Source organism: Heptranchias perlo, chromosome 13, assembly GCF_035084215.1.
Source record: "Heptranchias perlo isolate sHepPer1 chromosome 13, sHepPer1.hap1, whole genome shotgun sequence".
Lineage (NCBI taxonomy): Eukaryota > Metazoa > Chordata > Chondrichthyes > Hexanchiformes > Hexanchidae > Heptranchias > Heptranchias perlo.
The window spans coordinates 12,681,806-12,753,894 of NC_090337.1; the positions used below are offsets into that span (position 1 = coordinate 12,681,806).

At 41.1% G+C, this 72,089-nt stretch overlaps 2 protein-coding genes across 3 annotated transcripts in view; one reads left to right on the forward strand and one right to left on the reverse strand.

The window, feature by feature from the left end:
- Positions 1–5,210: 5,210 nt before the first annotated feature.
- On the forward strand, positions 5,211–48,198 carry pfn2a (profilin 2a). Of its 2 annotated transcripts, none has more exons than XM_067994996.1 (3): positions 5,211–5,780; positions 30,790–30,982; positions 46,346–48,198. In XM_067994996.1, exons 1-3 carry the CDS (start codon positions 5,649–5,651, stop codon positions 46,441–46,443), a joined length of 423 nt encoding a protein of 140 aa, XP_067851097.1. In that variant the 5' UTR covers positions 5,211–5,648; the 3' UTR covers positions 46,444–48,198. The 2 variants fall into 2 exon arrangements, with proteins under 2 accessions (XP_067851097.1, XP_067851096.1); XM_067994995.1 differs by having other exon boundaries at positions 5,219–5,780; positions 46,048–46,437.
- A 3,762-nt stretch (positions 48,199–51,960) lies between these two features.
- The window catches only part of LOC137331288 (E3 ubiquitin-protein ligase RNF13-like), a 234,398-nt gene continuing 214,269 nt past the window's right edge, over positions 51,961–72,089 (reverse strand). The window contains exons 9-10 of the mRNA XM_067994997.1: positions 57,306–57,386; positions 51,961–55,810 (exon numbers count right to left, since the gene is read on the reverse strand). Coding sequence (XP_067851098.1) covers positions 55,410–55,810; positions 57,306–57,386 — 482 coding nt within the window. The 3' untranslated portion in view covers positions 51,961–55,409. The remainder of the gene's footprint in view (positions 55,811–57,305; positions 57,387–72,089) is intronic.

A 72,089-nucleotide genomic window follows, 5' to 3' on the forward strand; every position in this document is an offset into this window, starting at 1 on the left:
TTGTAGGAGGTAACAGAGATAGGGAGGGGTGAGGCCATGGAGGGATTTGAACACATGGATGAGAATTTTAAATTTGAGGCGTTGCTGCACCAGGAGCCAATGAGGTCAGCGACCACAGGGGTGATGGGTGAATGGGATTTTGTGCGATAATAATAAGTGATTGCACTTCAAAAGTAATCCATTAGTTGCTTTGGGACATCCGTAGGACATGGTAAGTTGCTATATAAACGCAAGATCTCTCTTATATTTTGGGAAGGCAGCAAATATCACACAGACATGCACTTTAGAAATTCAACCAGTGGTGAGAATGTGCAACTTACTACTGCATGGAGTGGATGAGGCGATTAGCATAGATGCATTTAAGGGGAAGCTAGATAAGTACATGAGGGAATAAGGAATAGAAGGAGGATATGTTGATAGGGTGAGATGAAGTAAAGTGGGAGGAGGCTCCTGTGGAGCATAAACACCGGCATAGACCTGTTACGCCAAATGGCCTGTTTCTGTGCTGTAAAATTCAATGTAATTCTACCAAGGAATGGCACGGGCAGCCAATCAATCTTCCTGACCAAGAATATTATACAGATGCAGAAGAAGTCAAAAAAGACATGCATAAAAAGTTTTTTTTAAATGTCTTTGTGCCTAGATAAAAATAGTATGAAACATCAATAGGTCATTGCACAAAATATGATACAAAAATACCCATTTACCTATGGCAGTATATTTTTCTTGAAAATATTTATCAGTCTAAGATTTGACACCAGTTAGCATTTCTTTCTCACACGGAAACAATGGAAGTTCTCCTCTGCATGCAAAAGTCATACTGACCAGTCAGTAAGGAGATTTGTTGCTTTGTTTATGGCCCCCATTATTTCCAATGGAAGAGAATGTAATGGTTGTGTTCCAGTGTAGAAGTATGTACTGCTCTGTTAAAGATTTTAGATGTGGAGATGCCGGTGATGGACTGGGGTTGACAATTGTAAACAATTTTACAACACCAAGTTATAGTCCAGCAATTTTATTTTAAATTCACAAGCTTTCGGAGATTTTCTCCTTCCTCAGGCAAATGTTTCAAGATCTCCTTGAAGCCTACGCATTTATACATATTGAACAATAATACATGGTGTTTACAGACTGCCCCTGCAACTGCCCGTTGCCAAGGCAATCACCGTGTTCAGACAGAGAGGTGTTACCTGCAGAACCTCCGAATACACATTCAACAAAAAAACAAACAGGGAAAAAAAACAGAGAAAAAAAAACACAGAGAGAGCCAGCAAATGAAACATAATGGGTCATTTGCTGGCTCTCTCTGCCTTCCGGATGTTTCTGCCTCTCTCTGTGTTTTTTTTTCTCTGTTTTTTTTCCCTGTTTGTTTTTTTGTTGAATGTGTATTCGGAGGTTCTGCAGGTAACACCTCTCTGTCTGAACACGGTGATTGCCTTGGCAACGGGCAGTTGCAGGGGCAGTCTGTAAACACCATGTATTATTGTTCAATATGTATAAATGCGTAGGCTTCAAGGAGATCTTGAAACATTTGCCTGAGGAAGGAGAAAATCTCCGAAAGCTTGTGAATTTAAAATAAAATTGCTGGACTATAACTTGGTGTTGTAAAATTGTTTACAAAAGATTTTAGATGCACAGATCACCACAGGAAATCAGATTCAATTATGCTGCGGTAAGCTGTCTATTGAAACTGAGGAAGTTAGATTTTTTTTAGGATAAGGGACCATATTTCAGTTTTTTAATGATGGAAAATGTTTTAAAGAGCAATGAGATGGGCCGACGTGTCCTTCATAAAGTTTCTGATTATATTTTTAAAAACTACCATTTACTTACACAATTCTGTACAGAGTTACTGCACTCCAAACGTAATGCATTATATAAAATACTTTTGAGCCCTTTCATCGACGTGATAGGACGCCATATAAACGCAACTATTCAATTCACTATAGAACTGTAGTAAAATTCTTGGGGTGCCAATGGTCATTTCACCCCCTCTATTTTTTGTCGTTGTTGTCTTTAACTCGTCTTCACTAACGAAGAGAATTGTAATATGATTTCGAAATACTCAACGCTAAATATAGTAAACGTAGTGGTTGGAAATGTAAGTGAAAAAAGTCAGAACTAAAATAATTTCCAATGAACTTTCCTAAATATTTCCAAAATTCCATAAAGAAGGAATTTTTTTCGGTTTATTGCGTAGCTTCCATTTATGCACAAAATCGCCTCCCAGAAAGATTTCGCCTGAGAATTGCAATCAGTTATGGGCTGGATCAGTGTTTATAGGATGGGGAGATCAGGCGAGCCCTGTCTCATTTAATGCATTATTTATCGTTCTCCTGGATCAAAAAATAAATAAAACTTAGGCGATTAAAAGAATGTTGCATCACTGTGCAATGCCGCACTGAAGTGCTGGGGCTTTTCTTTTTGCAATCAGCTGGTTAAATTCCACTGGATAATCCAATGCATTGTTTCGCGCACGTGGAGACGTCTGATGATTCATGACCCCTTCCAAGAAGTGTTTGGGAAGAGGCATGAAGTCTCTCATAGATATTCTGATACACCATAACCGTACGTGTCCAGATTATGTGAGAATTAATCGGCGTTATCAAATGCATTTAAAAATAAAGACTGCAGAACATTCTTTTGTTTTAAATAACCAGATGCATTGACCAGCCTCATTTAGCTGCAAATCATAACCGCAAAGATTGTTTAACGTATTTATGTAGCACTAAACATGCAATCGATACGTCTTTTTCCTATATTTAATGTAAAAATATGGAATGCATCCAAATTTGTAAGCGGACTCGTTGCATCGTTAGATGTTACTAACTTGCAGTATTTAAAAAAAAATCCCCGTTAAACCTCCCCCCCCTCTCCTTTCACATTTTAACCACTTCCCATTTCTCGGGCCGCGGGAGCGCGCCCGCGTGACTCAGCACACTGACGTCATCCGCCATTAGGAGAGAAACAAAAAAGAAATCCTTCCGCCTCTGCAACGAGTCCCCCCTTTCCCCTCCCTCTGCAGATGTAACAGATTACCAGCTCCAGTCTTAGAATCGTATTTTTTTTAATTAAAAATAAAAAAATAATTATTAGTGACAGGTTTCTTTTTTTTGTGTCTCTTTTCTTATGTGACCCCCTCGACACGAGCATCTCGACTCGTCCATTCAAAAAAATTTAAAGGCGCAATTCTTAACCAATTTAGCAATTAAATCTCTTGTGTTTTGAGGAAATAGAGTCGTATGAAAATAATCTATATCCTGCTGAAATACTGCATTTCACATTTACAAGGCACCACAATTCAGACAACTCGATTATAATCTAGGCTACTGTTAATACTGCCATCACAGGCAAAAGCAACGATACATTAGTATTCCGTAATATTAAAATACATCGTATGAACGATCTTATTTGCAGTGATTAAATAAACTGCTAAATTTATACCTGCAGCGCTCATACACATATAGGTAGACAGATAGATATGAGAGTATGGGTAGTTGTGCATATTATTGAGATATATCCTGACTACAATTACATCTAATGGTGAGAACCCGAACTGCACACGCTGTAGGACAAGTGGACTAAGAAAGTTAATGAATGATATAGAACATTTAAATCGATATTAAATATATAATTCGACTATATTCACAATACATTAACGGTATAACAGTACTGTAAATGGCAAAAAATCTTAATCAAACAAAAAGACTATTAATTTCATAAACAGTAAACCGTTATTAATTATAAATGTATTAATTGGTTTTTTAGGCTTCTATACAGGACGCAGCATTCCTGGAGTATATCTACTACACGTGTTTGCATAAAATAATCCTAACGGCCAAATTACAAAATGTGTAAGTACAGAAAATGCAATTGAACATTCTGTAACTGTACATAAATGTGTAATTACAGCATTAAAGTGCTCAAATAACTTATGGTAGCATGCAATTGCTAGAGAACAGTCTCAAATTATTTTTATTTGATATACACTCATTAAGTTTTGTTCATTTCAATGGACAACAGTGAGACTTCGCTTGAGCAGATATGCCCACGTGCCACACGATTCGATATCATCTCCATGAGATATTTTCATATTCCATGGAGAGTACATCATAAGGATGTCACTCGGCAATCTCTATATCCATTTGAATTCCATTCAAAGTTAAAAATGACGTCCAACTTTTCATTCATCATTTTAATCTGAATGACTTTATTAAAGTACAGTATAACCTGAATAAATAACGTGATACCGGCTTTGAACATAACTCACATGCGATTTTGTCATGAATTACGAAGTCAGCCTACCCATTGGATTAATTCATATCCCATCAAGCCTCGTCGTGTATTACACTGCTAGCTATATTTTCTACTTATTGATCATTCGTAATAATATTTACAAAACTAGTGCGTTGAACACCAAAAGATTTTGGCATTCTACACTGTATGGATCATAATAATTGTTGAAGTTGACAACTTATTGAAATAATTAAGATAGAATTAAGATACACGCGAAAGTTAAATTCTATGTAGTTTTATAATAATCTTCAATACGCTTACATATATGTGCAGTAACTATTAATTTTTTGTTTATCAATATCCGGAATAGTTTTATTGTAATAAATGGTTACAAAGAAGCTCTGTAAAAGTTAGTTCTTATAAGCAGTTGAGTTATGCTTAGAATCGCTACTATAATAAAATGTCCATGCATAATATACACAAGCGGATATTTGCACGCATGGTTGTATATCATAAACTATTGCTTGAATAATGTTTGGATCAACCTGTCATTGTTTCATCATAATAGAGACAAAAATCAGTTGCCGCCTCTATATTCTCTAATGCATACCGTTTATGATAATAAGCAACGTTGCAAGAGTAGTACAATTGCTCAATAGTTGTATTTATGGCAAGCGGTAGGTGCAGTGCAATGGGTATTGGGTTGGGACTGGGACGGGCCGGGGTTGGTCCCTGCCCAGCGCTCGTGTTCTCCCTCTCGTCCATTACTCTGCTCCTCGCGCTCCCGCGTCATGCACCTGCGCTCGCTCCCGCGGCGGTCCTCTTGTTTCCCCCCCCCCTCCCCCCTCTTACACACGCACGCAACGCCACGCAACGCACGGTCACAACAGCCGCCCCCCTCCCTTCCTCCCAACCCCCCCCCACCCCCTTCTCTCGCTCTCTGTCTCCCCCTGCGGCGGGCACGCGCTCCGCGCCGCCGCTGCTCGCCCCCTGCTCTCATTTCCTCGCGCTTTTCCCTTCTCCTTCCTGTCTCGGCTCATTTTAACGGACAGCCGAGCCCACCCTCAACCCACAGACCGAGCGACAGCGGCGCCGGCCAGCAGCAGCACCACCCGTCTATTAGCGGGGGGCAAGGATTAATATATATATATAACTTTTAAAAAAAAACAGTAACCGTTATATGTTTTTCTTCAAAATTAAAAAAAGTGGGAGAAACCATCAATTTAAAAAAAAAAGCTTCCGTTTTCACAGCCGGCTTTTTTTTTTCCCCTTCGAAGTTTTTTTTTCCTCTCTCTCCTCCCCCACCCCACCATTTTTTTTTCCACAGCCCCTTTCCCCTCCCCATCTTCCGTTAGCTGGGAGTTTAATCCCCGCCCGCCCGTTATTCCATTAACCGAGTGAGAGACGCGATCATGGCTGGCTGGAACGGTTATGTCGATAACCTGATGTCCGATGGAAACTGCCAGGACTCTGCTGTAGTCGGCTACACGGACGCCAAGTACGTCTGGGCAGCGTCGCCCGGAGGCACCTTCTCGGTGGTATCGGTAAGGAGGAAAAACTGGAGCTGGGGGGGAGGAGGAGGAGGAAACAGGCCTTGGTGGGTGAGTGGGTGGGTTGAGAGGGGGGGTTAAAAAAGAAATGGAGGTTGCATCTGGAAAATGAAGGGGGGAATTTTTTTAAAAAAATACACAAATAACGGATTTAAAATGTGATTTGATTTTTTTTTCTTGCTTGAGAATCATGTAGATCAACAAATTAACATTCACCATTTCATTATCATTTTTTTTGCTTCTTTATCCGATAAAATTTATCGATTTCTTTTTTAAAAAAAGAAATCTTAATTTGTTTTCTCAAGGAGGCACGGAGAGGATTTTTCAATCCGTGGGTTGATTTTATATGTATTTTCGTTACTGCTGCTGTTTTTTTTTTAAACATAAAAAAATAAAATATGGTGTGATAATACATGTATTTTAAATTGGGAAAGAGAAAGAAAGGAGGGGAGGAGGGGGGGGGGGAAAGAACCATTCCTTGTCCAGGCCTCGTCCGCCATCATCCCGGTGTGAGCGGCTTTGGCTGTAAGATGGCGCCGGCTCTCTCCCTCACACTGATTTCATGCCAGGGTCACTCAGGGTGGGCATTGCACTTTTTTAAAGAAGAGAATAGGGGAGGGGGGAACGGACGGACCGGGGGGACGACCCTCTTGCTTTTCACTTCCATCGATTTAATTATAAATATTTACAAATGTGAATCTCTCTCTTCATTGGACTCTTCTGTAGATTCATTTTTGATATCTTGGGGAGTGGCTTTATCTCATGCCCTTTTTTTAAAAAAATAAAAAAATTGCCTTCCAGTAAATGGGAGACGAAACATACACGCCTGAAACATAAAAGACAAATTTTTCTCGACTTTCTTACTTATTGAAAGAAGAGGTTATCAGTGCAAGGCAGATCACTGATTCTGATAGAAAATTCGAGAGAACTTGCTGTGTGCAGCCCATCGTCTTCAGTATGTAGCGATGGAAGATTTCCAGTTTTAAATTCCTCATCGTTCAAATTAAGAATTTCCGTTATGCGACGAGAGCTAGCAGTACTAATTTCTCTGTAGTTTACGAACCTCTTGCACTTTGGAAGGGAAAAAATTTGAATTTCATATTTTTTTGTCTGCCCCTTAATACTGCAGAGAGATCGGGCAAAGATGAAAGGTTTTCTTTCTATTTCTCAAATCGGAGAAACTATACAGGCTAAATATGGTTTTCTTTGACCATTATTATTCTGTTGGGGAGTTCTGGTGATTTCATGAAATTATATACTTTTGGGGAAAGTCGTTTATAGAAAATGTAGTCTAACTGCCTTTCCTAGAGTGTGCGTGGCTTTAAATTGAAATTGAAGCACCTCCAAAAAGAAAGTCAAGGCCCATTTGAGCCTGATCCTTTTTGCTGAGTCCCCATCTTTGCTCAAATGTATGCAAGGAATTGCTCTTGAATGAAGCTCTCCAGGAATAATGCTTTTTGCTGTTGGTTTTACAGATTAGTGCAGCTAATAATGCAAAAGTGGTTTTTCTTCCTTCCTCTTGTGGTTTTTGTGTCTGAAAATGTTTGTTCTGTTTCCCCCCCACCCCCCTTCCCTTCAGGCCTGGATGGCATGACTGTGCAGTTCAGCTAAGCTGTGGTGGGAGGGCGCCGTCTTCCACGTCAGGGAGCGGGCACAAACTTTTTTCCCCCAAAAAGGTGCCATGAAATCAATCGATAGAGAATTCATGTTCAGTTTTTTAATCAAACTTTTTTTTGGTCAAAATGTATTTTGAATTTTAAAATGACCAGGTTGCATTGTTTAACTTCATTTCTGGAAGAATTCATGTCATAGGTCTTTACTTGTAATAAGCGTGATCATTGTGACCCTCATTCCCAACTTTGGCAAGTGTAGGGATCACTTAATCACACCAAATACGGTAAAGACTTAAGTATAACACTGCAAGCACAAGATGCTTAAACAATATGAAAGGGTCGCTAACCCTTTTTGGGTTGTCGCGGGTTCCTTGGTTCTGCCAAAGATAATTCCTAAATTGGATGTGTTTTTTCCTGGGCTTACCTTAATAGTAATGTACACTTGTAAAATTACATATGGAGTTTATCAAAAGGCAAGCCATTGTGGATGCAGTATGAAAAGCTGCAGTTAAGTCTCGAATGCAGTTTGAATAATACCTAATCCAAGTATCAGTCCAGCTAAGTTCCAAAAAGTGCATCACTTCAGTGCTGATGTCTGAGTGCTCTTTATTTACCTTTTTAGCCACAATCCCCTCTCTTCACGTTCCCCATGTCTTGTTTTAAATTGGATTTTATTGCAAATTTTCTCACTTATACCTAAATCCAGGAAGGGGATGTTGAAGGGTGCTTGGATATATTTTTGTTACATCTGTGAAGTCACTTATTAGTGGACAAGTTAGTTGGGTGTAATGTCAATAACTAGTTACATCAAGATTGGAAAGTAATTAATTAAGGTTAGCCTGTGACTTTTGAAGATAGAACTTGTAGCAAATTTCTGAGTTGATGTCAAATTTGCTTCAGCAGTAACTTCCTTGTTTGCACTTTATCTGAACCTCTTGGGTGAAGTATTCAAATGATCTGTCAACATTATTAAAGGAGATCAATGCAGAAGTGGATGAGTCTTGATGGTCACTGGATTGAGTTGTCACAGGTCTAAATGTTAGTAGACCTGATATTGCTGGGAGTTGGTATGTATTCTGATTTTAATATGTGACACATTTTAGCAAAGCAATTGCAACTGTTTTGCATTAAAGTAGTTGATTACTTGGCCTGTTGCTTCATTACAAATGCAGATGCTGTGATTGGTGCCCTACGAAGTGTGCTTTCTAGCATATTTGATAACTGGAGTTCCATTAGCTTATTTCTCAGAACTAGTGGGACTGTCCATACCACTCAATTCTTTATTGGATAAAGAACAAAGCAGTGATTTATCGGAATCTTCATGGTATTGTCCCTGTAAGCTGAAAAGGCATCATTTGTCTTGCCATTATGATTGAGGTTTTGTGCTTGCATTCTTGGGGAGGATGGTCATAGTTTAACTATAGTTTGGCACTCAAAAGGTTCACTAGTACTTGTCAAAAGACCACATCCTAATCATCGCGATTAGGAGCTATTTCATGAAACATTTGCTCAGACCTGGCTGAAGCTTATACTTTGCTAGGCACACTTCAAAGTTTTACGTCCATCTGAGGGGAAAAAGGTAAGGATATGAGTTCTCCTTTCCCTTAAACTACTAGTTGGTTAAGAAAATAGTTTTATGCCATAGATAAAAGCCTGTTGGTCCCATAAGTTTGACTTGGGGAAATAGAAAACGGGTGGATAATGTAAAATCATGAAGTTGCTATCTAGTAAGTTGTCAATTAAGTACTGTATTCTTACATTAAGGTTTTGTACGTTATTTTAGATCTGCAGAGTAACTAGTAACCTAACTGCAGTGTAGCCCGTCACTAATAAACTGTAGAAAATTTGATTTGTATACAGTGGAATTAACTTGTTAGAACTCTTCAGATTAAAGTTTCAATACTATTAACAGAATTGCATGAACTCACCTTGTCTCACCTTCCTATCCTCCCATAACCTCACCAGTCTCATCATTTCAATGAAGGAAAGAAAGAACTCACATAGAATTTTCAGCACAGAAACAGGCCATTTGGCCAACTGCTCTATGCTAGTGTTTGTTTCATACGAGCTTCCTCTAACCGTATCCGCATTTCATTTTATTCCTTCCCTCTCAAGTATTTATCTAGCTTCCCCTTAAAAGCATCTATGCTGTTTGTCTCAACTACTTCTTGTGGTAGTGAGTTCCACATTCTAACCACTCTCTGGGTCCAGCAGTTTCTCCTGAATTCCTTAATAGACTTGAGACTATCTTATTTATGGCCCCTAGTTTTGCCCCACACACACACACACATCTCTGACTATTTTATCAAACCCCTTCATAATTTTAAAGACCCCCACTAGGTCACTCCTCAGCCCTTTTTCTAGAGGAAAGAACCCCAGCCTGTTCAGTCTTTTCTGATAGTTCGAACCTCTCAGTTCTGGTATCATCCATGCAAATACTCTTCGCACCTTCTCCAGTACCTCTCTATCCTTGTAATATGGAGACCAGAACTGTACACACAGTAAGTGTGGTCTAACAAAGATTCTATAGTTTTAACATAACATAACTTACCTGCTTTTCAATTATAACGCAGGAAACCTCCCAGCATAGACTCCTTTTTCATTTTATTTTTACTTTTAAGGACGTCAAGGTGTTGGAGAGTATGCAGAGGAGATTTACTAGAATGATACCAGTGATGAGGGACTTATGTGGAGAAACTAGAAAAGCTGGGATTGTTTGCCAATAACTTGCATTTATAAGCACTTTTCACAACCTCAGGACATCCCAAAATACTTTGCGGCGAATGAAGTACTCTTGAAGTGTTGTCACTGTTGTAATGTAGGAAAATCACAGACAAGGCCATTGCTGATCACTTCCTTGCATCATTCACCACTTGCCCCGCTTCCTTCTATTTCTTCTCCTCGAGAAAAGTTCCAAATTTCCAACTGTCTAGCTTTTGGCCCTCCGTTCATCACAATACTTTTGCAGCTGTCGATCTGCTCAACCACTCCGTCACCGCTGCCTGTGATGCCCTTGGCCCCAGTAAAACCCTTACTTTCTCCCACCTGGTTATTCCCCATGTATGGCCCCCATCTGCGCTGCGCGCTCTCAAGTCCAAGGAGTGCAGATTTGAACGTATTCGGCGCATAACTGGCTTAGACATTTATTACCAGATCTGGTTGGACCACATAAGGCACTGTTGTGTCCTGCTGTCCTGCCAAAACGAATTATCCTGGAATGCAAAAAAAACCTCCCCTTTCTCCACTATCAAGTGCCTCCTTAAACCCCTCTCCCCTGCCTCCTTCACTTCCAACAACGTTGAGATCACGCACTGCATTGCCACTAAGATTGAGACCGTCTGTTCAGCTGCCCTAGCCCTGAACCTGTGTCTTTCTCTAGTTTCGCCTGTCATTCCTCGTATCCTTTCCCAGCTCATCTTGTCCATGAGACCCACCTCTTGCTCTTTTGACCCTAGTCTCACAGAACTGCTGACCACCCAACTTCCCCTCCTGGCCCCCATGCTAGCTATCATTGTAAACGGTTCCCTCTGCTCAGCTACTGTCCCCCTCCCTTTCAAAACTTCTATAATCACCCCCTCCCCAAATACCCACACTTGACCCCTCTGAACTTGCAAACTACCACCCCATCTTCAAGCTCCCTTTCCTCTCAAGTCATTGAATATGTTGTCGCCTTCCAAATCTCTGCCCATCTTTCCCACAAAGGTATTAAGGGATATGGGCCAAAGGCAGGTATATGGCGTTAGATCACAGATCAGCCATGATCTTATCAAATGGCGGAGCAGGCACGAAGGGCTGAATGGCCTACTCCTGTTCCTATGTAACTTCCATCTTTGGAATCTCTCCAATTAAATTTCCGCCCCTGCCCAGCACTGAGAACGGCCCTAATCAAAGTCACAAATGACATCCATTGCGATTGGTGCACTATCCCTTCTTGACCTCTCTGCAGCCTTTGATATGGTTGACCACACCATCCTCATCCAAGGCCTCTCTTCCGTTGTCCAGCTGAGTGGGAATGCCCTTGCTTGGTTGAACTGAGCTTCCGACCCCATATCCTCTCCTCCTTTTACCTCCGTAACATTGCCCGTCTCTCGCAGACTCTACTATTGCAATGCTTTTGTGGCTGGCCTCCCATCCTCTACCATTCACAAACTTCAGCTCATCCAAAATTCTGCTGCTCATATCCTAACTTGCACCAAATCCCACTCACCCATCACCCCTGTGCTCACTGAGCTGCAACAGCCCCTGGTTCCCCATCGCCTCCAATTTAATAATTCTCATCCTTGTTTTTAAATCCTTTCATGGCCTTGTCCCACCCTATCTCTAATCTTATCCACCTCTGCAGTCCTCAGAGAACTCTGGCCTATTGTGCATTCCCCCCTCTCTCTCCACTCCACAGTTGACGGTCGTGCTTTCAGCAGCCTAGGCCCCAAAACCCCTCTGCCTCTCCACCTCTAATCCTTTAATACCCTCCTTAAAAGTACCTCTTAGACCAAGCTTTTAGTCACTTCCCCTTTGTAGCTTGGTGTCAATATGTTTGTCTGATAACACTTCTATGAATTGCCTTGGGATGTTTTCTTGCATTAAAGGCATTATATAAATGCAAGTTTTTGTTTATCATCTGATTTTAGCTACAAGTTTATGAAATATACCTGAGTAATTGTCATGCTTTGGGACTTTTTGACTTTTCCAAATCCTTTCTGGGGACAAAGAACTTTAAGTGGGTTTGAAAAGTTATTTTTAACAAGTTTAAAAGGAAAGTTTGTAGGCATTGGGAGAATGTAACCCAGGAAAATTGAGAACAAGTCATTATCTCATCCCAGGGGCTCTCAACAAACTTTCTCATTGTAGGCGTGGGATGGAATGTCCCTTCCTGTTGAGCTTTACATGAGTAGTTTCCTAAAAGGGATGGGCTGTTGTAGCAGATTTGATGAGCACCTCTTCTGGACAGGTGGAAGAGATCAGGAATCAAGCCCCTTCCTGTGTGGATTGGGGATAGGAGATGTGAACAAAGCCGCATGTTAGCAGTCAGGCCTATTGGAGGGAAAGCCGTGAGAGCCTTTGCTGAGGTGAAGAGGTTAGAAATGCTAAAGGATACTTAAACATCTTGCATCAGTCAAGTAGGACAGTCCACTGATTTGGGGAAGTATGGCATGTTTATTTCATATCGTTGCTTGAAGGTAAGCTGTACTGATTGGACTAAGTAACTCTGATCTTAACTTCTATGTTTCCTCACTGCGAAATAAAGCAGCTTAACAATTCGTATCAAATGTTTACTCAGTCTGCTTTTTGGAGAAATTGAAGAAGCATTTATGAGACATGAATATTTCACAATACATTTGAAGTAAAGTGACTGTTACGTAGGTAATGCAAATCCTGAGCCTCCTTTGAAGGGAACATGGTAGGAAAGAGTGATCCAGTATTAATCCAACACTTTCTCATCAAGTTAAATGCTGAGTAAAGCTGCCTTTGTACTATCCTGATGGTGTGTCTTCATGCCAAACTCCCTCAATTACTGTTGGAATAAGGATTCTCTAATCCTCTATCCTAGCTGTCCTTCTAACCCAAGATCAATTATATTTAGTTGAATTATAGGCATTTTTTTGTTCCCATTAGAAATTTGAATGATTCCTCTGGGTTCACTAAGGTGGCCCCAGCTGACATTGTTTTGGCGTTCAGCCATTCTTCCAGTGTGGGAGGATATGGCACTTTGATGGAGGGGAGCTCATTAAAAGCTGGTCACCCCTTCAGTTCACATTCCAAATAGATGCTGTGAGACTCGAACTTTGCTCAGGTATCCAGGTGCATTATGGGACATTAACTTATCTTCAAGTTTGAGGTGGGGGGGGGCAGGGTGGCAGGTAATGAGCTATTTATTTGACTAGTGTAGATTTGAATTGAAGCTCTTGTGCATAAACAAAACTAAATTAATCTACACTGCAGACTACTAAAGTGTCATGAAGCCACCAATGCTGCAGTAAATTTAGGTCACCCTTGAATTCTATCAGTTGGATGAATAGTAAATATGTGGCATTAAGTAAATATTTTAGATTACTTGTTAGCTATATAAATAATAACCTTGAGCTGCACAAATTGACTATCTTAGAATTTTGGAAAGAAATAATGAACCTGCATTTATATAGTGCCTTTTGTGACCTCAGGACATCCCAAAGTGTTTCACAGCCAGTTAAGTACTTTTTGAAATTTGGTCACTGTTGAAATGTAGGGAAACGTGCCAACCAATTTATGAACAGCAAGGCCCCACAGACAGCAATGGGATAAATAACCAGATAATCTGTTTTAGTAATTTTGGTTGAGGGATAAATATTGGCCAGGACACTAGGAGATTTCCCCTGTTCCTCTTCAAATAATGTCATGGGATTTTTTTTTACATCCGCCTAAGGGCAGACCAAGTGTCTCTTTAGTGTCTCATCTGAAAGAAGGCACCTCCGAAAGTGCAGCAGTCCCTCAGTACTGCATTGGAGGATTGGCCTAGATTATGTGATAACATGGAGCGGGGCCTGAACCTTCTGACTCATAAAGCGAGAATGCTACCACTGAACCAATTATTCAGAAATTCTACCAGTCTTGGCTGTGTATTTGTTTTAATGGCCTGCTGTGGTTCACTCCCTTTTGCTTTGCTTTACTCTTTGCTGGAGTCCACTTTGCTTCCAGCTATCAGCTTTCTGGGTGTTTTCACGTGATGTTTTCAGTTGAACTCTTAAATGTTGAAATATTTACATTGATCGCAATCTAACAACTTGTCATGCACAGTTCATTACATAATGCATACTTCATGTGGAGAATATACATATTGGTGCTGAGTTCCTTTTGACTTCCATTTAGTTAGGAAGGGCATTTTCAATTTATAAATATGGTTACTGATGGTAAATAGCAGTGATGAATAATGTGATCTGGGGACTGCTTGCATTTTGCTTTCGTCTTGTTTTGGTCCTCAGACTTGCTGTTTCGTGGCCCTTCATTCGTGGCCTACTTCATTGCAAGATGTGACTGATCTGGAGCTCAACACTTCCTCCTCTGCAGAAAAGAATGCTGTAAAAAAACCAGTGGTTATCCCAGCATCTCTTTTCATAAGGGAGCGGTCACTACAGTGACTCCCCTTCCCAGAACAAAATGAGTAAAATAATTTTTCAGTTGTAAACTTGTATAAATATTGACCTACGGTATAGCATGTTGAAACATTCATGGGACTGGTACTGGAGAAAACTTGGGGATGTAGCTGTTGAAAGTAAGATACTGGAATTCCTTAACCAAGAAAACTACACTTGATGCTAGATGACAAAGGAATTCATTGTAATTGTGTATTACTTGAATAAGGGTTGTGCTTATTGGATATCATTTTCTAGAAATCTCAAACCATAGAATATGAATTCACTTTGTGTTAACTTGGGCGACGGGTACAATTATAGTTGTGTAGAATCAAGCTGATGCTTGAGCTATGGAAAACACAAGTTGTGAATAAAGCTGCTTGTCACTAAAATGGCCTGGTCCCTTGTAATTCTGAGGGTTAATTTTTGGGAAACTTTGAATTGCTGGCCAGTTTCCTCCTTTGCCAAGAGGGCAGCTCTTGTCGCCTTCAACAACAACTTGCATTTATAACATAGTAAAACATCTCAAGGCGCTTCACAGAAGTGATTATCAAACAAAATTTGACACCGAGCCACAGGAGATATTAGGACAGGTGACCAAAAAGTTGGTCAAAGAGGTAGGTTTTAAGGAGCGTCTTAAAGGAGGAGAGGTTTAGGAAGGGAATTCGAGCTTAGGGCCTAGGCAGCTGAAGGCATGGCCGACAATGGTGGAGCGATTAAAACTGGGGATGTGCAAGAGGCAAGAATTGGAGGAGTGCAGAGATTTTGGGGTGGGGGAGTGTTGTAGGGCTGTTTGAGGCTAGAGATAGGGAGGGGTGAGGCCATGGAGGGATTTGAAAACAAAGATGAAGATTTCAAAATTGAGACGATCCCGAACCAGGAGCCAATGTAGGTCAGCAAGTACAGGGGTGATGGGTGAATAGGACTTGGTGCGAGTAACGATGCAGGCAACAGAGTTTTAGATGAGCTCAAGTTTATGGCGAGTGGAAGATGGGAGGCCAGCCAGGAGAGCATTGGAATAATCAAGCCTACAAGTTGCAAAGGCATGGATGAAGGTTTCAGCAGCAGCAGAGATGGGCAAGGTGGAAGTAGGTGGCGATGGAGCGGATATGTGGTCGGAAGCTCATCTCTGGGTCACATAGGACACCAAGGTTGCAAGCAGTCTGGTTCAGCTTCAAACAGTGGCCAGGGAGAAGGATGGAGTTTGTGGTGGGGACTGAAGAAAATAGCTGCAGCTTTCCCAGTATTTAGTTGGAGGAAATTTTTGCTCATCTCGGACAAGCAGCGTGACAAAGGAGGGGTTGAGAGATGTGCCGGTGAGGTAGAGTTGCATGTCGTCAGTGTACATGTAGAACCTGACGTGTTTTCAGATGATGTCGCTGAGGGGCTGCTTGTAGGTGAGAAATAGGAGGCCAAGGATAGATCCTTGGGGAACTCCAGAGGTAACTGCGGGAGCAGGAAGAGAAGCTATTGCAGGTGATTCTCTGGCTACGACTGGATAGATAAGATTGAAACAAGGCGAGGGTGAGCGCAGTCCCACCCAGCTGGACGACGGAGGAGAGGCGTTGGAGGATGGTGTGGTCAACTGGGTCAAAGGCTGCCATCAGGTCGAGAAGGATGAGGAGGGATAGTTTACCACAGTCACGTAGGATGTAATTTGTGACTGATAAGGGATGTTTCAGTGCTGTGGCAAGGGTGGAAACCTGATTGGAGGGATTCAAACATGGAGTTGCGTAAAAGATGGGCACTGATTTGGGAGGTGACAACACGTTCAAGGACTTTGGAAAGGAAAAGGAGTTTGGAGCTCGGACGGTCGTTTGCAAGGACAGAGGGGTCAAGGGTGGGTTTTTTGAGGGGGGTGATGGCAAGCTTGAAGATGGCTTTGTGATGAGGGATGACAGCCAAGCTGGAATGGTCTGCCAGGTTTGTGTGCCTACCTATTGTCTGGACTTGACAGATGATGTAGGAAATGACTTTGCTACCTCTACTTAAAGTTAAGCTGGAGCTAGAACCTGCTAGCTTATCATCTAATGGTGGCAAAGGGTTGGAAACTGTTCAGTAGAAAGCCTTTACTTGAATCTACTTTGGAGTAAATGAGAAGTGATGCAGCATTGTGAAGGTCATTAGGGAAATAAAGCCGGATCTACAAGGGTGCACATTACATAAAAATAATTATCATCTGGTTAAAATCTGTCTTCACTTCTGGTTGAAAGGGTTCCTTCGGGCTAGTGCCAATGACTGAGTCTAATGCTCTTCAACATGCCTGTGAGGATATCCTCATGGTCTGGAGTGAGTTGGTGTCTGACCCAATTGGTCATAATAAGGAGCTATGTATGGAGATTGGGAAGCCACTAGAATTTCATGCACAGCTGTAAGACCTAATGAACCAGTTTGTTAGGCAAAAGTGGAAATGGATGCTGTCTTGTGCCCCATAGGATTTGGGGGGGTGGGGTGGTTGCAGCACACAAACACATTAGTGTTGTCCCTCACATCCCAAGATTACCGGTGCATAGTACCAATCTGCTCAAGCCAAGTCACTGCCCCCTACCTTCAGTGCTATATAACTGTGAGTGTGACATTTGGTGTTCTTTTTATGTTCATTTATTCAATAGTACAGTAGTGGTACTGTGCCACTGAATATACTTGAACAAAAAAGAACACTTGATGTCTTAACTTTGCGAGTAGGATGAGACTGTTTGCTAGTACTGTGCTATTTATGTTACTTTCTGTCTTGAGCTATGTTATCCAGGAAAGTGAAATTTGTTCTATTGCAAAGGACTGTTTCTTAAAGAGGAGCACGCATGGGACGTGAATCTCCGAAGGGCGTCGTAGCGAAAAGTAGTTTGGAAACTTCTGCCCTAGCTAATCACAGGATGGCAAGCATGGATTGTATTCATACTGAATTTCTAAAGCTGCTTTTAGGATGGGAGCCTATGGTAATTTGAGATCCGTGCTGAGAGCTGCACTTGAGGTTGGGGAATGTGCAATGGTGTTTCAGGGCACAGTTGTGGTTTCTATCCAAAGAGGAGGATCCTGGAGAGACCAAATACCCCTGGGGAATCTCTTCACAATCATTGGATCTTGAAGTGGTTATTTAGAGGTATGAATGTTGAATGCTGCAGAGCAATTCAAAAGGCTGGATTTTGCTTTTCAGGAATGTTTAAATCAAATTGTGGCTTTGTTTGCAATTATAGATATATATTGGAGGGATTGATAAGAAAATGCATGAGGTCTTGACAGTTTGGTTCTGTTTGGACACAGTTACTAAGGGTGAAGGGTGCTTTTGGTCCTAGTTCAGATTAGGTATACAAGATGTGTATTCAAAGTTCCAAACTCAATCCTAGGAAGGCAATGAAATAACTTAACGTTGCCGCGTGTGCAAGATCAAGGACCGAGCCTCAGGTGAATTGAGGCAAAAAGGGAGGGCTCTTGCCTACATTGACTTCTTCCTTTGTCCTGAAGGCAGAGTCGGCCTCCTAGTGGGAATATTTCTTTGCCAAAACTCCTCACATGAGAGTTTGAGTTAAGCAGTTGGTGACCAGTATTTGAATATTCATGTTCACAAATGACCATTTGACAGACTAAAGGAGTTTCTGTAGAGATTTGCTTTCATTGGTATTTAACTTGATCCACAATATATTTGTACTTGCAACGTGCCTGCCTGCATGAAATGTTGCTCTGCTAAGTACCGAATCATTTGTTCAACTTGAAATTACACAGGATAAGCACTGTTGTATTGTTAGCTTGGCTCAGTTCGTAGCAGAAGGTTGAGAGTTCAAGCCCCATTCTAGAGTTTGTATGCATAATGTAGGCTGATACTGCAATGCTATAATGTAGTGCTGTGTCGGAGGTTTTTGTCTTTCGGATGAGCCGTTAATTGAAGGTCCATCTGCCTTTTGAGGTTAATTTGGATCCCGTGGTATTATTCGAAAATTGGGGAGATGTGTGTCCTGGCCAACATTCCTCAACAATGCCACCAAAAATTTGGTTAAGTGGTCCATTTCTCACTTCATAGAATCATAGGTTACAGCTCAGAAGGGGGCCATTCGGCCCATCGAGTCCGTGCCGGCTCTATGCAGAAGCAATCCATCTAGTCCACACCCCTACCCTATCCTCGTAGCCCTGCAGATTTTTTCCTTTTGAGTACTTAACCGGTTCACTTTTGAAAGCTATGATTGAATTTGCCTCCACCACTGCCCTCTGGCAATGCATTCCAGATTCTAACCATTCGCTGTGTTTATTAAAAAAAAGTTTTTCCTCATGTCACCTTTGTTTCTTTTGCCATTCACCTTAAATCTATGTCCTCTGATTCTCAACCCTTCTGCCGAGGGGAACAGTTTCTCTCTACCCTTTCTAGACCCGTCATGATTTTGAACACCTATATCAAATCTCTCAACCTTCTCTGTTCCAAAGTAAACAACCCCAGCCTTTCCAGTCTATGCACATAACTGAAGTCCTTCATTCCTGGAATGATTCTAGTAAATCTCTTCTGCACCCTTTCTAAGGCCTTCACATCCTTCCTAAAGTGCAGGGCCCAGAACTGGACACAATACTCCAGTTGTGGCTGAACCAGTGTTTCATAAAGGTTCATCATAACTTCCTTGGTTTTGTATTCTATTCCTTCTATTTATAAAGCCCAGGATCCTGTATGCTTTTTTAACCACTTTCTCAACCTGCCTTGCCACTTTCAACGTATTGTGCACATATACCCCTAGATCTCTGTTCCTGTACCCCTTTTAGAATTGTCCCCTCTAATTTATATTTCCTTTCCTTGTTCTTCCTACCGAAATGTATCACTTTGCATTTTCCTGCATTAAATTTCATCTGCCACGTGTCTGCCCATCCCATCAGCCTGTCTATATCCTCTTGAAGTCTATCGCTATCCTCCTCAGTTCACTACACTTCCAAGTTTTGTCATCTACAAATTTTGAAATTATGCCCTATACACCCAAGTCCAAGTCAATAATATATATCAAGAAAAGCAATGGTCCTAGTACCGACCCCTGGGGAACACCACTGTTTACCTTCCTCCAGTCTGAAAAACAACCGTTCACCACTACTCTCTGGCTAAGTAACAGGAAACAGTTTTGTATCCATGCTGCAGCTGCCCCTTTTATTCCATGGGCTTCAATCTTGTGACAAGCCCATTATACGGCACTTTATCGAATACCTTTTGAAAGTCCATATACACCACATCCTGCATTGCCCTCATTGACTCTCTTACCTCATCAAAAACTCTCAAGTTAGTTGAACACGATTTGCCTTTAACAAATCCGTGCTGGCTTTACCTAATCAATCCACACTTGTCCTTGTGACTGCTAATTCTGTCCTGGATTATCATTTCTAGAAGTTTCCCCACCACTGAGGTTAAACTGACTGGCCAATAGTTGCTGGGTTTACCCGTACACCCTTTTTTGAATAAGGGTGTAACATTTGCAGTTCTCCAGTCCTCTGGTACCACCTCCTTATCTAAGGATGTTTGGAAGATTATGGCCAGTACCTCCACAAATCCTACTCTTACTTCCCTCGGCAACCTAGGATGCATCCCATCCGGACCGGGTGACTTATCTACTTTAGGTACAGCTAGCCTTTCTAGTAGCTCCTTTATCAATTTTTACCCTGTCCAGTATCTCAACTACATCATCCTTTTACTGAGACTCTGGCAGCAGCATCTTCCTTGGTAAAGGCAGATGCAAGGTACTTATTTAGTACCTCAGCCATGCCCTCTGCCTCCATGAGTGGATCTCCTTTATGATCACTAATCAGCCCCACCCCTCCCCTTACTACCTGTTTACATGCCTATAGAAGACTTTGGATTCCCTTTTATGTTGGCCGCCAGTCTATTCTTGTGCTATCTTTGCCCCTCTTATTTCCTTTTTCACTTCCCCTCTGAACTTTGTGTTCAGCCTGGTTCTCACTTGTGTTATCAATGTGACATCTGTCATATGCCCCTTTTTTCTGCTTCATCTTACTCTCTATCTCTTTTGTCATCCAGGGAGCTCTGGCTTTAGTTGCCCTACCTTTCTTGTGGGAATGTACCTAGACTATACCTGAACAATCTCCTCCTTTAAAGGCTGCCCATTGTTCAATTACAGTTTTGCTTGCTAATCTTTGATTCCAATTTACCCAGGCCCGATCAGTTCTCATCCCACTGAAATTGGCCCTCCTCCAAATGAGTATTTTTACTTTAGAGTGGTCTGTGTCCTTTTCCATAGCTATTCTAAATCTTATGATATTATGATCGCTGTTCCCTAAATGTTCCCCCACTGACACTTTCTCTACTTGGCCCGCCTCATACCCTAGAACCAAGTCCAGCAATGCCTCCTTCCTCGTTGGGCCATAAACGTACTGGTCAAGAAAGTTCTCCTGAACACACTTCAAAAATTCCTCCCCTCTTCGCCCCTTATTATTACTATCCCATTCTATTTTAGGATAGTTGAAGTCCCCTGTTATTACTACTCTATGGCTTTTGCACCTCTGTAATTTCCCTGAAAATCTGCTTCTCTATATCCTTCCCACTAGTTGGTGGCCTATAGAATACACCCAGTAGAGTAATGGTACCTCTATTGTTTCTTAACTAACCAAAAAGATTCTGTCCTTGACCCCTCTAGGACACCCTCTCTCTTTCTCCAGCACTGCAATATTCTCCTTAATCAATACTGCCATCCCGCCCCCCTTTCTTTCCTTCCCTATCTTTCCTGAACACCTTGTATCCAGGAATATTTAGTACCCAGTCCTGCCCTTTTTTGAGCCAGGTCTCTGTTATTGCCACATCATGTGGCTAATTGCGCAGGCAGCTCTCTAACCTTGTTTAGCATGTTTTGTGCATTTACGCACATGTACTGTAAACCTATCCTTGACTTGTACTCTCAGTCTGATCCCACCTAATACTGAACTATTTCCTACTCTAGTGCTACCTTTATCTCCCAATCCTTTGTGCACTTGTTTCTCCTTCCCCCTGCCAAATTAGTTTAAACCCTCCCCCACAGCACTAGCGAACCTCCCCACAAGAACATTGGTCCCAGCTCCGTTGTGGTGCAACCTGTCCGGCTTGTACAGGTCCCAATGCCCCAGGAATTTAAAACCCTCCCCCCTGCACCATCTCTCCAGCCACGCATTCATCTGCTCTATCCTCCTATTTCTATACTCACTAGCGGGTGACACTGGGAGTAATCCGGAGATTACTACCTTTTAAGGTCCTGCTTCTTAATCCCTTTTCTAACTCAAAATCTGTCTGCAGGACCTCATGCATCTTTCTACCTATGCCGTTAGTACTGATATGGACCACGACCTCTGGCTGTTGACCCTCCCCCTCCAGAATGTTCTGCAGCCACTCTGACATCCTTGACCCTGGCACCAGAGAGGCAACGTACCATCCGGGAATCATGTCAGTGGCCGCAGAAACGCTTGTCAGTTCCCCTAACTAGAATCATAGAAAGCTACGGCACCGAAGGAGGCCATTTGTCCCATTGTGTCCGTGCTGGCCGAAAAAGAGCTATCCCACTTTCTAGCACTTGGTCCGTAGCCCTGTGGGTTACGGCACTTCAGGTGCACATCCAAGTACTTTATAAATGAATTGAGGGTGTCTGCCTCTCTATCTCTTTCAGAGAGTGTTCTAGACCCCCACCATCGTGTGGGTGAAAAAATTTCTCCTCAGCTCCCTTCTAATCCTTCTACCAATTACTTTAAATCTATTCCCCCAGTTATTGACCTCTCTGCTAAGGGAAATAGGTCCTCCCTATCCATTCTATCTAGTCCAGTCATAAATTTATATACCTCAATTAAATCTCCCTTCAGCCTCCTTTTGTTCCAAAGAAAATAACCCCAGCCTATCCAATCTTTTCTCATAGTTAAAATTCTCCAGCCCTGGCAACATCCTCATAAATCTTCTCTGTACCCTCTCTAGTGCAATTACATCTTTCCTGTAATGTGGTGACCAGAACTATGCACAGTACTCAAGCTGTGGCCTAACCAATGTTTTACACAGTTCTAGCATAACCTCCCTGCTCTTATATTCTATGCCTTGGCTAATAAAGGAAAGTATCCCGTATGCCTTTTTAACCACCTTATTTACCGGTCCTGCTACCTTCAGGGATCTGTGGCCCTGCACTCCAAGGTCCCTTTGTTCCTCTACACCTCTAACTATCCTCTCATTTATTGTGTACTCCCTTGCCTTGTTTGTCGTCCTCATGCATTACCTCATGCTTCTCCAGATTGAATTCCATTTGCCACTTTTCTGCCCACCTGACCAGTCCATTGATATCTTCCTGCTGTCTACAGCTTTCCTCCTCACTATCAACCACACGGCCAATTTTTGTATCATCTACAAATTTCTTGATCAAGCCCCCCCACATTCAAGTCCAAATCATTAATATATACCACAAAAAGCAAGGGACCTAGTACTGAGCCTTGCGAAACCCCATTAGAGACAGCCTTCCAGTCACACAAATGCCGGTCAACCATTGTCCTTTGCTTCCTGCCACTGAGCCAGTTTTGGATCCAATTAGCCCCTTTCCCTTGCATCCCATGGGCTTCTACTTTTTTGACCAGTCTGCCATGTGGAACCTTGTCAAAAGCCTTGCTAGAATTCATGTACACTACATCAGAGGCGTTACCCTCATCGACCCTCTTTGTTACCTTCTCAAAAAATTTAATCAAGTTAGTCAGACGTGACCTTCCCTTAACAAATCCACGCTGACTGTCCTTGATTAACCCGTGTCTTTCTAAATGATGATTTATGCTGTCCCTCAGAATCAATTTGAATAACTTGCCCACCACCGAGGTTAGACTGACTGATTAGTCTATCTAATTACTCGGTCTATCTCTTTCTCCCTTTTTAAACAACGTTAGCAGTCCTCCAATCCTCCGGCACCATGCCTGTAGCCAGGCAGGATCGGAAAATGGTTAGAACCTCCGCTGTTGAGTACAAATGCAGTTGCCAGCACTTTGGACGTGAGGTGGCCATTCTGACAGGCACAAGTTGACCTCCTTGTAGATGTACTTCACATATTAAACTACTAAGTGAAGTCTTTGGAGAGAGAATGTCTTGAAGGTGTCCCTCTGCTGGCATCTATGATTTTCTTTTGTGATTTTAATTAGTTTGGGTGCCTCAACATTAACACCATGCTTGGTTTTGGTTGAAGCAGATGGAAAAACAGCTGGTTGTCTAGTGCAACACGCGATACTGGATACCTTCCAGGAAGTGTTTTTATAAAGTTGTAGTGAAGTATTTTCCTCAGAACATAAGATGGGATGTACTTTTCATCTAGTTGTATTTCCTTTTTGACTTCCTATATAATCCTTGCATCTTGTACTGTAACTGGGAACTTGAATCTAGCAGAGATTCCTTTATGGACTTGATTTTATAAAGCTCAAACAACTTGAGCTTTTGTGCACATTCTACTGTCTGTCCTTTTTTAGGAGGATAATATGAGGAAAACCTCAGCCACCCCTGGTACTAGTGGAAGACCTAGTAGTGGTGGCACAGTTTGCCGACAAGGTTTTCATCTGATGCAGGAGTGTTGAGACTGCTTACTTCGCTGAGATTTTTGTCATTGGAGTGATTTCTTGGAATAAGGAGGGCTCGAGTTAGAGATTCATTCTTGCAAACCATAGAGCCTGCATTTCATCTAAGAAAATAGATGTTCCTGCTCTTAGTTTGAAATCTCAAAAGCCTATTGCAACGGGAAGATTAAAAACCAATCAAAATTGAAGTCTGCCCCAGATATATTCTCGGGTTGGTGTGGTTGGTCTCCTGCAAGCAGGTGCTATGTCACTGAGTTACATCAAGTCTATAGCACAAGAAACAGGCCATTTGCCGCAACCTGTGTCGCTACTTTTAGTGATTTATGTATCTGTACCCCGAGATCCCTTTTGCTCCTGTACACCATTTAGACTTATTATCCAAGCAATATGTGGCCTCCTTATTCTTACCAAAATGCACCACCTCACACTTGTATATTGAAATTCATTTGCCAATTAGATGCCAATTCAGCAATTTTATTAATGTCGTCTTGCATTTTAACACATTCTTCCTATTGTATTAACTACACCCCCCACTTTTGTGTTGTCTACAAATTTTGCAATTGTATTTCCTATTCTTGAGTCCAAATTGTTGATGTAAATTGTGAACAGTGGTCCCAGCACCGACCCCTGTGGAACACCATTTCCCACCTTTTGCCATTCTGAATAGCTAACCTTAACCCCCACTCTGTTTTGTAGCCAACTTGCTATCCATTCTGCTACCTGTCCCTTTACTCCACATGTTCTGACCTTAGTTATGAGTCTACAATGGTACCTTATGAAAGGCTTTTTGAAAATCCAAATACGTTACATCTACTGCATTACCCTTGTCTACCCTTTCTGTTACTTCAAAGAATTCAATGAGGTTGGTCAAACATGACTTTCCCTTCTGAAATCCATGCTGACTATTTATTTTCATTTTCTAGATGTTTTTCTATTATTGAGTAAAGATTCCATTATCTTTCCTACCACCAATGTTAAACTAATTGGTCTATAGTTCCCTGGACTTGTTCTATCTCCCCTTTTAAATATAGGAATAACATTAGCTGTCTGCCCATTCCCTTGCGCTGTTTTTTTTCTAATGAATTTTTATATATATGTAATAGTGCCTGAGCTATCTCTTCCCTAACTTCTTGTCATATGTGTGGATGCAATCCATTCGGACCAGGGGTTTTATCCTCTCTGTTTGTTTATTAATTATCTTTTTTCCCCCTTCCCCCTTCTATCTTAAGTGTCTTTATACCATTTTTGATCTCTTCTAATCTCATACCCACCACCTTAGTCTCCCTGGTGAATACTGAGGCAAAGTAACTATTCAATATTTCTGCCATTTCGCTGTGATTACCTGTGAGTTTATCTTGTGTGTCCTTTGGTGGCCCTATCCTGATTTTTCTTTTGTTGATTGTGTCTGTAGAATACTTCACTTTTTATATTCCTTGATCATTAATTTCGTTGTTCCTCTCTGCTTTCCTAATTGTTTTTTGACATCCTTCCTAACCTCTTTGTATTCCCTTTTGTCATCCTCTCCTTTACTTTCTATGTACATAGAGTATGTCTTTTTTCAATTTTAGCCTTCTTTATTCATCCATAGTGTTTCATTATTGGCTAGTTTGGTTTTAGAGGATTATATTTCTCCTGAACTCTTGATCACCGTTTTAAATATTTCCCACTGCTGTTCTACTGTCAATTTTTTTTTCCAGTTTGCCTTCCCTAGTTCCATTCTCATCCCCATAAAACTAGCTTTATTCTGATCTATTATTTTGGTCTTTTGTCTTGTCTTTTTCAATCATTATTTTAAACTATTTTATGATCGCTATTGCCTAGATATCCCCTATGCTAACTTGCTCCAGTTCATTTCCCATTACTAGATCCAGCAGAGATTACTTGCTTGGGCTTCTCACATACTGGGTAAGAAAGGAGTCATGTACACACTTTCTTAAAAACTCCATTCCCTTATCTCTTGCCAGTTTATTTAGGGGTAGTTGAAATTTCCCATGATGATTATTCATTTTTTTTCCTCATTTCATAGATTTGCCTACATATTTCTTCCTCTACTTTCCTTCCACTGTTAGGCGTTCTGTAGAATCTGCCTATTAATGTGATCGATCCCTTCTTATGCTTTGTCTCAATTCATTTGGATTCCGTTTCTATATTATTACTTATGTCCCTTTTTTTTCTATTGCCATTGTTATCTCTAATTAGTACAGCTACTCCACCCGCACCCCCCTTTCTTCCTTATCCTTTCTAAATGTTATAGAACATTTAACTGCCACTCCCGTTCGTGTTCTCTCATTTTATTTTGCAGCAAGCGAACGTAGAGAAACAGATTTCGCCTTACTTAAAACTCACTTCAGTTCCTCCTCACCACAAAGAAAATAATAAGCCACCCCATATTGTCTCAGTAAGTGGACTAAGCACTCTGTTTTCCTTTCTGGTCAGGCCCTAGATGAAATCTGACTTTTAAAAAATTTCAAGCCTAGGTCCTGACCTGCTTGTACTAGCTCTTAACCAACTGACCGTAAACATGTCCCTTTGGTTCTTTTAGTCTAGTGAACAGGAAGGCTTGACCCATGACTCCATCCCTGTTAAGGCATTGACCAGTAAATCTACCAGTTAAACTGGATACTGCCCCTCTCAACGTGGACTCTGAAATGTAGATCCTGCGGAGCACATAAGGATACGACATTTCAATCCTAAAGCAAAATACTGTGGATGCTAGAAATCTGAAATAAAAACAGAAAAGGCTGGAAAAGCTCAGCAAGTGAGGTAGCATCTGTGGAGAAAGAGTTAACGTTTCAGGTCAAAGACCTTTTAGTCAGGACTAGAAGATGTTAAGAGTTAAAGTTTTTAAACAAGTACAAAACCAGGGGAGGAAAGAGCAACAGGGAAGGTCTGCGATAGGGTAGAGGGCAAGAGTGATTAAATGACAAAAGGGATGATGTGTGCAAGGCAAGGAGGATGGTAATGGGACAAGTTAAGAAACATAAGATTGGTCCAGCACGACTCCACCACCAAACACATCTTCCCCTGCCCTTTCAGCATTCTGAAGGGACCACTCCCTCCGCAACACCCTGGTCCACTCTTCCACCACCCTCAACACCTGCCCTCATCCCCACGGCACCGTCCCATGCGAGCACAGGAGAAGCAACACCTGCCCTTTCACCATCTCCCTTTCCACTGTCCAGGGCCCCAAGCACTCCTCTGGGTGAAACAGCGGTTCACTTGTACTTGCAATTTAGTATACTGTATTCGCTGCTCACAACGCGGTCTCCTCTACATTGGGGAGACCAAATGCAGATTGGGTGACTGCTTTGCTGAACACCTCCGTTCTGTCCACAAGCATGACCCTGACCTGCCGGTTGCTTGATATTTTAATTCAGCGTCCCACTCCCACTCTGACCTCTTTGTCCTTGGCCTCTTCCAATGAAGCTCGAGGAACAGCACCTTATCTTTTGTTTAGGCAAGTTACAACCTTCTGGACCCCACGTTGATTTCAATAACTTCAGATTGTAACCACTGCTCCCATTTTTAAATTTTGTTTTGTTGGACTGGAGTGGCTGGTTATGGTTCTGCTATTGCCATTTACAGCTTATCTAGATTGATCGTTTGTTTCTTAACCTATCCCATTACCACCCTCCTTGCCTTGTACCATCATTGTCATTTAATCACTTGTCCTCTACCCTATTTCACACCTTCCCATTTTGTTCTTTCCTCCCCTTCCCCTCCCTTCCCTGCCTCTGTACTTGATTAAAAACTTTAACTCTAACATCTTCCATCGACCTGAAACATTAACTCTGTTTCTTTCTCCACAGATGCTGCCTCACATGCTGAGCTTTTCCAGCACTTTGTTTTTATTTCAATCCTAACATTGTGAATGCTTCCTAGGATGTGTTTTAACAAACCCGCGTTATCTGAGGCCACGTAGAAAGACTGCTCATCTGACTTCTGATCTGTATCCCAGCATGTGGCTGTCCTGTGAATCTAATCTCTTAACAAAAACTTAAAGACACTTTCTATTACAGCAAGCCTCTGGTTAAGTTTGGAAAGTGACAGTGACACTAACGTAGATTACATTAAGATGGGCTAGCTGGTATGCTGGTCTTTGGTGCTGTTCTGACTCTTGTACTTGCATGTTTTTTCTTATGATGCCTAATATGCACACCTTGTTAAATGTAGATCTGGGAGAAAACTTAGATCCAAAGGCAAACATTCCGGCACATGAATGGATTTGAACTTTGAACGGTCTAGTTAGCTGTTCCTCAAGGAGTACGTACACTGCTTATTACTTTGCAAATGGTGAGAATACCTCACATGGATGAATTCAGGAATTTGGTCATGTTGCATGAATAGTTTGCATTGTGGTAGGCTTATTCTATTCCCCTCTTTGCCCAAATCTTTTGAGTCTTTTTTGGTGAGACCCTGTTCGTCTTGGTGACCTTACAGAAGGGAGTAAATTGTTTGGGTCACAGACCTTGCAGTTCTAAGCATCAAGTTCCATATGATTCTTCAGACAGGACCTATGGATGAGGGTGGAAGATCAAATATGACTGATTCATAGGCCTTGGAGTCTTGGAAGATCCAGTCTAGCCAAATGAGTTTTACTTCTATTGTGAAATAGAATTCTGAAAGATGGCCTGATAAATGAAGTGCTTTATTAAGAAACCCAAAATCCAATATAAAAGTTGTCCAGTCCTGTTTACAGATGCTGCTTAATCGGCCAATTTAACCTTAAGTTGACTGCTTCATGAATGCTAATCCATTTCTGGCAGGAATTCATTTGTTTTCCATGCTCCTTCATAAAAGGTGCATGGAAAACTTTAAAAAGGCAAAAACTGACTAGTGCTAGAATTTCAAGGTGTACAGGTATCATTTTTGTACTATATCCAATTGAATTGTAAAGCAGTAGTTATGTATTTTCCCCAAATTTTGGTTGGGTCTGGAGAGCATTTTAATGCTGAAATTATAAAATTCAGCAGGTCGGTACAGTTTTGTAATAGAATATGACATCAGATGCAATTTTTATGCTTTAATGCATAATTTCTGAATAGAAGCAAATGGGTGGGAGGAGAATCAGGTGCAAAACTAGTGGAGGCCAAAGCTCGGAAGAGAAGGGCCCTCTGGTCAGTTAGAGGAAACCATCCCTAGTAGGTCAAACTTTATTTAGCTTTGTGACAACCCACCCTCTTGAGTAGCCATATTCCATTACCATTCTAGTCATGTAGCCAGAATTGAAATAATTAGAGGCTTCCAGTTTGAGATTGTTTTAATTTCTTAGATCACCACACAGCAACAACCAGAGCTCCAGTAAGATTGCCAGAGTTAGAGGTGGTCTTTACTGGGCAGAAATTTCAAGGAGGGTAAAGACCCTCTTTCAGTGGACCCCATAACCATTTTGAGGTAATAGCGTTATGTACTAGTGGCAACATCTCACTAATCACCATAGGAGCAATTTGAGGTAAATTAAAGGATATTAAGTATGATTGATTTTTGCTCTTTCTCCACTGACTATTTCAATATATGTTGCCTCACTTGGTGTGTGTACACATTGGTATTTGTGCCCACATGTTGAAATAATCAACTTCATGCTTTTGTACATTTCTTCCTTTTTACCTTGACTAGCATGTGGATAAGACACCTTTAAGTTTGCAGTCGGCTGTCTGCATCTTAACTACACAATCAACAAACTACTTGCTGAAATGATCTGCCCTAGTGCTACTTGTAAAACTTGTTTTCACTCAACATAGTCTTGGATTTGTCTGCTTAGGATATTTGGTCTTTACAATCCTATATACAGATTCAGTACCCTATTTCCTATTTGCATGTGGACTTGAATGAGATATATTAGATTACTTTGTATCCTCATTCTGTGAATGTAGCGTTCACCTGAGAGGTCCCATCCATCTGCTCCCTTCGTTCAGAGCTGGTGTTTCACATGCAGCTTGACAAAGCCTTGTGCAGTAATGAAGAACACTTGTTGCATAATGCCAAATCTCGATACACAATTCAAAATATAAGGAAAGCTTTTATACAATAGACTGCTAGTGAAGAAAATTCACTTGTTGATCAAATGAGGGACTTGTAATCATTCTCTCTGGCTGCATCCTCAAGCTTTGCCGCCCACTCACCCAGCTTTTAACATGCAGATCTGAGCTCCACAGAGCAGCAATATCATGGCAGTAGAAATTTAAGGATTCTTTCTTGCTTAATAGTTTTCCTTTGTTATTTTGTAGTTTTATTTGGATTTTTAATTTTTTTTGCTAGATATAAACTTGACTGGCACCACTGTTCCAGGTAAACTGTGTATGTTTTGTAGTGTTTGAGCTCTACTTTTTGGCATATTGCCAAAAAGTACTGATTCATTGCAGTACATAGTCATTTAAATTTTGCTCAATACAAAATGCCTGCAACGCTCTGGTGCCTATTTCATCATCATTTTAGTCCATTGAGCCTGCTTAAATCCTAATGCTGCTAGGATTTATAAATGAAAAAAATTGCTGGAGATCAATCAAGTTCCAGAATGTTGACTAGATTACCTAGAACATTTAGTGGCTACATTCACATGTAAAGTTTGGCCTCGAGTTCCTGGAGGGCTAACCTTTTGGTCTTGATTAAAACATATCAGTGTGCTTAATGCTTAGTCCTCGTAGATTGTAGCAATTTATAAAGGTATGTTGTAATGTGATTCAAGTCAGCCCTGGCAGGATTGGCACAAATGCACTGCAGTAGAAGCTCTCAACACCTTTTTGAAATTTTCTTTGACAGCCTCAAGAAATAGATGTGGTGGTTGGAAAAGATCGTCAAAGTTTCTTCACCAATGGCTTGGTCCTGGGAGGAAAGAAGTGCTCTGTTATCAGAGATAGCCTGTTTGTTGAAGGTGACTGCACAATGGACATCAGGACAAAGAGCCAATCTGGAGAACCAACGTACAATGTTGCTGTAGGCAGAGCTGGCAAAAGTAAGTAATGCAGATTTAGTATGTGTATTTGTTCAAATATTTTGTTTTAATTGCTACTTTCCCCTCACATTTTGTTTAAGATGTGAAGAAATTGGGTTAAATGGGTTTTTGTTTAGTTTGTTTTTACAGATTGTGTAAGGTTTCATCAACTTAAGTTTATTACTCTGTACAAGAGTGTAGATAGTGATAAAGGATATAGGGAAAAAAAACATGTTGCAGGTTTGCCCATTCCACTGTTAATATGGGTTTAGTTATAAGTGCCCAAGTTTTACTTTTTTTTGTTAAACACAGCTATCCTATCTATTTTCATTCTCCTTTTTGTTGAAGTAGGGGAAGCTGTCCAGGCAAGCTTGATATGTTGATCACACAGAGGAAACTTTTATTCTGTATCATGCCTGTGCTGTACCTGACTTGAGTGCTTGATGTCGGTAGCAATAAAGCAGACAAACACTCCCCAGTGCTTGTAACCCCCTCCTATAAAAATTATACTAACTGAAGTTACCATACCACATATAACAAAAATTGCATTTTGGCAACTCTTTCTGAAATCTGTTTGTTAAAAAAATTCAAATCCTTTAGTCCTATTAGAATATTTAAATGCTTTTGTTATAATGGAACATTTAAGTTAACAGTGTAATTTCATACAAATGTTATCATGCAATTTTATACAAATATCTATTCAGACTAGAAATTCAAAATTATCAACACACAGTGACTAGTTTTCTTATAAACTTGACTTTGTGTAGCAAATAAATTATAGATGTATAGGTGCACATATCCCAAACTAGGCTTAAAAGCTTGACCTGGCTGTTGTAACTCTGAAAATACTAATGGACAAATGTGTTCTTCCTTCAGACCTTTTTCTTACCCCTCCTCCCCTGTGGTTCTGCATTGGTACCTTGCCTGAATGGCCAATCGTGTATTCAGTCCATCATAGCCAAGCTTGATCTTGTCCATACATGCGTGTCCAGCAACGATCACTGCATGGTGATCAGGAATAGGAATCTTGCTTGTGCCAGTTCTCCTTTTCCTTCCTCCACTAAAAAATAAAGTGCAGGAACATTAGTCAACAATGCACCCTCTAATTTTTTTTATTCATTCATGGGATGTGGGCGTCGCTGGCTAGGCCAGCATTTATTGCCCATCCCTAATAATGCTGTCCTAGTTCAGATTGGTAACTCCGCACAAACCAGAGATCAACTCTGAGACTGTCCTGGTATGTAATTTTGATTACTCCACATGGTGTTCTGATTTGAAAGACCACTGATCCCTTCAGATGTTCTTGAATGAGTGCCAGGAAATACTTCAGTAGAAAAAATATTCCAGTTTATGAATGTGGCAAAACAATAAAGTCCCTAATACATTAAATTTGGTACATATGTCATGCATTCTTTATTTGGATGCTACCATTTGACGTGTGTAGATGGTACCTCAATAGACTTGCCATGAAGTGAGCAGCTACTGTCACTACCTGTTAGAGCTTCAAAAGCTCCAATTCTCTAGGTTTCTGACTCGTCTTTATCTTATTTCTGCAGTTAAATTATTTTTACACTTTATTTTTTCCCTTTTCAGCCTCTTGCCACCTTTTCAGCTTTCTGCTCTTCCTCTTTTCCTCCACGCCTCTCCCCCCCCCCCCCCCCCCCCCCCCCCCAAACATCACCACCTACCTGGCGGAGGTGCGATAAAATGTTTAATTAAATTAGATTGCGGTCTACTCTTTACTCACTCCTGGGAGTCTAGAGTGCCCTTCTGAAGTTATTTTAAATTTTAATATATTTAGTGCTCTGCTGGTTTTGTGGATTAAATTTTGATCATCGCATAATATAAATGTTATCTAACAATTTGCCATAGGCCCATCTCAATGATGCTGGCTGCTACTTTGAACCCTCTGATGGCTCCACCACTTCCCCATCAGCTACTTCCTGGCTCTGCTGTATCTTTTTTAAAAAAAAATTAATTTCATACTGGAGCCATAGGCAACAATCTTGTGCTTCAGCTGAAGTTGCTTATGCTGGCTCTTGATGTTGCTCTCCTGGATGATGTCTCACTCTCCCTGCACGTATCGAGTCTAGCAACTTTTTATTATCCTTTTTCCCCATCCCCATTGTAGAGCTTACTCAACCTACAATGTCCTGAGGAAGGGAACCAACTATAGTTTCTACTGATTAAATCAAGTGAAATTCCACTACTATTATCCACACCATTTTCAATCTCACTATCCGTACCTATTCCATGAATGTCTCCTCCAATGTCTTGGCATCACAAACTTCTGTAGAGAACTTTATCCCTGCCCTTTTTTTCCAAAACCTTCAATGTAGTTCCAAGTATCCGCTACTTTTTATTGCGATTCACACACACCCGCTACTGCCGTAGACAGGAGTATAAAATTAGAGACATTGATAGAGTGGGCAAAACTGGCAGATGGATTTCAACTTGGGTAAGTATGAGGTCATCCATTTTGGACGAAGAAAGGATAGATCAGAGTTTTTATAAATAGTAAAAAGCTAGGAACAGTGGAGCTCCAAAGAGATTTGGGGGTCCATGTATACCCAGCAAAATGTGGTAGTCAGGTACAAAAAAAAAATCAAAGGCTAATGGCATGTTAGCCTTTATAACTGGAGGGCTGGAATATAAAGGGAAAGAAGTTTTGCTACAGCTATCCAAAGCCCTGATTAGACCACATCTGGAGTACTGTGTACATTTCTGGGCACTGCATCTTAGATAAGATATATTGGCCTTGGAAGGAGTTTAGCACAGATTCACCAGAATGTTACCAGGGCTGTAAGGGTTAAATCATCAGGAGAGAAGTTAGGAAACACTTCATACAACAGGTGGTAGAAGTGTGGAACACTCTCCCACAAAAAGCAGTAGATGCTAGCTCAATTAATTTTAAATCTGAGATTGATTGATTTTTGCTAGCCAAGGGTATTGAAATGTGGAGCTAAGGCGGATGGATGAAATTAGGATATAGATCAACCGTGATCTCATTGAATTGAGGAACAGGCATGAGGGACTGAATGGCCTACTCCTGTTCCTATATTGCTCCTGTCTTCAAAAAATTCATCTCCAGACTTGTAAGCAGTGCTGTGGATAATCTGCTTATATGCAGTGTTATTGTGTGGCCACACTTTTGGGATGTGGGTGTCGCTGGCAAGGCCTGCGTTTATTGCCTATCCCTAGTTACCCTGAAGTTAGCAGTGGGCTGCCTTCACGACCTATTGCAGTCAGTGTGGTGAAGGTTCTCCCACAGTGCTGTTGGTTAGGGAGCCAGGATTTTGATTGTGTCCATGAAGGAACAGCAATACATGTCTCTCACCATCCTGACTTGGACTTGGAAGTGATGGTGTTCTCATGGACTTGCTGCCCGTGGAGCTCGCGGGTTTGGGAGTTACTGCTGAAGAAGCCTTGCGTGTTGCTGCAGTGTCTCCTGTGGATAGTACTCGCTGTGGCTATTTGTGGAGGGGTGGATGTTTAGGCAAGTTGATGGGGTGCCAATCAAGTGGACTGGATGGTGTCAAACCTGTTGTAGCTGCACCCACCCAGGCAAGTGGGGAGTATGCCATCACACTCCTGACTTGTGCCTTGTAGGTCCTGGAGAGGCTTTAGAGAGCCACGTGAGCCACTCGCAGCAGAATACCTAGCCTCTGACCTGCTCTGGTAGCCATGGCATTTATGCGGCTGGTCCAGTTGAGTTTCTAGTCAATGATGACCCCCAGGATGTTGGTGGTGAGGGACTTGGCATTGGTAATGCCATTAAATGTCTTGGGGAAGTGGTTAGGCACTCTTGTTGGAGATGGTCATTGTGTGGCACGAATTTTACTTGCCACTTATCAGCCCAAGGCTGGATGATGTCCATGTTTTGCTGCATGCTGGCATGGCCTGCTTTGTTATTTGAGGAATTGTGAATAGAGCGGAACACTGTGCAATCATCAGCGAACAGCCCCATTTCTGACCTTATGATGGAGAGAAGGTAATTGGTGAAGCAGCTGGAGCTTAGGACACTGCCCTGAGAAATTCCTGTAGCAATGTCCTGGCCTCCAACAACAAGGCTGTAATAAGATCTGTAGCCAAGTGGTCCTAATGGAACCCAAACTGAGCATTGGTAGTTAAGTGACGCTTGATAGCACTTTGCTGATTGGGAGTAGATTGATAGGACAGCAATTGGCTGGGAGGATTAGTCGTTTTTTTTATGAATAGGACATACCTGGGCAATTTTCTATTTTGTTGGATAAATGTCACTGTTGTAGCTATACTGGAACAGGTTGGCTAGGAGCGTAACTAGTTCTAGAGCACAGGTCTTCATTGCAGTTGGGATGTTGTCTGCTCAGCTGTTGCTGTTTCCAGTGCACCCTGCAGTTTCTTGATGTCACATGGAGTGAATTGAATTGAATTGGCTGATGACTGACATCTGTGATGGTGGGAATCTCAGGAGGAGGCTGAGAAGGATCATCCACTTGGTACTTTTGATTGAAGATGGTTGCAAACGCTTCAGCCTTGTTTTATGCACTTGCTTTGCCACCGTTAGGGATGTTCGTGGAGTTAATTGCTGAATTGTCCACTGCCATTCATGATTGTGGCAGTGCTGCAGAGCTTTGATCTGATCCGTTGGAAGTGGGATCGCTTAGCTCTGTATGTAGCATGTGGCTTTCGCTGTTTAGAATGCGTGTAGTCATGTTGTAGCTTCACCAAGTTGGCTGTTCATTTTCAGGTACGCTGGTGCTGCTCTCGGCATGCTCTTCCACACTTCTCATTGAATCAGAGTTGGTCATGTGGCTTGATGGTGATGGCGGAGTATGGGATATGCTTGGCCATGAAATTACAAATTGCAGTGATATGCAATTATGCTGCTGATGACCCACAGCACCTCATGGTTGCAGCTTTGAGCTGCTAGATCTATTATGTCTCACTAAGCGTGGTGGTAGTTGTGCCACACCACACAATGGAGGATGTCCTCTGTGAAGACAGGACTTAGTCTGCACAAGGACTGTTCGATGGTCACTCCAACCAATGCTGTTTTACTACATTAAAGGTGCAATATAAATGCACGTTGTTATGAACAAATGCATCTGTAATAGGTAGATTGAAGACAAGGTCAAGTCGGTTCAGATGTCATACTTTGAGATGGAAAACCATTTTTGTTTTAATTATTGACATGGAGTCTGAAATATACAAGCAGTTAGAACTGTCTCCAATCTCTGTAGATGATTGGTAGCTACAGTTACCTAGATTTCCTATTTAGAGCAGTGACCTTAAAGGTGTAGACCAGGTTAACAGCTAGAATTGTACTTCAGACTACCTGTGAGCAACATCACAGAAAATCTGCTAGCATTTTTTTGCATCTAGTATGTTTTGTATGGTACTTTGTTACATACAAAAAAAATGTTTTTTAAATGAAACCAGTCACTTAATAATGGGTGCTTCCAGCTTGAAATTTAACTGATGCTTTCCAATCTGCACAGTTCCCTTGCCAAACAATATTTAAACTGTTTACTTAACTTTTAGACAGTAGCCTTAAGATAGAGGTTCATTTTAGCAAAAACATAAGCATCAACATTAAGCAGATATATTAATACATCACAAGGTATAATACATTCTTTATAAAACAGCATATCATCTAACTTGCTGCGAGCAGTCTTCCGTGATTTTCCCATCTCTCATTTAGCCATCATGCACTGTTTAATATAAATTTGTCTTTCTTAGTTCAAGGGGATATGGGGTAAGAGAAAGTATAAAGGAATTAAACTCACTCATTTGAATTGCAAACAACAAAATACAGGAGCCATAATGTCTACAGCCTTTTTAATTGGTCTTCCCACAAAATTAAGCCATGATTCTGATCTCAAGCCCCCAAGTAGCAATTAGCCTTTGAACTCGCTTGATCCTAGACTTGTAGTGTTAAGGGCATAAAGCTTCACCACAGCAACAGAAAAATACATTGTGTTAGATGGTATAATGTTCCTTTTGAAGCGCATCATCTGACTTGCCATAAGCAGCACTGTGGAGAAATAGGCTAGTATACAAGTATGCCCTTGTTCATGAAACTTCTCCAGTATTGCTCTGCAAATTTTAGTCACACTTAAAAAAAAACTACTATCGTGCACAAAGACCCCCAGCAACTGAAAATACCTTAGTTGATAACAGGAAGCAAATGGTCAGCTGGGTTACAATCTCACTTTTAAAAAAAAAACAAAGCCAGGCTTCTGACCTGCAGCCAGAACAATTAAACTGACTTCCCCCTGTTTCCTAGTAGCAGTTTAGATTTTGTGCCCTCAAAGGGACATAGTTCACCTTAGTAGAACGATACAAGTGCTTTAATTACATGATGTGGAGATGCCGGTGATGGACTGGGGTTGACAATTGTAAACAATTTTACAACACCAATTACATGGTATACCTGGTACACAATTACATGGTATACATGGTACACAATTACATGGTATAATGCTCCCAAGGACATAATCCAGTTGGCTTTGAGCAACGTTGCAGAAGATCTAGTATATTATAAAAAGGATATGCACATTTCCTGTCAGTGTTGCCCGTTTGATGGAATAATAGCAATCTTCTTGACTGGTATGTAAATTTCTTCCTACAATCTTGAGAGAAAGGAAGCCAGCTACTTGGAATGTAAATATTCTCCCACCAACAGTAAAAAAAAAACACTCCCACATTCTGTGGCCTATGACTTAAAAGGGGAAAAACAACAGACATTTCATCCAGGGTTCTAACTTCGAGCCAGAACAGCAGTTAACCTCCATCTCCCTGCATTCTTACAAACAATTATACTCTGACCTGAAGCTGTTTACTTACTATTAGAACTTGTGGTCTGAAAGGGACGCAGTCTTGCTTTTTGATTGTCTCCTTTTACTCCAAGGTCTAACTTTTGTAATGATCTGTGCAGAAAGTACATCTACTCCTGCTGATTGTCTTTAGAATAAGGACAGACTTTTGTTCCTAGTTGCATACCTGTGACAGAACTACTTTTTAATGTTTTGTCTGCTGCAGCTCTTCACCTTGTGAAGAAAATCTGTACTTGCTGTATTGCATTTCAGTTTTATTCAGTAGAATATTATTGAGTAAATATTTTGGCTGAGGCAGTTATAAATCTCGAACAAAAAAAAACCTGCTTTTTTTGTTTATCAACAACCTGATTGGCATGTTGGTTTTAAACAAAACTGCATATATTAATTATGTCTGATCAAGACATAGAATTTATATACCCAAACCATATTATTTTGCTGGCAATTAAATAAAACAAGAATGCTATTTCTCTAGGGCCTTGGTCAGGCCACATCTAGGATACTGTGTCCTGTTTTGGCCCCTCACTTGGTGGATTATATAAAGGCCCTGGAAAAGGTTCAGAGGAGGGCCACTTGATTAATATGTAGGTTAAGGATCCTCAGTTACCACAAAAGGCTAAGAAAACTGAGGTTCTTTACTCAAGTGTAGACTCCAAAGAGACTTAATTGAGGTATAATAATGAAAGGATTAGAATCTGTCCAAGTTGGATAGGTTATTCAAGCTAGATAGGTCGGACAGTGCCAGGGGACGTATGTATAAGTTATGTAACCAAAGAACAACAGCTTGCATTTATGTAACTCCTTTAACATAAAACATCCCACAGCATTTCACGGACGTAATCAAATAAAAAAAACTGACATTGAGCCAAAGGAGGAGACATTAGGAAAGGTGACCTAAAGCTTGGTCAGAGGTTTTAAAGAGCGTCTTCAAGAAGGAGAGAGGTTTAGGGAGGGAGTTCCAGAGCTTGGGGCCGAGGCAGCTGAAGGCACAGTCGCCAACTGTGGGGCGAACGAAGTTTGGGATGCTCAAGAGGCAAGAATTAGAGGAAGGTAGCGTTCTTGAAGGGTTGTAGGGCTTGAGGTGGTAGGATAGGGAGGGGTGAGACCATGGAGGGATTTGAACAGAAGGATTGTAAAATCAAGACTTTCGGGGGCTGGCAGCCAATGTAGTAGGTCAGCGAGCACAGGGGTGATGGGTGAACGGGCGTTGGTGTGAGTTAGGATACGGGCTGTAGAGTTTTGGATGAGCTCAAGTTTATAGAGGGTGGAAGATAGGTTGGCTAGGAAAGCAATGGAATAGTCTAGTCTGGAGGTAACTAAAGCATGGGTGAGGGTTTCAGCAGCAGATGGGCTGAGGCGGAGACAGGCAATATTACGGAGATGGAAGTAGGTGGTCTTGGTGATGGAGAGGATATGGGGTCGGAAGCTTAGCTCGGGGTTAGATAGGTTGCTGAGGTTGCAAACAGTCTGATTCAGTCTGAGACAGTGACCAGTGAGGAGGATTGAATTGGTAACGAGGGAAAGGAGTTTGTGGAGGGGACTGAAGATAATGGCTTGGGTCTTCCCAATGTTGGAGGAAATTTCTGCTCATCCAGTACTGAATGTCAGACTAACAGTCTGACAACAGATAGCAGAGAGGTAGAGCTGGGTGTCGTCAGCGTACCTGTGGTACGTGTTTTCGGATGATGTTGCTGAGGGGCAGTATGTAGATGAGAAATAGGAGGTGACCAAGTATGCTAGGTTGTACTTCCCTCAGAGTCAACAACCTCTGGAACAAGTTGCTAGCATGTGCAGGGAGTGCATTTGCTGCAAGCATTCAAAGGGGAGATGGATGAGTTCCCGAGTGGCTAACATCTGCATGTAGATTGTAGGTGGGTCACTGGGGGATTGTCACCATGGTTTTCTGGAGCTTGTTTGATTGTCTTTAGGGATTGGAGAGGAATTTTCCAGAGATTTTTTTTCTAAATTAGCGTATGGTTTTTTCACTAGCTTTTTACCGTTCCCAGGAGATGGTGGGGCAGGGAAGGTAAGATGGGGCTGATGGTGTGCAGAAGTTATTCCATGCTTGCATAGGACATGCTCAATGGACCAGCTGGTCTTTTGCTGCCCTTTGTTTTTGTATGTTCCTATTTACTCCTGTGCAAAGCTGCTAATGCTTTGCAAAGTATTTTCCTGCCTCATGAATTGCAACATACCAGCAACCAATAGAACCTTGCATCATTGTCAGACAAAATAGAAGTAAGTATTTGCAAACTGGCTTTTTGTGAGCAGTCCACAGAAACTCCGATCTAAAGATATGTATTTGAATTCGGTTGTTAAAATGTTTCCCATACCATCCACGTTCTTTTTAAAAACACTTGGCCTTCAATTCTCACTCCTAATCTGTTTTGCTTTCATTATTGCTTCTTGTGACCATGCCAATGAAAAACAAATTAAAATTCCACCTGTATCCCCTTCTAGGAAAGGGCACAATTGTCAGTGTAATTTTAAACTAACCACTTGGGTTAGTGTCCAACAACTGATTGGCTGGCTTAATTGGGAAGTGGATAGTCTGAGTCCTGCTATTTTAAGAACTTGATCTCGCTGACTTGTATTTGTGTTGAGCATGGCTTGTATCCTATAGTAGTTAGGAATTGGTCATATAATTACCTTGTTGATCAACATGCATACACAACCAGGATATTGACATCATCTCATGGGGGAGGGTCAGCAAAGAGGGAGCAGCTGTCCCTTGAATTAATTCCCTGTAGGAGTTGATGGCCTTGTGCTTTGTATGTGGCCTATTGTAGGCTGTAACTAGTCCTGATTCTCCCATGTGGAATAGTTCTTTCCTGCGATAAAGAATTCTGTAATCTAAATTCATTCTGCATCTAGAGTCTTGCACAAGTTCTATCTGTACCATTTTGGTATCTGCCTATCCAGTGATCCTACTCTGATCGATCCTACCTCAACTACCAACTCCCTGTTTCAAAACGTTGCATTTCATAGATCCTTCCTGTCGCCATCAGTGCCTATACAACCCCTTCTAGGATTAGTCTAAAATCAACCCGACTTGTAGATTGGTGCTGATTGTGACCAGAGAATCTTTGTTTAGTTGGACAATGCCAAGTGACCTCATTGCTGTACTGAGAGATTTTGGTACTGTCCAAAGTAGTTACCTTGGTTCCAGTCCCAGTGTGCATTTGATTCTCCTCCTCCTTCCCTCTCCAGTCCCTTCCCCTTCCCTTTGGTGCCATCAATATTTGAAAGCTTAATGGGGTACAAATGATAGCTATGCTTCTCTTGGTTGCAAAGTCCAAATGGAGTCTTCCCATAGTTGGTCCTCATTGGTACAAGCACTTAGGATTGCAGTATTGTTTGAGCATGGGGCAACATTTACCTCTGCGTTGCTGAGAGCCAGTAGTTATTTTGTAAATCTGTATACGGATTAGTTGTTGTGAATGACAATAGAGGGGCTTCAACTTCAAGAGTTGCCTCAAATCAATTCCTGGACTCCAGTATGGTGGTGTGCTGACTTGGCACATACTACTGAACAATAGTTATCTTTACATTGTATTCAGGGTGTCTAGCCACAAGCACTGCAGCATCTGAGAGTGACAAAGTTGCTAGATACGTCTGCCAGTCACCTTTGGGCAGAATTTTCATTTTCCTGTTTCCACAAAGAAGCTGTAGCTTCATAGACATATCTTCTCTACCGTAGCAAGTCCTGTAATGGGGAAACTTTTGTGTCTGAAGTTATTTGAGCAACTAAATTCATACAGGCTATGCTTGTGGGAGTTTCAAGTGAATTCAGCCTCTGCAAAACCATTGTTACTATTTTGGATCTGCCACAGATCATCTACTTGGGTTCAGTGATGTCAGCCACTCTTTAAAACTTTGGGCACCTTTATGGAAGTTGACTCCCGCTGCCCTATGTCTACTAGCAAGTTGGAGTTGGGAGTATAATAGTGACACTCCCTAGGGGTCTGGACCAGATCTGTCTTATGCAGTTGTACTCCTTCAATCTCTAAAGACAGACTGAGTGAGTGAAAATTGGGTGTGGTGAAGTTTGATTCAATTGGAAAGCTGCTTTATTCCACAGGGCAAAACATTTAGGATGCTGTGTATGATGAGACATTTGATACAATCCTTATAACTTCTGTTTTGTGTACTGTTTAGAAAAGGAAAGAACATGTTAGCGGTAGCCCACTGGTGAGGCATCTACTTAAAAGCACAATTTCTTTACCCTATTATACTGTTCTGGATGGTGGTTTGCTCCCATGTTGGCCTTCTGCTTGACTCTCTGTTCTGATTTTATTCTTTAAACATTTCTCGTAGGCCTTCCCAGAGGTCAAAAAAGGTTTCCAACACCAAGGACTAATGTCTTTCTGAATAACCAGACCTTAATGAATTGTCCATTGTTTCCCATCTTGTGCTGTAAATACTGTTCATCTGCCTACTGATCCACAACACAGCATGGGGCTGTCTTAGGAAGTTAACCCCTTTTAGGCAAGCTTTTTATCATAGCTTATGTCCAAGTGCTTTCCACAAGGAAAAAAATGGCTAAAGAATACAGAACTGTGATTCATAGGGGCAATGCTCATAAGAGTTCCCAGTGAGTACTTTCTCAAAGGCATGCTGGTACAAATTGAATTGGTTATAGCCAGAATCTGGTGTAGACTAACAATGCTGGTGAAATGATTTTCTATGGATTCTGCTTGGGGCCAGAGTGGTATTATCCTGTCTGAGAACTCTGGGATTGCCATCTGATGGAGCAGGCTTCATGGGTCAAAGTCCATGAATGATCCTCCCTTCTCACTACCTGTATTTATTTCTCCCTTTCTCCTTCTCTCTTTCCTCCCACTGTAAGGAACAAATATCTCTCCTTGCATTCAGTGGGGGTGGGGAACAGATGCATTGCTATCAATCTTACCCCCGACCCCCTCCCTCCCCACCAGATATTGATCCAGCTCCCATTTCAAAAAAAAATCACTAGGCCCTGAAACATTGTCTTGAGTCCATTTCACATGTCCATTATCCTTTTTTGTAAGTTTTATCTAATCTTGCTTTTCTCAAGACTTGTGAAATTTGTACTTGCCTAACTTGGACAATGAGCGTTGGAATATAATCAGCTTACCTAAACCGTGTATCTACATTTCATTTAAGACCTGTGTCCTGTCTCCCCTAAAGTTTTTCTTTCTCTAGTGACATTTGCTTCAGTCTTTCTTCATAACTTAGTCTCAAGGCCTGCGATTATCCTGGCCGCTCATCTTTGAATCTCTTCTACGGTATTTATCCTTTTTGCAGTGGAATAAACTAAATAAAACCACATGGCCTACTCCAGAATTGCCTTTGCCATTGATATATACCAAATGTATCTTGTTTTGATGCTTTAATCTAATGGATCGCAAAGTACATGTTTACTTTTGCTTCTCCATGTATTGTCCTACACTTTTTAAAAATCCATCTGCTATATCTTGATCTGTCTACAGATATGGTCCAAATCTTTGAAGATAACCCATCTATGTAGTTTGCTGACAATTTTATCAGTAAATTTAATTCCATTAGGTACCCTGTTCCATAGAATTCAGTTATCCTCCTAATCTATGTGGAGCACGACTAGTTAATGTTTGCCTGGGGCGCATTTCTCATTTATTGCCAGCCTTGGTCTTCTATTGCTAAGCTGGTTGTCAAACCATCTAGACAATTTGCTATCTGTAATAAGCCTCAGCATTTGTTACTAGTTTCACATAAGGTACTTTGTCATATCTATTGAAAATGCAAAAATTAAATCTACTAGATTACACTCCACCATGTTAGTTGCCTCAAACAATTCCAATGGATACAGAAGGTATTTTCTTTTCATTTTTGGGATGTGTAGCTGGCAAGACCAGCATTTATTGCCCATCTTTAGTTGCCGTTGAGAAGGTGGTGGTGAGCCTCCTTGAACCGCTGTAATTCATGTGGTTAAGGTACTCCCACAATGTTGGGAAGGGAGATTTTGACCCAACGATGATAAAGGAATGGCAATATATGTCCAAGTCGGAATGGTATGAGACTTGGAGTTTATGGTGTTCCTATGCCCTTATCTTGCCCATTCTAAAATAATGCTGAGTGTTGAGATTTTTGTGCTCTTTACGGGATGCTAGAAGTGAATATCTAGAGTGTTCTCAAACATTTTCCCCTACTGTGGATGTTTCGCTAACCAGCCTGTAATTGCCAACATCATGCTATAACTACTTTATTTAAATAATGGCAATACATTTGCTAACTTCCCCCCACCCCCACCAGTTCTCAGCTACTTTTCCTGTATTTAGCCATGTGTAAGAATCTTTCACTTGGAGGCAGCACAATTCAATTCTCAAAAGTTATCTAGCATGGCTGTCTTTTCAGTTAACTCTAGAATTCTGCTTCAAATTGCAGCCTGCTGATCTTGAGCACAAAAAATACATTCTGTAAGATTTCAGGAAAGTCTATGGAAACCTCCCTTGCCAGATTAAGGAAGTCTAGGTTCTCAGACTGTCTAGCCCATTAGGGTTATGCAAGGATTCTGAATCCATGTTACTGTTTCTGTCTAGGCCTGATTTCTGAAATATTTAAAGTGATCTTTTGTTGCTCAGCTGTTTGACAGTTTTTTGTGCTGTGTAGATACAAAATGTTTAGCTACCACTTAGATCAGCATGTGGGGGGGGTTTCACTTCAGGTAGCAACCCGGAGCATTAAAGACTTCAATTCCTGGGATAGGCAGCTGCTGATCTACATTTTTGAAGGTTTAGTCCCAGTCCGCATCCTATGGGAACGGTCCCTATCCATGTTTAGTATCGGAGTAAGAAGTTGTCACCTTTTAATGTCTAACAAAACTCCTGTCGCTATATTTTCCTTCTATGAAATAGAGTACTTTGACAAAAAAAACAGTACTTCAACTCTTCCCTTGAAGCATAGTCTTGAGCTGTCAAAATGCTGGCCTGAAGGCACAAGTTTTCAAAGTTTCACTGCTTTTGGTTGAATAAATGAGGAAGAATGTTATTGGCTGTAAAGCATTGTCTTCCTCTGCTAGTTTACATTTCTTTTTCTTTCTCATTGTCCTGTCTTAGAGCTGCTATGTTGCTGGTTTTGTTGGTGCTTTTGGTCAAAAAATGGTCTAGTTTTAGAGTTTCGTATAAAATTTATTTCAGGGAAAATCCAAGTATTTTCTCCTCCTCCATCTTTTCTTCCTCCACTCTCCTCTTCCCCATTCAATCAGTGGAATGATACCAGTAGTCCAATGGTGTGCAGAGATTGAACAAACCAAGGGAATATTTACTATAGAACATTTTTAAAAAGTTACTTCGACAATGCATGAACTTCAATATAAATTCAAGTTCTTCAGAAGAGGTTTGTTATCGTGGTCACTGTTGCATAAAATTGAGTAGTTTTTAATGGGCAATCCTGCAACTCTTGTTTCAGTTTTATTTCCTGCTTCTCTTTCTCCAGGTTAAGGTTGAGTGCATCTAGATTGGACTTGTTACTTTGGCTGGCAAATTGCATTTGCATGGTGTGGCTCTGGTTTTGCTGTGCCCCATCTGGCGGGCTAGCAGAGAATTTATAAAACTGCCTTTCTGGGCAAATGCAATTTAAATACTTTAGCTGAAGGTCTGAATTCATGAGCCTGAGGGTTGTCACCATGAGTTACATGCCAGCCACTTGATACACATTTTCTTTAAAAGTTAGTTTTTAGGATGGGTTACTTGATTTGTGTAAATTGTTCTAAGTTAGTTTAGTAAAGGAAAAGTGAAGAATGTTACTAAGACAATCGTGATTTTTCTGACCTTGTGCATTCTGATGAACTGAAGTGCATAGTCTGAACTGCTTGAAACTGCTAATTGTCAATAATGAACAGCAACAGTTTCACTACAGATGGTGCTTTTTAAAGTGTTAATTTAAGTGCAAGGCCATATTGGTGCATTATAAGTGTGATCATTTTCCATCTTTGTAGTATCGCTAAATGTGGTAATGGTCCTGCAGCATTGTTACTGGCTGCTTTATAATTACAGTAGATATTAGAATTGGGTGGGGGGGGTCAAAGAACAACACTTCACTACAATCTGTGCTGTTCATTTGTATCTAGCTGTCCAGTCAATTGTGACTTTGTTTTAATTTAAACTTAAGAGTAAAACATTTCTGCAGGAAAAGGTTTACAGAAGACATTGGTCATCATTAGTGAGCTTACTGGCTGAACTTTTTTTTGTTTTTTGTTAATGTCCATACCATGCAAACCTTTAAAATGTTTTCCTCTTTTTTTTCTTTCAGTCTTGGTCTTTGTAATGGGAAAAGAAGGGATCCACGGAGGACTCTTGAATAAGAAGGCATTCACAATGGCAAAATACTTGAGAGACTCTGGGTTCTAGTCAGCCAGGATTGCTATTCAGTAGTTTAAAAAAAATTGCTATTAAAGTTTCCTTTTAGCAGTCACCTACTCTTTCACATTGAAGTTACGGAAAGTTTAATAGCAATGCAGGGTTATGGGGGTATGAACCCATGTCTCCTTTGTATCCCTGTATTGGTGGGGAAAGTTTAAATTTTCATTTTTTTTCCTTATGTACTCCAGCATTGGTTGTAGTCATGGGAAAGGAAAGTGTCCATGGAGGGGTACTCAACAAGAAAGCATTTACCATGGCTACATACCTGAGGAATTCTGGATACTAAGCAGCCTCTCCCCATCCACCTAGCAACTCATTCACCCTCACCACCACCCAATTGCATTGGCAGTGCTACCAGACTGTAGTTGGTAGGTTTTTTTTTTAATTTATCCGTTTCTGATATCATTGATTCCCTTTGTCCCTTTACCACTTAATTGTAATAACATTGTAGATGTAATGGAAAGTAAATCCCATGTTTTGGCACCATTAGCACAATAACTAAATGGTGATATGCATGTTATTACTTTTGATATTGTTGCAAAAAATTGGGCTGACTTGCTAAGCCTGGGCATTGCTTTGTTTTAGCATTTAGAAAGTTTATTGGCATCCAAAGTCACCAAACCAGGTTCTGATTATTCTCTCTCTCCCTTCCACTTCCCCATTGAAGTACTTATTAAAAATTAAACGGTGCTGGTAGTACAATCTCAAATTTAAGTGATGCTGAGTCAGCACTTTGAGCAGTTGCATAGCTCATCTAGTCTTCCTTTTTGCTTGAGCATGTTCTGAGGGAAAGTGCATGCATATTCTGCTTGCCATGATATTCCTGACTTAGTTTACACTTTCCTCGTAACTTCATTGCCCATTCTCATTGCTAAAGCACCTAGATTTTTCTTTAGTTTCAATACCTGTTTACATCTCCTGTGTTGGACAACCTTGCAGCAGTTTTGTGGGTGGGCTCTTTAATATGAACTTATTTTTAACATTAGTATTAAACCTTATGCATCCTGACTTCATGGGGTGTAATTGCAGAACTGCTTTTGGGATGTGTAAATGATTTTTCCCCCCCATGGCCATGTCACAATCCTGACATAGATCAGTTTAATCTCCAGGGACATTCCATCTTTGCAATAGCTCAGGCACTTAAATGTTGTTTTGCCAGCTCCTTTAATGTAAGTTTAACTTTTTAATAAAGGCTGCCAATTTGGACAATAGATATCCCAACATAACCATCTGGAGTGTGTCCAGTTTTGAGTGCTTCATAGGACCAATTAAGTTGCAGCTTGGGGGTTTTTAAGAGGACAGACTGCTGTAAAATGCCATTGTAAAGGACTACTGCCACCCCTCAATACTGTATTGGCATTTTAGGTGAAGATATTAAAGTTTGTCTGAGAATGTTGATTGAAGGTCAAGTGCTTTTGTTAGTATCTGATGTGGGCTGGCAGTCTCCTATATAGAAATCACAAACTGTTCAAAATCTTTCAAATCAAGGGAATTGATGCATTAGACCTGGTAAGCCCATGCTGCAGAAGGAAACTGTGGAAGAATTACCTTGTGCTCCTAGTTGTTTTGAAATCTGTGGAAATGTCTGTTTTGAGCACAGTACTAACTTATGTACAGTTCAAACAAAATTACAAAGTTCTGTATTCACAAATGAATAAAATGGGAGATGGTATTGGTTGGAATAATCACACTTGGCTGTCTTGTGAAATTATTTTGCAAATATTCGTGTATCCTGTGCCATACTGCATAGAGATTTGATCTGTTGCTGTTGTGAGATGGATTTTAACTGCTGCTGCAAGGCTTTCAGTTGAAGGGCACTTCCTTAGGGGCGTTATTCTAGCATATGCTCAATGTTCAGGCCTTGTGAATTATGTACAGATTAAAAAAATTCTTGTTGCTGACTTGTCCATTTTCTTTCCCTGCACTTTTGTTACATCTGGGATACAGTCTAACTCATCTGATTTAATATGCATTTACAAAATGCCATAACTGTTAAACCACCTTGTTTACAGACAGATGAAATAAAGTTATTCCAACCAGATGTTGGCTGTGTTTGTTTTTGTATGGGTGGGGAGGGTGTCAAATTTTCCTCAGTGATTTGTTCATTTTCTTGTACATCAGATGTGAAAAGACATATAACTGTTGGTCTTGTCTAACAAGCTTAGAAGGTAAAGCCATTGCTATAACTGAAATTATCTACTCTTTTTTTTGAAATACAAACATTCTGAAGAATTCATTCACTTTTCTATTTTGCTATTTTGTTTCCACTCCTTTTAATTGTAACTAACTAACTTTGCTTTTGGAAGCTTATTTTGACTTCATAAATACCAAACTCATCCTTTTGTAGATCATCTGTGAATCCTCTCCTATGCATCACTTCATTTTTGAAGGGCAATTTTAGGCACCTTGTCCAAATGTCCCTACTTGGTTTAGGCCTGGCTAATAACTTAAGTTGGCTAGAAATGTTCAGATCAATGTTTTTTATTTTGCTAATGGCTGCTGACCATCTTTGATTTGCAGAATGTGTGTAACCTTGCTTTAATATCTGCTAGTTCCCTTGAGTACAGGCTAAGGGGTGATCTAATCAGTGTTTAAAATGTTAAAAGGATTTAATAGGGTAGATAGAGAAACTATTTGCTCTGGTGGGGGAAATCAAGAACAAGGGGACATGATCTTAAAATTAGAGCTAGGCCATTCAGGAGCAAAATCAGGAAGCATTTTTTCACAGTAGTAGAAATTTGGAACTTTAGCCACCAAAAGGCTGTGGCTGTTGGACCTTTTTAAGACTGAGTTTTTTTTGTTGGGTAAGGGCATTGAGGACTATGGGAACAAAGGTGGGAAAATGGAGTTGAGGTGCCAATTGGCCATTATCTAATTGAATGGTGGAGCAGGCTTGAGGGGCTAAATGGTCCACATCCTTATTAAATACCCTGAGTTTATGCTTTGTGCCTGGACATCATTTTGGTTCCACCTTAACTTGCATGATTTAACACAAGTGTACTTATCAACAATATGTGGGAACCCAGAACCTAAACTGCAGAATTCTACTCGCTCCATTTATGACCACCTGCTGGCTTTTTATTTGTGAATGCAGTTTTCAGTCTGATGGTAACTTGCTACTAATTCCTTAAGCTCTCACCACACTTTTTGTTGTTTAAAAAATCCTGCATTTGGAACAGTAAATGCCTTCTGAAAATGCAAGAACATTTTAATTTCACTGATAGCTTTGATTAAATTCCACCAGTTTCATGACATGTTGCTTATTCCTTCAAAAGCCATGCTGGCTAATTTGTTTATATTTACATTGGAATCCTGTAGTAGGGGTGAGTATTCTCTCCATAATGGAGGTACTTGATACTCACATTTCCTAGCGAAGAGTAGGAAATAAATTTAGTAATGCTTGGATGCTGTAGATGGATCCCAAAGTCCATGAATCCTAACAACTGGCAGCATATATCCACCATTGCTGTTATCTCTTCTGCAGGACACCTGTTGGTTGTGATAGGTCACTCAACCCATTTCACAGCTGCATTGCCATATCTGTATTGCAACAACCTGGAGTAATCCTAATCAACACTTATACTCTGCAACCATGGATCATGCAGATTTTGGCACATCCAACATTGTGAATGTGGGGGATGGCGGTCTCTGCATTCCTGCAGTGGCCACCTTTCTTACATATTTGTAGTGAGTGTGCAGTGGTATGTGGAGAATATCCAAGAATGAAGGATGAATCACTACCTCTGGCAGATTAGAGTAATCAGTCTTTGAATGAAAACTATCCTGTACAACCCTCCCTAGCCATTTCCTTAAGCTCTTGCATAGGTGTTATGAGCACAAACTGAAGTGAGAAGTCAGGTTTATTTCCTGCCTAGGAGCTAGGAATCATGTGAGCAACATCATATCTTCAAGCAAAGTCAACCCCACCTGATGTTCCCCAGGCAATTCATATTGTTGTCAGCCTACATCTTGTGCATTGGATCCCATGTATAGACAACCTTCCAGGGTATGTATATTTATTTATTCATCCCAGGACACTTTGATTCCAGCTGAAGTCTAGATATTTTACAGCTTCCTTTTAGTCTGAAATTGTTTAAACATGGCTTCTCTGAAATGAAATGATTATTAGGAGCAAAACTGTTGAATAGACTGTATGTAAACCATTTACACTAAATTGTCCATAAAGTGTATATCCATTCTTTGGACATTTCCTGCCATTTAATCCACATACACTGATTGATTCAGCCTAGCTTTAGGGCTAGTTGGTAACCAGACTACATCACTGAAGGAAAGTCAGGGCTTGAAACCTGACTCAATGCAGTAAGACTCCTAAGCACATGATGGGCCTAGGCACCTGTGGGCAGAATACTGCTTTCTGGGCAAATGTTGAACATCCATATATACTCGATGGGAGAAATTGCTTTGGGAGAGCCCATGGTAAAAACTTAATTGTTTATTTCTGGTGTCCATGAGTAAATAGGCTAAATGTGGGGGTGATTTTTAACCTACCTGCTGGGTGGGACACTGATGAGATAGGGTCAGCTGCCCATTTTATACCCTGGCTGATTTTACTTGCCGTTAAAGTCAAATTGGACCAGGTGTAAAACAAGCAGCCAGCCTGATCCCATCAGCTTCCTGCCCTGCCAGGTGTGATATAATTACACACACTGATTTTTGAATGAACAATGGTGCAGTTACAATCTCATGCATTTAAATAGTGAGCAGCCTACTACATTTGAGATTTTTACTCCTTAGAAAAATTTGATTTGACATATTTAAGAGGGACTAGACTGGGTCTGTGTGGATAAACTGTTTGAATTAGATAATTGTAAACAATTTTACAACACCAAGTTATAGTCCATCAATTTTATTTGAAATTCACAAGCTTTCGGAGGCTTCCTCCTTCCTCAGGTCATTCACCTGAGGAAGGAGGAAGCCTCCGAAAGCTTGTGAATTTCAAATAAAATTGTTGGACTATAACTTGGTGTTGTAAAATTGTTTACAATTGTCAACCCCAGTCCATCACTGGCATCTCTAAATCATGAATTAGATAGGTTAGAGAGCCCCAGAAGACATGCATATGTTAGGCATAGAACTAAGTTAGATGTCAGTAAAGTTCTTTCCACAGAGGATCATTGACCTCAAACGAATGGATTCACTGTTCAAAAGGGAGTTGGATGAATTCCTGGCTGAGGTTGATATCAGTGTACAAAAGGTAGGTGGGATATTGGGCAATTATTCCTCATGGTCACTGTGGTCTTGTGTTTTAATTGCCTGTTAAGGATTGGAGAGCAATTTCCCAGAATATTTTTTCCCTAAATTAGTCCTACGGTGCTTTAGACATTTTTTGCCTCCCAGATAACATGGCTGCTGGTGAGTGGCAGCATGAGGGAGGGGGGGGGTCATACTTAATTGCAGCCAGACTGTAAAGGATAGGCTTAGCAGACCAGCTGCTCTGTCATTTTTGTATATTCATAGCCATTCCTTACAGGAGCCTAGATGATGCACATTGGCAGGCTATTTGATCCTGATCACAACCTATGCCTACACCAATGCACTTTTCCAGCAGGAGTCACTGCATAGCACCACAGAAGCAGAAACCCCAACTAATTTCATTACTCCTTGGCCCACAGTCTCTGCCCAGTTCTGATGCAGGAGACCAGCTACCACAACACAAACAAGGGACAAATTGGTCATCTCATCATAAGGCTCTTTGTGTGTTGAATAGTTTACAGGGGAAAAAAAGCACTTTAAAGGCAGCAAGTGCCATTGACACTACTGCACCAAAAACAAGACATAGTCCTTTGGAAACTATTGTCTTTTATTCAATGAAATGATCACAGCAACTTAGCCCAACCTTCCACTTTACATAACTTTATTTGAAAAGAAAAGAACAGAATACATTTGTATTATAGCTTTGGAGTGCTGTATTCTCTATTTACAATTCTATAACTGCTGTAAATGTACAATAAAGAAATAAGTCAAATGAACTCAATCTTTTGTATAAATGCTTTGAAATGTCTACACAATCCATTTACTTATGGGACTCACAAATGTTAAAGAAATCAAATATTTATCTTTGGGTGAGTCAACTTAGTAGTGTAAAGTTCCCAAAAATCAAAATGGATGATGGGTGGAGAGATTGAGAACAGAGCATAAATAAAGGATTTGTGGATTTTTTTTTAAAATTAAGGACACATTCCCTTAGTCCTGTTAGTGTAGTTAATAATTGAATACAAAATTAGTTGAATGGAATGAATTTACAAACACTATTACAACTGTCTAAACTAAACCACCTAGTAGCCTCTGTGCAACACTATTAAATTACACTAACATTTCAAAATGCAGTGGAAAGTACAACATTACCCTTCTAAAGCTGATCCATAAAAGACTCTTGTACTTGGGTAATATTTAATTATAGTAAATAAAAATAATGTCACAAAGGGTCAGAGCTCTCATAGATGTTAGACAGATGAATGAAAGTTGGATTGCCCACAAATAAAACTATATCCTGCCTTTTGGGAGAGGGAGCAAGCCATGTCATGACAGCACAGCACTGCACTGTCTTATCAATCAAACACAACAGATTTTTTGAACATTTTATGGGTAGTAACATTCCTAAAGTATAAAGGACTGCAACAGCTCTTGAAAGGGATGATCTTTATGCTATCCAGCTTTATTTTCTTTAAAAAGGGATCACCAGTCTAAGTATGTACCACAATGATGTCATCCCATGTTTCTCAACACTAAATAAAAAGGTTACCCAACAATTTAAGTACAACACGTTTGTTCAATACTGTCATGTTATGCCAATAATCCCACAACAGATCAGAATTCTAAAGGAACCATCTTAGGCAAGAACAAGTAATGTATAAACTCACCTGTTATGAAATCACAGCAGCTAGCAGTTAAGAACACATACCAAACACAAACTGGTACCTTTTATCCCTGGAAAGCTATTACTATTATCTCAAACTACAGTAACAAATGCCATGGGGGAAGGCAAGTTAGAGCTATTATAGTACTTCTTCAGAGTCAGATTTATCAGTTTTAGTTTTAAGGCAGCCTCAGAAGACTTCCCAGAGAGTCACACTTAAAATTCGCATCAAGTTGTTGGGGGATTAGTTGACTCTCTCTAATGCCCAGCGTTCCCATTTGATTTATTGTAAAGCTCACACAAACTTTGTCACAAATCACTTCCACTAAACTTAAATAAACCTCAACATGCTTCCCCTTCCCTTATCTCCCTCATCTGCAGTTTGGGACTATGTCCAGGAAACATTAGTGGAATATAGATAAACTCATACCTGATCTAAGCACAGAATTTCAATATATTCATTCATCAACTGCAAAGAGAACATTTTGTGGCAAATTTATTTTACACTGATCAGGATTCAACTGTGCTTGCACTTAGTGCTGTTTGGGTGAACAAATCCTCAAAATAATTTTACTGTAGTGGACTATTTTTGGTAGGAGGGATATAATAACACATCTTTCTAATTTTTGTTTTAGCAGAACAAGTTAAAATTCACAAGATTTGAACACCTAAATAGCACATCCAACACCTGCCCTAAAAATAAAGGCAATACTACTGCTGTTTTGGGAGGAGTGGGAAAGGGGTAATTGAAAGAAACAGGATCAAACTTTTTTTCCTAAAAAGTTTAATGCAGGAAACCGATCACTTTGCATCACCAGTTCTCTGTACAGTAATGTTCTCTTTTTAAATATCTAATAGGACCAAATAGATGGAGGACACCACGAACATATTCAAACCATCTCCATCTTAAAAGAGAAATACACAAACATGCCAAGCATGTGACCGGAGTTGAACTTTAGGATGCATTATTCCAATTATAAGTATGCAGTCTACTTTTTATTTTAAATCTAAAAAGTTTATGGCCATATACGTTTCTAAATATATATTTTCACATCTAAACTGACATTACAGCACTTGAATTGTCACATGAATTAGGTTTTTCCTACATACATTCAACGGGCAATTCATTATCACTGTAAAATAGCACAGATGAGTCTCATCTTTTCCCTCCCCCCTGAAAATAATTTTTTGATTGATGAGTTGCAGGAGTTAGAAACAAATCTTTTCGGTTATAGAGTTTACAATGTGACAATTGATGACATCTCCCTCACTGACATAGCAGTTAGGGACCAGCTGGAAACAGCTTCAAACAAATTATGGCAAATCATATCACATCCAGTCAGTACAGTCATATGTATAGTTTGGAAACTAATTACATTATAGCATTTTTATTAAGGATCATCGTCAAGATTTTCTTTATACACCAAGATGGTGCATAGTGCACACATACAACTGTAGAGGTGATTGAACAGAATGACATAGAATATACTTTGTTCAGGCAGCTCAAATTAAAAATCTACTTGGGAATTAAACACATAAAATAATGTTTTGCACTACTTACTGGATCCACCTTGATGAATGCAACCCAAAATATCACCTTAAAATAAAACTGGAAACTGTAGTTACAAAGAGTATGCATAGTACACTAAAAAATTTATCTTTTTACTGTCAATCCTGTGTTCCTACTTAATTCCGTGGGTCAAATTATTGTTGATTTATAATAACTGAAATCAGGTACAGAATAACCCTACTTAAAAATCAAATCCAAAATTAATTGAGAATTTCAACTTCTTCAATGATAAACCTGATTTGGGCAAATACTCAAAGCAAGATACACTTACACCTTAATCAATTAGTAGGATTCTTGGGTTTTGGTGCAGAATAAACAGGAATCTGATAAAATAACATGATTTAAACATTTTACAAAGAAATATTGAGTCATTCAGCCATCTTTGTATTCAAGTTGGTTTTTTCTGTTAAAGTCACTCTCTCAGTATCTGTGGAACTTGTTGAATCCAACAACCACGGTTGGGTGATCGATATAAGTTTTACAGATGGCCGGCGGCACTGCAACAATGGCAAAGGACGACGACGATTCAGGGAAAACACCAGCTTGGCGTTGACCACTTTTGGGTTGCCGAAAATCAATGGATGTCTGCCACACATTATTATTTGACAGTTGCACTTCACTCCAGCAGCAAATCGAGCAGAGAGCCGTGAAACATTTTAAATTCCTAGAAAATTTGCATATATGTTGTGAAGTTGCAATGCATAAACTGTGGAAAGCAAATGGAAACATTTCCTGAACTTTTAATTTTGACACTCATTGTTTTTAAGGATGTGCAGATTTTGTGTTTAAAAAAGAAACTAAATCATCAAACTACTGCGGATGGCTCTCTGGTTCCTCTCTCTCCAACAATGGCTACGGGGTTTCCCTGCTGCATTTGAACTACTGTTTCTTCATTGACTCCATCCTCGACATCACTGCTATCTCCCTCCTCCTCCTCCTCCTCCTCCTCATATTCAGAGGACTCCACTGCTTCTTGGTGAGATTGGGATTCTGACATGGTACCAAAGGAGTGAGCACTGGTGGAGGCGAGTGATGATCTCAGCAGAGGCGTGTTCTCTGAGGCATCATCGTTTTCTTCATGGCTGCTGTCGACATCATCGGTTTCTGAATCGGATTCTCCCTGAGACGCCACCACCTTCTGTTTGCAGACAGGGCAAGTCTTCTTTGTTCTAGTCAGCCATGGGTCCACGCATTTACAGTGGTATGCTGGGTACATAAATGAGGGGGAACCAAAAAATATATAATTTTAAATAGTATGAATTTATGAAATTTGAATCCCTCAACATTATTTGGAAGTTCTGCAAAAATTAAACAAAATATCCTTCAGCCTGCTATTAAGTCAGCTGACAGAAAGGCTTACATGCAGCATAACACCGGCAGACCTGTTGGGCTGAATGGCGTGTTATTGTGCTGTAAAATCTTAAGTAAATAAAAGACATCTTAAGCTGGTAAATGTTCACACCTGTACACTGGAACATTACAGCCTCATCAACAAAAGCCAGTTAACAATAATTAACATGTTTGTTTTATTTCCTTTTTAAAAAAAATTAAACTGATATTGCTTGAAGGCTTAGGGGTAGAGTTTCTGCTTTGGGCGCAATCGGTAATTTCCCGATTGCGCCCAAAATTATGCTGGTTAGGTTATAGTTCAAGTTTCCACTAAAATGCATTTGCATAATCACAAATGTGAAATCTTCCATGAACCAGTGCATTTGGGCAGCATAATAGAATGTATTCGTTTTATTTTCTTTTTGCATTAAAAAAATATTCATTGATGTATTTAAGAGTGGTAACCTGGTGCAGTTTTATCAATATAGCTAAAAATGCGTTTATCACAAAAAATAAACATTTTTTGTAAACATGTTTAGTCCTCCACATGTGAGTAACCTGATTTTAAATCACTGAAAATGACTTAAAATTATACTGAACTATTTACTAGTTTCATTGGTGCATACTACTCAGTTTCTTAGTAAATTAAATTTTTTTTGATATGTAAAAACTTTTGAAATGTGCCCGTGCGCCTAAGAAACAAGTGCAATTTGAAGAGCCTTCCCGAACCAACGCACTCAGCGGAAACTCGCAATGTCGACCTGGGGGGTGTGGCCAATTTTGTGGGCAGGGCCTGATCCAGGAAAACTGAATCCTGAACCAGCATAAAAGATTGCAGAAAATACCAACGCAATAGTTTTAGGCGTAACTCACTTGCGTTTAAAATTCTCCGATCTTTTGCACTGGAATCTGGGTGCAAAACTAGCAGAGACTCTACCCCTTGGTCTCAGGTAGTTACTGTCTCAACAGGAGGAGGAAGCTAAACATGTTGCTGCTTAGATTTTGTTAAAACTTAAACAAAGGCAACTGGGCAGGAACGAGAAAGAATCCTTTAAATTTGGTCCTTCAAAGCATGTTAAAACCATTTTTACATTCAGTACAAGTATGGCTGTAAAAATTTGTGACTTGGATTTAAACTGGTGTCATAAATTCTCACTTTGGGAGCGTGAGATGGGTAAAGAGAGAGGAAACAGTCAGCAAAGATAATAGGAGCGTGCAGGATGGCCATTTTAATTGTTTATTATATTTTGATCTGTAGCTAATTCAAGAAGGAACTTGCCAAAGGGGTGGGGAAGAAGCCAATCTAATATCAGTGTGTTGAAAATTAAACTATCTACTTTGCTTGTTACAGGATCAAAAAGTATTTGCTTACCATGTGAACAGGGCAGGATGCGAAGCTTGTCACCTTCCTCATACTCATCCAGACAAATTGCACACACCTCATATTCATCACCTGCAGCAACACAAAAGAATGGTTATACTTCACTGCTGTAATGACGACACATTACTTAAGCAAGGCCATTTGAACATGAAGTATTGTGCCATTATTATATTAAAAATGTCGGAACAGCAACTAATAGGCATTAGACCATCCTCAGGATTTAACAAGTTGAGTGACAATCTGTTTATACAGCAGGTCCTCTCTTGGGGAACACTGAATAGAACCAGACAGCGCACTGCTGACATTTAATCTCTAGGACTGAGAATTGCAAGCTTGTAGATACCTCAGCTCCTTGCTTATATTTATGACAAAAGAATCACTATGTAAATCATGGGTATGCCATACTTAAAGGGCCAGGCCTTGCTGGCTCTACTAATACAGAAATACTTGATACTCTAATTGTTCTTCACAAGCCATTTACCAGACTCTGCAAAGACAAAAAAAAAAATTGAAAAAAAAAATGTACAAAATATATTTCCAAGTCTACAATTCTGAAGCCACCTCCCATTCCTGTTACAAACCATAAGGGATGGTGGAGTGGCTGAATCGCAATGTTTACATCATGTTAGCAAATGATAACTTCACATAACCTGTCTCCAACATTTCTCTAATTGGAAGCCACATGCAAGGATGCAGCATAAGGAGCTCCTGATTTCTATTTAAATGCTGGTACAAATGCAGCTGTAACAATTACACTAATGAATTTGCTTCCAATTTTGTTTAAAATCACTGCAATGATTTCAGGGTTTGGGAGCCAATCTATGAAGACGTACTCCTCGAAAGTGAGAGATTTCACTGCTTCTTGGCAGCAATGTGTACAATATGATTACTTCATTATATCCCACATCATTTCTTGGGCTTTTAAAGTCATCGTTATTACAAACATTAAAAGTGATGCAAAAACCAACATTGCGAGGTGCTGCAACAGCTCCACTATTTAGAGAAGTGTCCAGAAGTCAAACTGCACAAGAACCCTCAAATATAGAGACACCATCACTTTCTAATATGCTGGTCTTTGGTTCCTCTTTTGGTGAGGACACCAGCACATTTTTTTTTAAATTTAAAAAGAATTTATGTTTTAAAACATCTAATGCCATTTCAAAATTAGCTTCTAAAAGAATGCACTGGATAAGACTATTCACTTTATTTTTATACAGGTAACTGTCAAATGCTGGTTGGTTTGAATGACTCCGAAAGTCTGCCTTCTTTCTGGGAGAATCAGAAACATTTACGCTACAAACTAAGATTAACATTTTAATAAAAATGGTCACGAGTCCATAAAGCAGAAACTATATCCTTTGAGGTTATGCAGAAAGCCTCAAATGCTTCCTTTACTTTGACTGTTAAGGGAGAAAACACCACACAATGATCATGGGTGATTCAATGAGCCAATCCTACTTAGCAGGCAGGGAAAATATTGGTAAGTAGCACCACTGGAATGGTAGAAAAAGGTCAATTAGAGACCCGATTTTCCTCTGCTGTTACATCGGTAAACGAGTGTAACTTGGGGGGGGGGGGGGGGGGAAAAGAGGGGAAGAAATCAGGTGGGGAATCATTTCACCAGCTACCCACCACCCAACAACACTCCCAGGGTTTAAATCGCTAGAAGTGACCCTGGCATATAGTCTGTCCAAACATGGGTGGGTGTATTATGCTAAGCTGTGAATGACAAAGGACATTAAATGAAGTATTTCCTGTCATTTGCAACACTGGGGTTTAAAAGTTTTTAAATTCCTGCTTTGTCCAAGGCAGTGATCAAATCGGGAATTTTAAACCTCACCACCAACTACACTATGCTGCGGCAAGGTGCTGCAGTAATTTACCCCCAAAAGCAGGCACCCCTATAGTGCCATAACTGAAGAATAATTTGGATTTAAATGGTGCCTTTCACGTCCTTTAGAGTCAATAAATTACTTGTGAGTGTAGTTGGTGTTACTTAGGGAATCGTGGCAGCCAATTTGCACATATCGGGGTCCCACAAACAATGAGATAGACCAGTTAATCTGTTTTTGGAGTTGGTTGAAGGATAAATTTGGGCCAGTATACTGGGAGAACGTCCCTGCTTTTCTTTGAATAGTGCCATTGGATCTTTGTACAGATGGCTATAAATCAGCTGTGCCTCAGTTTAATGTCGCATCCAAAAGATGGCACCGCTGACAATTCAGCACTCCATCAGTATTGCACTGCTGTACCAACCTAGATTATGTTCTCAAGTCCTGCAGTGGGGCTTGAACCCATAACCTTCTAACTTACAGGTGACAGAGCTACCACTGAGCCAAGCTAACCCTCTATATGTAATCTGACCCTGGGAAATGGTTGGATAGGTTTTGAAAATCATTTATAAATAGGGAAGACAAGCATATATACAAACACTACTGTAAACTGGAAAATTTATAATTGCATCATTTCACTAAGAATGTCAGCCAAATTCTTCCGATGACCCTTAAGCAACCATAAGGTAGTCACAGACCATGTTGCATCTCAGCGATGGTATGATTTTAATTGGTGACTAATCAATTTTTAGAAATGTCTCAGGAGACCAATTTTACTACTTCCAAAAGGAAAAGGTGGTAGATAAAGGTCAGTGTAATATTTTCTGCAAATCTTGAATTTACATGATGGATTTATACAGGAATAATTCCCAGCATACACATTTAAAAAAAAATGATCCAGAGTTCGATGAAGTCACTTGTGAACTCAAGGTCAACCTGAGAAAGCATTAGCGTTCGATGTAAATGTTTGTGGGCAGGTAGACAGCACCATAACACAACACCTCAACCTTCCGCCAGTGTCAACTTGACTCAGTGGTAATACTCTTGCCTCAGTTGTAGGGTCATGCATTCATGGCCCACATAACGCTCAGTGTTTGGGTACCACAGTAGTTCAGTGCAATTTCCTTTCATTTCTGGGGCCAGGCTTCAAAATCCAGCCTAAACCGATGGGGTGAAAAGCTTCCTTCTCTATTGGTTGTACAAATCCTTTGCGAAATGAGTTGCAACAGTCACATGCCTAGTTTAAAAACTGTCACAATCTCTTCCAAATCTACTCAGATCTCTTTCCATGTAGCCTTGCTCCACACTTGTTCTTTTCTGAGTTTCATCCAGCTCACATCATAAGAGTTCTATACTGCAGTTACTACAGTTGCCATTTCATTTTTACTGTTCTGTTTATTTAAGCACCTCATGTTCAAAGTTATGAACACTTTGTTCAGCCAGGTTTTTATTTATTTAAAAAAAAATATTGGTTAAAAAGCATTAAAAATAAAAGATGCATGGGGCAGTCACACCGCAAAGTGTTATTACAGACTTCCTTGAAGTTATACATGTCAAGATTCCTCAGTGTTGGTTGAGGCTTTAGGAAATGCATTAAATGAACAATCACTCCCTGCTAGCAAATGGTTACATCATGACCTGGACAGGAACAGGAACCTCCCTGTCTAGAGAATGGCATTTGTAGAAGGATTTAACAAAAACAAACTAAAATAAGATGGTATCTCACCACCAGAACTTGTTTTAAAGAGGGACTCTCAGCATCATTTAAGCATAAAACTGGCAAAGAATCTAGCACCAAGGTGAAGTAACAAGTGACAACACCACTGTTGCGGAGTAAAAGTAGATATGATAAATCAATTAACAGCAATTAGGCGATGCTAAGCTTGATCTTTAAGCGCCTACGGACTTTACAAAGAGGGAAAGACTGGGGAATATAATTAGTTCCAAAGTTTTGGAGTCTTGGGAAAGAAAGGGTTAGAATGAATGACTACAGCGTCTTTCGGGTCAGTAAGGATGCAGGTCAATGAGATTACAGTTGGAGGAGAAAAGTAAGTCTGTCCCACGAGAAAAGAAAGAGAGGGTGAAAGGATTCACAAAAATGATAAACTGTTTTGGCAAGGAACCAGAAGGAACGGTTGGATGCTGGAAGGGCAGGCGGACAACAGTTGATGTTTCTTTTCAAGAAGAAAGTGTCTAGCAGCTGTAGTAGATTTAATAAAACAAAACTAGCGTGCTCCTTAAATAAAAGCTAAAATTATTTGGATGACCTGAACTGAAGTTAAGGGCAACTTGACGGCAGGCCTTAACACAAACTAGGGATTTTTCTAAACAAACTGAATAATTAATTCTAAGAGATTTTAAAAATAACTTTATACTGAGCACATTGGAATTCAACATAAGTAAAAATATTCATACCATCTAAGGAAGTTGCAAATTCTATAGTAATTAGTTATATGGCCTTACCGTTAACATTCCTTTAACTTAAATGCAAGGTAGTGAATTGTTTTGTGATTCATCAAAAATAATCTGGTAATATTGGAAGTCCTTCATCTGAACCTGATTCTCTTTAAGGTCCTGCATCAATGTCTGTATTCTGGAACAACTTACATTTATGTAGCACATTTAACGTAAGAAAATATTGCAAAGTGCTTTACAAATAGGGGCAAGGAAAACAGACACTCAGCTGCAAGGGAGAAATTAGAAGGGGCGACCGAAAGCTTAGTTTATAGAAACAGCATTTGTGTAAAACAAAACCAAATTCCCCATCAAGATCAAAAACCATTAGGTAAACATGCTCCACACCTTCTTCAATAACCAATTATATAAGCGACTGCATCACAGGAGCTATGATAATTGCTTCCAAGGATACTGGAGTACTGCTACAGGCTATGCTACATTTTACAAAGAATGCCATACTGGACCAAAACTCCACTCATAGTATGCAGGTTTCCTTTAACTACACTATACCTAAGTTCTATCCTATAAATAGAGCATTATGTATGAAGTTGATGGATGTCATATTGATTACAAATGTGCAAGAAACCTGTATGATTCACCTGGAATATTGTCACTCCAGTCAGTGTAGTACCCTTCACTTCTGGAATAAACACTATTTTAACAATTATACCTGCAATGTATACGTTATGTATGGCGAGGCCTAGGGCTAGCTGTTTATCAGCACAATGAACCAAAGGCTCCACATCATTGTTCATTTGAGGATTTCTCGATACACACACCTCACAGAAATGTACTGTATCCTGATCTTAAAACAGCTTCAGATATCATTAATTTACCAGAGTGTAGAAAAAGTGTCTTGTTGCACATATCTAGGCATGCATGAACAGCAAGAGTGGTACCTTTACTCACATTTGTTATAAAATCACAAGACAATCCAGAACAGAAAAAAAAGCTGTTCAGTGCATCAAAAATCACACTCCCTCCCACATCTGTTGATGCCCTACTTTCGAGACATTAAGTTCCTTCCCCTACCTTCCCTTGTCCCCAAAAGGAAAAAAAAATCAATATTGTTAGAATCCCCAATCTCCCTTTTCAACAGATAGCATTCCAGCTCCTTTTTTAAATGTGCCAATTGACCCTGAACCAAATCCCTTCTCTGGAGCCTGTTCCAGATTCATTTAGATACCTCTTTTTAAAAAAAAAATCTCATTCCTGTTTTTTTTCCCCCCAATTACTTTTGTAAGAAATAAACAAATTCTTTTATTTCACCGAAGCGCACAAAAAGATAAAATTATTTTACTGTTTGCTGCCATATGGGATTGTTATTTTGAATAAATTTATACGGAGCATACATCAAAAACTGAACACCGTTTTATTTGACCTTGAAAAGTAACAGTTTACACCAAACAAGTTTGAGGATAAGCTACCTATTTTCATATAACACTGCATGAAAATAATTTGTAATCAGCTTTTGGTTCCTCTACCCCTCCCCTACCCAGAAAAAAAAACTATCTGAATCCTTGTATTAATGAGGATTTGAAAATACAATGATCTTCAAAACTTTACCCAAATAGGAAATGTTTCTAAAGAAAGTATCTTCAGATGGTTTGTAGTTTTCCATAAACTCAGAACTCTTCTTGAATTGCCTAGTACTCACTGGAATGGGAAGCAATGTAGCTGGCAAGCAGTAATGGAAGGTTGCAAAGTTTTTTTTTGTTATTGTGTCTCATTATGATGAATTACTCAATGGGAGAAATGAGTAGCATTACCAGATTCAGCATAAACACAACTGCTGGAAGTAGCTACTAAAACAAAAGATTCAAGTGCCGACGTGAAAGCAGTTAGAACACAGTTACGAAGCCCAACTGAGCCAGGGGAGGAAAGGGAATGAACAAAGTTAGATAAAGTATGACAGGAATAAGCAGCTCATGTCAGTACCAAAAATGTTGCCACTGAATAACATCTGCTAAATGTGGCAGCATGCAGACGTCCACTGCTAAGATGCACAGCAATCAACATACTGCAGAGGCCTTCCTAATTCACAATCGCTCACACCTTGCTACCAGTTTCATTAATAAACTCCAATTCCTGCCCTCTTCCCCAACCTGAGACCAGCCAGCTTGGTGAATTTATATACGAATACAAAATCCCCAAGTCCCAATTAATTACCATCTCTTTGGGTTTCAAATCACACTTGCAACTGCAACCCAATACAGACCCACAACATTCACAGCAAAGGTAAGATGTTACAACATGAACCCAGAATGAACCAAACGCAACGATTGATACACTCGCCAAATCTGTACGACGCATATGTCTACAGGCATGAGATGAGTTAATTGTGAAGTAAGCCAATTCGCAACAAAAATATAAAAGAAACAGGATCCCTTCATTGGTATCCTTTGGTGTGAAAATTTTGCTATAAAGCAGTTTTCATTCCAGTTTATCTAGAACAGCCAATGTGTATTTATCTTGATGAGCTTACTCTGCTCTGTTAAAGCATTTTCTCACTAAAGTGACCAATAAATTAGTTACATTCAATTCCCACTAAATTCATCTGGTGCAAATGCCAGATAGCATTCATGTGCTCTTGGGCTCAGCTCAGTGGGTGATTTTGGGGCCACATTGAGAAATATATAGGATATATTAGAGCCTGGTTAAAGTGACCCATTTTTCTTTTGGTGCAGTTTTTTTTTGATACAAGCTGGCCTTCAAGCTTTTGGCAGAAGGCCATTCTGACAAAGTAGCTGCCAAACTAACGACTCAAAAGAAAATTACAGTTCACAATTACCACAGCAGCGTAGCTGGCTTCAATCATGTGATTAGGAAGAATTATGCAGGGATAAAACAGAATGTAAAACTAGCCAGTTAAGAAGTGAATATTTGAAGATTAGAATAACCAAATTCCTTTAGGACAAAAGTGTTTTTAAAAAAAACACCAAAAACAAACTCAATTACAATGTGTAAAAGAGCCTGCCTGTCCCTTAGGCCCCAAAAAAATTCAGGGGAGCAATAATACAAAAGGAAAGTGATTACTCCACTTATGCTGTATGGTATGTTCTCTGGTTACTGTGTACTCCTGCTTCAGGACCAGAAAGACGAGTTATAATTCCCGACTTCCTGCTCAACAGAATGTCCCATTAAAAAGTATGAAGAGGATGCAGGATAAATTCTAACCACTGTACACTTTTGGTTGCAGGATCATTTGATTCTTTATTGTTTCTCATCATATTAACCTGTTTAACGACCCCAGCCACTCTGCAGAAGCATTTGTTATGCTACTAAGTTCTAGCAGTTTGGGTATTTGATTTTTTTTTTGATGATATTAGTTCTTGGGATGGGAGCGATGCTGGCAAAGTCTCACTTATTGCCCATCCCTAGTTGCCCAGGGAAGCTGGTGATGGGTCTTCTCCATGACCTTCTGCAGTCTTTGTGGGGATGGTGCTCCACAACAGTGTTAAGTAGACAATTCCAGGGTTCTGACCCAGTGACGGTGAAGGAATGGCGATGTATGTTCAAGTCAGCATGGTGCATGACTTGGAGTGTAACGTGGAGGTGATGGTGTTCCCATAATATTGCCGTTCTTGTACTTGCTGGTGGAGGCACATACACTTTAACCACACGTCTGTGTGGTTCTGCAGCTGCATTACCAATACCAACTATCAGTGTGCTCGGATTGTATTAACATTCACACTGCAGGATTAACAATTGCAGTGTCATTACAGCAAGTTTACCAAGAAATAATTTTGAACTGCGAAAGACTATATTGTTACGTAATAAACCTGCACCACATAGGTCCTTTAAGTAGTCACCCCCTTTTATTAAACAAGCATAGGTGACTTAAGATGGGAAACACTGCTGCATCCTCATATATATTTTGACCCACATGTACCTTTGATAGGCAACCTTTACTGCTTTTATGGGTGCCTTTTGTATTAACCAGTGTATTGTAGTTAACCTGTACAAGTGAGTTTTGTACCATATAGCTTAGACGCTGTTAAGTTTTGCAGAATCATTAAGCGCATGGGAAACAAAGCAGTCTGCTTCTAATTTAATTAACAGAATTTTGAAGTTGCTGATGTTAGTGAGGCTCCTGCTACTGCCACAGGTTGTGCAGTTAGAGCCAGGCACTAGGTAAGATAACCATCCAACACAAACAATGGGGTCTCAGAACTCTTAGCCTGAGACCAGACCTGGAATGCAAGAGAGTAGGCCCAAAGTTGTTGACTTCGGCCTTGAGAGAAGCATAACAAGGTGGGGAAACAGGCTCTTTTCAGTGTGGTAAGCCGTTGATTGTCATACCCCTGTGGCTGACCATCGAGGGCCACTCAATCATCCGTTGCCCAAGGAAGGTGGAGATAAGGAATGGTCCGATTCCTCTTCCTCTGTCTGAAAGGATACTCGATGCCCCATTGGCCACCTCGCCCTTTTGAGACCCCCAATAGGGTAAACCCCTGTCAATACTAGGTCCTGAGTCTGCCCTCAAAAGTGGCATGAGAGACCCCTTGCAAGAGTTAGACAGTAGAGAACTAGGACAGGAGCAAGGGCTGACTCTGGAAAGGAACTGGGCAGCAGCGACCACACGAGGAGAGGATCTGGATCCGAAAAAGAGGAAACCCCAGGTGGGGAAAGGCCAACAGATGGAAGAGGCCCCAGGCGGGGTGGAAGCTTCCTTCAAGACTCCTACAAAGTGGGACGAATTCTACCCAGCACAGAACGGGTGATATAGTTCTTGTTCTGTACCATAAGCTACTGCTTAGGCACCTATTGGTGCTGACCCTTGGTAAAACTTAATAAAACACCATTGTACCATATTGGAGTCACGCCGATCATTGGAAAGAGAGGTAGAGATACCCTACGAATTGGTGACCGCGGGCAGGACATGAGTAACAGTGGTGGTTGTTCTGTTTTACACAAGGTCCCATGACTAACCTATTTGATTGGTGTGTCGGTTTAGGAAGGATAACCGTAAGGGAGTGCTGGCAACTTCGGTACACCTGCCAGTAGTCATAATGCCCCTCAGGATGGCTGAGTCTGCTATCACTGACATAGAGAAAGCTTTACAAAAGCAATTGGATAAATTGAGTGGGACAGATGTAGTCGCTGCGATAATGTCCGGCAATGATAAAAGCTTCTGCTCAGTACTGGCGTTCATCCATAAACAAGTGGATGAGAAAGCTATTAAGTTAAAAAAAAGGGTAGAAAGTTGTTAGGTTACGCAGCCCTCTTTTGCATGCAGAAGAGTGAGCAGCTAATAATTGATCTGGAAAAAGAAAAAATTGCAAGCTTTCGATCTGGACAAAGCTTCACCAGACAAAGCAGAATCTCAAGGAGCAATTCACTAGGACAGCACCTGTCATGTATGCTGCAGCAGCAGCACCAAACTCAGGGTTGTGTCCCAGTTGCACTCGTGGTCGGGTCACAAAAAATGAAGGATAGGATTACAGAACGAGAAAGGGAGGTTGAGGTCTTGACTCAACAGTTGGAGGATTCTAGAGCAGCTTTAAGAGAAATGGTGACCAGACCAGCTAGGGAGGCCGATCATACCCAATGTCAACTTATGATTTACAAGCTGACTCAGTGCTGGCCTTAGCCAGAGAACTTGGCCCTATTAAAGAAAGGAATAATCTGATAGAGGTCACATGTGCATGGGGAGACTTTAAACAAGCTCATCCCAAGTTAGAGGATAGGGACCTGAAAAAGGTATTGCTGGCCACAGCAGAGCCAAAATTGAAGGAATATATCTCAGCGGCATCCTATAGGCAAGCTGTCAATTCAGTCCTCCTGTTCACGGAAATTGCAAATATATTGGGCATTGGTTGCATCAATCTGATGCTCAGCTGCTCACAGACAGTGCAGGGCCCCACCAAACACCCCACTGCGTTCGCCAATCATCTCTACGATCTCTATGAGTAAACCCAGCCAACAGCGCCATGCATACGGTGGGGGTGGCACCCGACTGCATGATGATGTGCAGTACAAACAAATGCTTTTGCGTCAGCTGCACGGCATGGCGAGAACAGTTCTGGGAGTGTCCGTTTCAAACAATACTCCATGCTACCCTCAGCGATACTGCTGCGCGAGCATGGGAGGTGGTGCAAAACCACATACCTTCCAGCTCTTCAACCAGGGGTGAAGGCAAACGTGTCTCGCTGGTGGGAGATCCGAGGGGACACAGCAAACAATCATTTGGGAAGGGAAACTTTCCCCAGAGGGGATTACCAAGTTATAACTGCGGCAAGATGGAACATTTTGCTAGGGAATGCAGACAGCCTAGAAACTAGGCATTGGGTGGGAAAGGCCAGGGATCGGGGTCTAACCACCCGCCCCCACCCCCACGAACCATCTTGCCCATCCCCTACCGACCAGAGAATTGATAAATTAACAGCCCTCTTAACAGCTAGTGCGATGTCCGAACAAGCTAAACAAGTGTCAGTGGTCACCCGTGAAACTCCCTCAGTCCTACCAACTCCACTTGTGAACTCGTGGCCAGCGTCTCCTGGCCCTGCATGAGTCGACAAAGGGAGTTGGCCCCCCAACAAAGCTGGCAGTGGGGTTCCGACATGACGGCCATGCCAGCTCCGTGATTCGCGCTTTCATAGACGGGGGTCAGCAGCAGTTAATATTAATAGATACGGGGTCATCGGTGACCGTTATTCTTACCCCACATCCCGAACGCTACGTGTCTGCTGGACAGCTCTGTGCGCTTTTAAATGGATTTGACTGCTCAGGTCAGGTTGACCAGTTGGGCCAAACTCGGTAGACCCTCATGGGGCTCCAGTGCACGCTTGAAATGGCTGTAACTATGCGGACTACCGATGCGCATGGGATATTGGGAACCGACGTGTCAAGTCAGTTCCATGTCATTATCGGCTATGCTAACGAATGCCTATGGTTTAATGCGGATGATTGAACTCAGTAATCAATGGCGCGACGAATTGTTGCGCAGTTTTGGAGATTTCGGATGTACACTCAAGTATACACGATTAAGAAACAAGAAATATACAAGATGCCAGTGCACGGCCATCCTGAAGTACAGACTGTGTTGCAAAAATGGATGTCTGTATTCATGGTTAGTAAACATGATTGTGGCCGAATGGAGGTGAGGAGAGTTTAAAATGGACCTCCACATTCATTTGCAAAACAATACCCGATCCCTCCTGAAAGCATCCATTGGTATAGCAGGGTGTTGTTAAACCAGGCATGTTCACCACAAATTCCCCAATATGGCCCATTAAGAAACCAGATGATAGCTGGTGATTAACGACTAACTGTCACAAACTAAATTCAGTTATCCGTTTGCTCACCGGTGGTCAGGGAAATGCCAACGCTGTTGTCCCAGATACCTACCAGCAGCAAGTACTTTCCGACCTTAGATGTAGCTAATGGATTTTGGAGCATTTCGGTCTGGAAAGGTGACCAGTATAAGGTTGTCTTTATTTTCCAAGACCAAAGCTATACATGGACTGGTTTGTCCCAGGGTTTCCAAAACTTGCCAACCATTTTTCACAAGCGAATGGCTAAAGCCGGCGAAGGCTTTTCCAAGCCTCACTGCTTGCTACAGGATGTGGATGATTTGCTATTAGCGATGGCAACAATAAAGGAGCATCTTGTGTTATTAGATGAGTTGCTGCAGATGCTCAGTGAGGCAGGGCTTAAACTTAATCCTCGAAAGGCCCAACTGCTAAAAGAGCAAGTTACATTTTTGGGAGTTTCGATCTCGGCGGCAGGACAGACTCCAGACCAGCATAAGGTGGACATTATCCAGGACAGACTCCAGACCAGCATAAGGTGGACATTATCCAGGACAGACTCCAGACCAGCATAAGGTGGACATTATCCAGGACAGACTCCAGACCAGCATAAGGTGGACATTATCCAGGACAGACTCCAGACCAGCATAAGGTGGACATTATCCAGGACAGACTCCAGACCAGCATAAGGTGGACATTATCCAGGACAGACTCCAGACCAGCATAAGGTGGACATTATCCAGGACAGACTCCAGACCAGCATAAGGTGGACATTATCCAGGACAGACTCCAGACCAGCATAAGGTGGACATTATCCAGGACAGACTCCAGACCAGCATAAGGTGGACATTATCCAGGACAGACTCCAGACCAGCATAAGGTGGACATTATCCAGGACAGACTCCAGACCAGCATAAGGTGGACATTATCCAGGACAGACTCCAGACCAGCATAAGGTGGACATTATCCAGGACAGACTCCAGACCAGCATAAGGTGGACATTATCCAGGACAGACTCCAGACCAGCATAAGGTGGACATTATCCAGGACAGACTCCAGACCAGCATAAGGTGGACATTATCCAGGACAGACTCCAGACCAGCATAAGGTGGACATTATCCAGGACAGACTCCAGACCAGCATAAGGTGGACATTATCCAGGACAGACTCCAGACCAGCATAAGGTGGACATTATCCAGGACAGACTCCAGACCAGCATAAGGTGGACATTATCCAGGACAGACTCCAGACCAGCATAAGGTGGACATTATCCAGGACAGACTCCAGACCAGCATAAGGTGGACATTATCCAGGACAGACTCCAGACCAGCATAAGGTGGACATTATCCAGGACAGACTCCAGACCAGCATAAGGTGGACATTATCCAGGACAGACTCCAGACCAGCATAAGGTGGACATTATCCAGGACAGACTCCAGACCAGCATAAGGTGGACATTATCCAGGACAGACTCCAGACCAGCATAAGGTGGACATTACCCAGGACAGACTCCAGACCAGCATAAGGTGGACATTACCCAGGACAGACTCCAGACCAGCATAAGGTGGACATTATCCAGGACAGACTCCAGACCAGCATAAGGTGGACATTATCCAGGACAGACTCCAGACCAGCATAAGGTGGACATTATCTAGCGACTGTTGCCAGTTTTCAAGACAGCGCTATAGTCATTTCTGGGCCTGGTGGGATACCAAAGATCTTTTATTCCACGATTTGCCGAATTGGCCAAACCCCTGTACGAACTTTTAAAAAGGGGATAAGGACAAGGTGATGTCTCGATGGACAGAGTCCCACACCAACGCAGTTCAGCAACTAAAAGAAACGGTAATGCAGGCCACCTGTTTATTCACCCCTAACCCTGACCAACCCTTCCACCTGGAGGTGGGAGCCACTGATCAGGGCCTCACTGTGGTTCAGGAGGTGCAAGGCAAGCTGTTACCCATTGTCTATGCCTCACTGATACTGACTGGGGTGGAGACATTTATTGGCCACCTTTTGGGCCGCCAAACACTTTACTTGCATTAAGGGGCTACAAACAATGATACTGCATTCTCCACACACATTCCTTAACTTGATGAAACCAGGACACACCTTGGTTTAGTCAGCCCGAATAAACCATTGGACATTGCTGCAGCGAAGACTCTATATCACCCCGAAACAGACCACCCTCCTTCCCCAACTGCTACTCTATGGGGGGCGAGCCACGAGTGTCCCCTACCCTTGTTGGACTTTGCCATCCACCCAGTCCAGAGGGAGCCTTTATTAAATGCACCGGACGTCTATATCGACGGATCATACAGCGGTTTTGCTGTCATCCTCCCCGATCGAGTAATTCAGCACAAGTGTGTGCCCCATTCGGCACAATATGCCGAAGTCGTGGCACTCTTGGCTGCTGTGATTGAAACCTCTGACCAGCCTGTTAATAGCATAGGCACTGTCAGACCAGATATTAACACTATGTTGTTATTGCCCTTGTCACAAGAATAATTTTTGTATTTCTGATGGTAAGCCTCGTACATGGGGATGTGTTTAAACTGTTATTAGGCAGGCAGCAGCCGTGTTTTATCGGAAAGGTTAAAGCCCATACAAAAGGAACCGACCTGCATTCGGTTGGTAATTCCCTGGCTGACAAAACGGCCAAAGCAGCAGCCATTAACGGGGTTTTTTTTAAACCCTTGTTCAATGATCAGGTTTCGGCTATCACCAGCCATAATACAGATGTCGAATATGCATCACTGGCGAGTCATCGCCTGGCACCAGCAATCCAGACCTCTACCTCAGTCTACTGAATGGACCACCCACCTTACCGGGCTTATCGAAAAAGGATGTCCAGTTGTCCAGACAACCCAATGCTTATGTATCAGCCCTAAACAGACTCTTTTCCCCATCGTATGTGCTCCCACTGTGTTGAGTGAGGAATTCTTTGACATGTTCCACGCTCATCCTGTAGGTGGCCACTGCTCGGCCGAGAACACCGTGCAAAAGATTAGCAAAACAGTGCGGTGGCCGGGAATGAAAGATGACATCACCCTTTGGGTGGCAAGATGTCTGGTCTGTCTGCAACACAGCTCTACACACCAACCGTCCTTCCCTCCGGAGTGCCCCTCCGCCAGAAGGCCCCCTAGACCCATCTCCAGATAGATTTCATCGGTTCACTACACAAGGCATCCGGCAGGCCACTTGCACTGCCGGGTGATTGTGGATAGGGGCCT

Excerpts from the sequence above, each read along its gene's own strand:
- pfn2a (XM_067994996.1), top strand. The coding sequence starts at position 5,649 with ATGGCTGGCTGGAACGGTTATGTCGATAACCTGATGTCCGATGGAAAC. Across the intron at positions 5,781-30,789 it reads GCACCTTCTCGGTGGTATCG|CCTCAAGAAATAGATGTGGT; the intron begins GTAAGGAGGAAA and ends TTTCTTTGACAG. Across the intron at positions 30,983-46,345 it reads TGTAGGCAGAGCTGGCAAAA|CATTGGTTGTAGTCATGGGA; the intron begins GTAAGTAATGCA and ends TATGTACTCCAG.